Source organism: Bidens hawaiensis, unplaced genomic scaffold, assembly GCF_021521415.1.
Source record: "Bidens hawaiensis isolate Kalapana, Puna unplaced genomic scaffold, B.hawaiensis_p1.1 tig00022873_1, whole genome shotgun sequence".
Lineage (NCBI taxonomy): Eukaryota > Viridiplantae > Streptophyta > Magnoliopsida > Asterales > Asteraceae > Bidens > Bidens hawaiensis.
The window spans coordinates 144,696-205,339 of record NW_027493568.1 but is presented as its reverse complement, the minus strand read 5'-3'; the positions used below and the strand labels follow the sequence as shown (position 1 = coordinate 205,339).

The window sequence follows — 60,644 nt, the reverse complement described above, 5'->3', positions numbered from 1 at the left end:
AGACAGTGGTATGGTAGAGTGTAGTGAAATGAGACGGTTCAAACCCGGAGAGTCCAGTAATTGTTTAAAAATTATATAAGTTTGATAAGACTGTAAAATTATTTATCACGTAAATAAAAAAGTAATGTTATGGGTCTTTTATTACTCGTCTCAAGCCCCAAAATTTTAAGGGATTGTTACAAATGACCCAGGGAGTGTCCAAGTGGAAAAGAAACAAAGAAGAGGCGGGATGGAAACGTGATGTGGCATGACTGGATTGTATACAAATACAAGTTTATATATGTATTTTAACTTTATATTTTATTTGTATGGAAAATTTACATGTTTATATATAGATCTAACTAAGTTAAAGATTTTAAAATCAAAGAGACATAATAATAATAATAATAATAATAATAATAATAATAATAAAAATCTAATTATACTAATAAAAGAAAATAATGAAGATAATGCGACAATCCCACACTCATTCTTGGCTTAATATCTCTTCTCATTCATTTGACTTATTCATGGGTTATGGAGCAAAACCATTAACCATATTTACAAATGGGTTATAATTTCCTTTCTAATTATCTAATATATTATTTAATTCTACCTAACAATCCATGGGTCAAGATAATTTTGGCAAATGGGTTATAATTTAATTTCTAATTATTTGATTTCTCATCTTACTTATTCTAACAATCCATAGGTCATAAGACATAACAATTTTGAGAAATGGGTTATAATTTTCATTCTAATTTTATAATTTTTCATCTCATTCATCATAGTTATCCACGGGTAATTGGTCAAAACAATTTACACAAATATTATATATAAAAATTCGATTTTGTAAATTTGAGATTCTAGACCTCTTATTGTTTGTATTATATATTCTATTTTTACCTTTTTTCTTTCAAATAATAGATCTTTTTATTTTTTATTATTTGATAAATCCCGTGTAATGCACGGGTTCAAAAGCTAGTAATAATAATAACTAATAGCGAGCACTCTTTCCTCACAAATCTTTAACTCAAAAGTCATCACAGAAGCAAAACTTAAAAGAAAGAGAAATCTGCATTTTGTCTCCCTGGTTTATATCGTCGTGTGATGGGTTTACCCCTGAAAAAGATTTTGCGAACTTTGACTCCCTGTGTTACTCCGGCGGGTTCTTCTGACTCCTGCCGTCAGTTGACCCGTCGTTGACTGACTAAAAAAGGTTGAAATTTACCCCTGAGCCTTTAATTAATTCTAAAACTAATAATCCAAATCGTGTAGAGAGTGGGGTTCGAACCGGCGACGTCTCGGTTAACAACAAACAAAACAAACCATTTGAACTAAACTAATGTTTGTTATAACTATGTAATATAAATATATATTACCACTTTATAACTTCATCAAAGGTTTATCATCATCATCATCTCTAGATTTTATTAATCCAAAAATCCAAGTTCATCATCATCATCATCTCCAGATTTTATCATCATCATCATCATCATCATCACCATATCTTCAACATCTCAAGTTCATTATTATCTTCATGTTTACAAAACAATTAAGATCTAAATATCAATATTCATCCAAAAATTCAATAACAACAAATATGACACAAGAATTAATAATTATTAATAAATTTTTTGAAATAGAAAAACAAGATGGCCGGAAAGTGGGTGTCGTGGCGGTGGTTGTCGTGACCGGAAAAACGATATGGCTGGAATCCATGGCGACGATGGCTGTTGTGGCGGTGGCGTGGTGCCGGAGGTTAGGGGTTTTGATTGGAATGATTTATGGGTGCGGTGGTTGAATTATTGAAGCGATTGGTGGTGGGATTTGAGAGATTTGAGGGTTTGAGTGATGAAATCTAGGGTTTGAGGATTTGAGAGATTTGATTACTTGTTATGAAATTGATGATGAAGATGATGATATTAGGAGGGATTACTTGGTGGTGGGTTTGAGGATTTGAGGTTGTTGATGATGAAGATGAAATGATGTTAATGACACAAGTTGATGAAGATAGGGTTCTTAAGGTTGTTGATGAAATGATGATGATGAAGATAGCCTTCTTATGTTCTACGATTATTATCAGAGAATTATTATTATTATTTATTTATTTATTATTATATTATTATTATTAATACTATTATTTTTATATTTATTATTTATTAGAAGAAGATTACTAAAATACCCTTAATATGTTGGTATTATTACAAAAAAAACCTACGGTCAACTAACGGTCAACTGACGGTAGGAGTCAGAAGAACCCGCCGGAGTAACACAAGGAGTCAAAGTTCGCAAATTCTTTTTCAGTGGTTATTCCATCTCGCGACGTTATTTTCCAGGGAGTCAAAATGCAGATTTCTCTAAAAGAAAATTAGGAATAAATGTCAGCAACTAGAATCAGAACACAAGAAATAGTTTACAACCTAGAACAATTAAGCACTATCCAACAACAACATGGATTGATTACAATCACTACTCAGTTGCGTTTATAACATTAGCAAATGTGCTTTTTAGCTGTGCTGCTAAGCCAGTGTGGTCATCTCCGAATGCTTGGATGAACGCATTGACAATTCTACGTTCGCCCTCGGTTGACTTTACACTAAGCCACGTTACCAGCTTTAGTCTAACCTCTGACGTCAAATGCTTCTCACACTCCAGCCTTCGGATCATCATCACACCGTCGTATTCGAAAAAGCACTCCATGTTACCATCGTGTACCGCTGCAGTATCACAATTAGTACCCTCTGCCACTTCCTTATCAGAATCAGTTCCAGTAATATCTATATTTAAGTCGGGACAGATGAAATTTAAGCCCGTCTCGTTTGAATTGTTGGGGTTGGCCGTTTGACCAAGCTCGCTCATAACTGGACCTGATAAATCATTTTGTTTGAAAAAACAAGTTATTTTTTATTTAGTGTGATTTTTGTAATCTTATTTGACATGCTAACGATATATAAAAAAGTACCTTCCCCTTCCAGGCGTGCAGTAGAAATTTCATCAGCCATTTCAACTGCAGCGGTACACAATTTTTTGACTTCTGCTCCAACAGCAAGTTTGCTTACGAGACCGTGACCCCGTGGCTCGTTGGCAGAGATCCCATCCAGTGGGCCCACTTCAGTATCCAACATGTTCTTGGCTTCCTTTACGATTTCACGGAGGTCTTGAAACCCCGATGCGCTATCCAAAAGTTTAAAGGTTAAATTTATCTTGTAGCATAGGGCGTCAACACGTCGACAGCCCTTCGCCATAATAAGCTGCTTCTTCCAACAACTAGAATAATAAAATGCCAAGCAAAGAACGTAACAAAACCTACTTTAAACTTAAAACATACACATTCAGCGTAAATGATGATGAGGACTCACCCAGGAATTCCCGAGATTTGATCACATGAGGCACAACAATAATAACTCCCACGAACCATTCCTTTCCGGATCGCGCATGCAATGTGGCAAGACAAGCCGCAGGAAGCTGCAGGGGAATCAGGTGCGCATTCCAACCAAAGGCTGGGATCTTTGTTTACATCATATGAATTGCAAATGCAGCATGAACACCTGGTGCAGATGGCGTCAGCAATGGAACGCACCGCTTTACATGCTTTGTTTGTGCAAGTCCATGTCAGCGATGGCCCTGCGTTTGGTGGGACACGTACAGGGTTCTTTTCCCTTCTCTTTTGTGCTTTTGAAGGCTAGCCTTCAGAAGGACGTTTTCTTTTTAAAGCCATCAGTCCCGAATTTTCGATCTTATCAAGTTAACTGCTAAATCAAGAAAACAAAGTTTATAAAGTAAAATGCAATGACTAGTTAGATACCAATGAAATGACAAACCCTATAACAGTAATCACAAGGTTTCTGTTCTAATGATATGTTCAAGCCCATAACAATAACTTGGAACTTACAACAGAACAGAAGTGTTCTGAGATAGATTATTAACTAAATAAACCCTACCGATGAATCATATGATGGAACTAACTCTGTTTAAAAACTAATTAAACCAAGTAGATCCCAATTCAATTAAACAACGGGAATGAGAATAAAAATCCCGACCCGAATGCAATTGAAGACAAGATTCCATCCCTCTATGGATCAGATATCAGGATCTAAAGCCTACAGACTATAACAAACAAATCGATCTAAATGCAGCAACAAATTTTATTAATTAAGCAATATATGAGCTTTAAGAACTTTGTTAAGATCAGATCGCGAAAAGCTAAGAGATCGGATACAACGATGCAAGAAAGGGGATCTCAAATCGTGTTTAAAAGGATTTGAGAAGTGAATTTTCTTACAAAGTATAAAAAACAAGATGACAGCACGCAATCGAAATCCAGCAACAACTCTTTCCGATGAAATCGACGGCAAACACTGAAGAAGAGCAGAGGGATGGAAGCGTTGTTTCGATCGACGACATTCGTATAACTCCCTTTAAGGCATGTATATAGGTGGATATCGGGCGGAGGATCCGATTCTTTTTACCAAACCCGGTTTTGATTTTTCCTCATAAATATAGAAAAAAAAAGAGAAAAGTAAATGCTCAAAACAGCAATAATCTTATACCACACGACACCTATAAATTTATGCAACAATATGAACCTTACTGGTTTCCGATCGGATAAAGACTTAAGAAACAACATACCATTCACTAAACCAAATCCAAAGTGCAGAAGAAAGAGAGAAAAATGCACCTTTGTTCTCGGCATGCATATTTACTACTTTCTGATTTTGGTTGTAAATCATTATGATAACATCAGTTCTTCACGAAAAATCATCATGGCCCATGGACACCCAAGCATCAGAAGCACAGTTTTACAAATGATCTTACACGTATGTGCCAGTCGAACTGCAACCCTATAAAATTTCCTTTCACTTAAGTTGGGAACACCATGTCTAATCCGATTGTACACACGATTAACATATAATATGTAAATAATATAGCTCAACCTAATTGGAATAGGAATAATAACTAAATACACACCACAAAAGATACATAAATTCTAGAAAGTAACAAATATTTGAAAACACGAAAAATCAAATTAGCAAATTTTACTATTTCTCAATTTCATTTCAGAACTATAACTTTGTATAGTTGTGCCCAATATAATCTCAGGTATAGATGAGATGATGTGATTAAACATCTGTTTTGTCATTTAACAATAGTTATCATTATTTAATAGAATAAAAATTGTTTGTATCGGTTCCATGAGTTTTGAAAGTGCATGCGCAATGATAGGGCATTGTGTAATTTATCAGCATAGTGTGATGTACTAAATGTTTGATAAAGATTGTTGCTTGTTTTGAGCTTTAACGCGTGGGTTTAAAGGCTCATCCAGCTCTCACTGGGGACGGGCTCATCGATTTGTAAAGTGAGCGTGCGTAGATGCGTTTACACATCGAAGGCTCGCTGGTTGGTTTTGGTGAGCGATGCTTGAGGAAGGAGGTGTCTGAGGGCTCGCTGAGAGCGTAACATATCTTCATTCCTGAGAGGTGTCAAGTAACATGATATGCATAAAGTTTGTTGCTCCTCTCATCCAGTTGCTAGAAAACAGGTATGATGGAATGGGGGATCGTGTTCAAACATTTAGCTAGTCAGTGCCGCAAGACTGACGACAATTTTTTGTGACGTGAGAGGCTGAAACTTGGTCCTTCAGAACCGTAATTCTGAAACTGGCAATAAACACTGTAAGTCTTAACACAATCTTGAATCGGCCATGGAAGAATTTTGGTCGTGTTGTTCTAGAACTAGCAGATCGTCAAAAAGAACATTGAACCCCTTGGTCGTGCTCAAGTTTGGGGTGCTTGGCCGCCACTTTGATGTGGGATTCTAAAGACGTGAGTCAAGACAAAGAACCGATCTGAGTGATGGATGGACCCTACAAGTCGAAATTTGTATTACAAGCATCCCCTAAAACAAAGTGAAGCCAGTGTTCGGGGTGTTGCCCGTGGAAGCGCAATAGATGCATGAGGATGTGCATGCTTATGGTAGTGGAAGATTGTTACGCACCATTTTTTTATGATCATCGTTGCTTGTTTTGTGCCTGGAATCTTGGACACTTGGGTTTACAGGTTCGTCCGAACGCACCACTGGTCGAGAGCTGTTGCCGGTCTCGTAATGAGTCCATGGCAGGACGAAACCAACGACCCTTATCATAAGCGAGACATTGCCCGAGGACACTACACAGACCCTTGAGGTGAAAATAGGCTGTAGGAAACAATGAAGTGGTATGTGGTCTCATGCTAGAATCAAGTACATTGAAATCAAAAGCTCTGAACTAACAGAAAACCTGTTGATGAAGACAAGGAGTTTGATGTCAACAATCTAAAGAAGGGTACGTAAACTATGAAGGTCTAGTAATATCCTAACATGAGGTGCCCAGGAAGGATGCCTTTTGGACAACCAAAATAGTAACACTAAAAGAGATTGTCCACCTGGCATATATTGAATAGAAAAGTTTTCTTGATGTAGTTGAGCAAGTTTATAATTCTTTTTCAAATTATTTCACATGGTTAACATAAGTGATGTGGCATGTGAAGGTTCTAACACTTGAAAGTTGAAATAAAGGGATATATTCTCATAGACTAAATTCTATGGTATAGAATTTTAGGCATTAAAGGATATTTAAAATGCAAAGAGAAAAGGCAAACAGACCTCACTATTTATTAAACCAAAGCTAAAGTGCAGGCGAGAGAGAGAGAGAGAGAGAGAGAGAATGTACCTTCATGCTCAGCATGCATAATTACTACTTTCTGATCTTGGTTGTAACTCATTAGGATAACATCATTTGTTGAGAAAAAATCGTACGTGCATATGCTTTCCCTTCCTGCGATAACATATTCTGTAATTTAGTACAAGCTTTCATCAGAATTCATATAAATAAAAATCAATTATGCATCCCATTCAAGTATGTGAAAAGATAAGACCAAAAGTAGTCAACTGGAGGCTCCATTGTGTTCATATCAGAACTTTTGAGGTCATATCAATTTCATTCTGTTCAGCACTCTAATGCAAACTCCTTGGAAGTGGCCGGTGTTGAACCAATCCGCCAGTCTAGAGTGGTTCATCATGTTAATAATATTCATGTCAGCAATTTGTTTGGGTAGCTGATCATAATGAACATACGCTGCAAGCTGATAAAAATGGTGAAGAGTAGGTATCTGAACAGAGCATAGCTTTGTTAATTATTCCAGGTGTTAAATTTCATCCTTGAATACAAGTTGGATTTATTGATTGATTGAGTATCTATTCTATCTACACAGACAGACAGAGGACGAGTGAGAAGAGTTAAGAGAGGAAGATATTAATCTGAGTTCCACTAAATGACGTATTATAAATATAGTTAATTTTAAGTGAGCATTATTAGTATATTATCCAAGAGTTGTATCTTGCCTTAAGTATTAGTAAAGTAACGAGGTTATCATCGATTGTTGTTGTTGTTATTATTATAATTCAGTGTGTTGTGTGTGATGAAGTAGCATAATAACATATCCATACTAATGATATAGTGTTGGATGAGAAGAGTAAATATAACAAAGGAAGGAAAATGATGGAACAATACAAGTAATAATAATGTAGCAAGTGATAATCTTTGAGGCACAGAATATATCAAAGAAATGTTTGTTTGTTTGTTTGTTTGTTTGTTACCATTATATGAAATACAGAAGAAGGGCAACAATTGCAGTAAATTAAAATCCAACTACCTGTGTAGTGATTTGGTAAACGGGGAATTGGTAATTGAACGACTCATCACCACTGCCACCACCACCACCACCATTACGCGTGATGGAGTCCACCTCACAATCATCACAGCCACCGCCTAGCCTGCCACTATCGTCATTGCAATTTTTTTTATTTTTTTCAGATCTTTATTGCTTCTATTTCATTCATTGGTCTTTAACAAACAACATAAAATAAAATAGTAATTCAGTTCTCATTCATATTCATAATAGTTATTTTTTCATTTTCCCACATACATAACAAAACCAAACTCAACCTTTCACTCTCATTCATACTTCAACCAAACTAATTTTTAATGAATAAATATATATTATGTTTATTTTAAAATCTTTAAAAATATCTTTTCACGCATTTCAAAAATTAATTATTATTCAATTTAAATAGAAAACAATAACTTAAATATATATTTCAACGTTATACTCTATAAATAAAGAAAATTAATCATGAATTTTAATATTTTTATTATATTTTCTTTTTGATTCCTATAAGATTAAAAATTTTAGATAATAAGTTTATAAAAATAATAATTGTATAATCATCCAACTAGAATTTAAGTGGCAAGTTCATACATATATGAAGTGAATTATTTGTTTGTGGGGTGAATTAATTGTTTTGTGATATCGTATCAACCCAACCAACTAAGGGTTGCTCCACCGAACAAGTCGGACCATACAATTGACTTTTGAATTTCCTTTCGATCAAAAATAGCCGTCCGACCAGGAACGATTCCCCCCAATGGGAATGATCTAATGATCCATTCATTCCATCATCCATTTCATTCTCCTTTCATCTAAGGGTGTTCATCGAATCGAATAACGAATTTTCAAGTTAGTCGAATCGAATAATTCGAATAATTTATCTTTTTGCTGGTATTTGTATTCGTTTAAAAGTTGGATTATTCGATTCGTATTCGTATTATATCCCATATTCGAAATTTGATTCTATTCGTATTTGAAACTCGAATTCGAATTGATTCAAGTTCACCTATGTCAAAAACTTCAAAAACCATAATCGTCGATGTAAAACACATAAATATAAGTTTAAAGTAGCTACAATAGCACATGATAATAAGTTCAAGATTAAGTATTGGCAAAATTAAGAAATATCAGTATGGTTATTGGGATTAATTATGATGTTTTGGACATTTATTATTTATGGACTTGACCAAAATTAATAAATTAAATATATATTAATATATTATATAATTTGAATTCGAATTTCGAATCAAATTGAATAAAAAATCATGAATTCGTATTCGATTATTATACTCGAATACGAATCGAATTCGAATCGAGACAAATTTCGAATGTTTCGAATTCGAATCAAATTTTGAACACCCCTACTTTCATCTCATTATCTCCAACCAAACATACCCTAAATATTCAAACAGGTATCCAGATTTTTCTTTTTTGGAACTTCCAAATTCCATTTTTATCTTTCTTCAATTCTTTTATCGTTCCTTTTAATCCTCTGGTATCATTATTAATAGTTGATTCCCGAGTGCTTCTTAATTGCTCTATTAAATCAATTTGCAGATTTAATCTAAGAGTATGCACTCGTTTCGGTTTCTCATGATGCTTACGGGTTAAAGCACTTGCTACTACATAGCCTTGCCTTTACGATACTTAATTTCACAATCATAGTCGCTAATAATTTCCATCCATCGTCTTTGCCTCGTGTTATGCTCTTTTTGTCCAAAAATATATTTTAAACTTTTATGATATGTGAATACAGTAAACTTACTGTCATACAGATAATGTCTCCATATCTTTAAGGAAAAATTTATCGCTCTCAATTCTAAGTCATATGTTGTGTAATTCTCTTCATCTTTTTTCAATTGCGTGGATGCATAAGCAATTGCCTTTTCTCGTTGCATTAATACACATCATAATCCTGACTTAGAAGCATCACAACAAATTGTAAAATATTCAGTTCCTTCTGTTAATGCAAGTATCAGGACATTTGTTAACTTTTGCTTCAAAGTTACAAAAGCTTCTTTTTGCTTAGGTCCCCGTTCGAACTTGACAGACTTACACGTTAACTTTGTTAACGAAACTGCTATTCGAGAAAATATTGAATGAAGTGTCTATAGTATCTTGCTAATCATAAGAAACTTTGAATTTTTGTAGGAGTTTTCGGAATTTTCCATTTGGTGATAGCTTCTATTTTGGTAGGATCCACGTGAATACCTTCATGGTTAATCAATTGGCCTAGGAATTGTATTTCTTGTAACCAAAACTCACACTTTAAGAATTTAGCATAAAACTTCTCTTTTCTCAATAGTGTTAAAAACATATGAAGATGTTTGACATGATCATCACTACTTTTGGAATAAATATGTATATTATCTATAAAAACGAATACAAATTTATGCAAATACAATTTACATATCCATAAATGCAGCTGGTGCAATGGTTATGCCAAATGACATAACTGTAGACTCATAGTGACCATAACTCGTTCGGAAAACAGTCTTAGGAATATCTTATTCCTAAACATTCAGTTGATGGTATCCTGAGCGTAAATCGATTTTAGAAAAATATCAAGCTCCTTGAAATTGATCAAATAGCTCATCAATTATCGGTGGTGAATACGTCTCCCCCCCCCCCCTCATGATCACGACCGACATGTAACCACTGCCTTCCCCAGCAACAGCATCAACCACTTTTGTTTTCCCCAACAATCGATTTTGAGTTTTAGAGCTTCAAAATCCAAAACCCCCAATTTTTAGCTATAATATAGGGTTTCTTCAAAATCCAAAACCCTTTGATTTCGTCTATTAGGATGGAAGTTAAGTCGCACTTTCGTCGATTAGGATGATGTTTTTAAAATCCAAAACCCACGTTGACTTTTTGATTGTTTCCGATCTGAGTGGGTGTCAGAGATGATGATGCATGCGAGGAGATAAGGTGATTGAGATTGTGGTGCTTCCATGGCAAGGCAGTTTCACCAAATATCAAGGTGGTTTTCTCTCGATGGTAACAATGGTGTGAGAATGGTAAAGCAATGCTTGTGCCTTATTTTAACCAGAAAATCAAACATAGAGAGAAAGATAGTGGTAAATGGAGAGAGGTATGACAATGTAGTTGGGTACTTTCTTCCAATGGAGATTCTGGTGCTGGTGATTGTGGTGGGGTATGACGGTGTTGGGCGGTGGACATGGCGACAAGGCAGTGTTGGTGGAGTGATGGAGTTAATGAATGATTGAACCATTGATATATATATATATATATATATATATATATATATATATAGGGATGAGATCTAGAGAGAACTCCTCTTAAAGAGAGAACTAGAGAACTAGTAAAGAATTATTTTTAACTATTTTTAAAAAATTATTTTGTGATTTTTTGTTTCTTTCCTCCTTCTAATAACATGATATTGATAATAAAAAAAACAAAAAACAAACCTTGTCGGTGTAGTACTGTAGTGCATATATGCATTAATGCCTATTGTATATATACAATAGTGTTTTATTGCACATATTACAACACAATTGCATTATCCAATACACACCATTGAATATATGCAAATACGACACTAATAATTATATGCAAAACACATTATCGCATATATGTAATACAACATTAATGCACATATGCACTATATCGATTTTTTTTAATTTTTGTATATAATATAACACTATTGCAAATATACAATACAAACAACTATATATATGCTATTCAACACTATTTCAAATATCAAAATGCACACTATTGCACATATGCATTATAAAAAAAAGTCGGTGTATTGCATATATGCATTACTCGTTAATTTTTTTTATTTTTTTATTTTTTTATTTTTTTGTAGTAGAGAATAACAACATATAAGAAGGATGAAAAAAAAATTTAAAAATATTTTTTAATTAAATTAAAAATACTTCATTATTAGTTATCTAGTTTTCTCCATAAAATGGAGTTCTCTCATGATCCTCTCCCTATATATATATATACACACACACACAAGTGAAGGATAATTTGAGAACTTGTTGAGCTTTAATAACTTCATTCTTAACCACACATTTAATTAAATATGTTAGATTATCTGGTTGAGATTAAATCTGATTGAAAAATTAAGTAGGAGAAGAGAATAAAGATGTATAATGATTCCAATGGCTATGATTTATTCCTAGTATTCCAATGGATCATATTAATCACTGGTTGAGATTTAAAATTACCAATAACCGACATAGTTTCCTAGAATTACTTTTTTATCATTATAACCGACATAGTTTCATATAATTGTTCTTTCACCATCATTTGTAATGCCAAATGTCAAAAATTTGTTGGTTTTCACCATTCTTAAGAAACTCTTTATTCTTAATTGAACCCCTTATATATATATATAATATAGGATGGGATCCTAAAAGAACCCTTTGAATATTGAGAAATTTGAGAACCATTTTAAGACACAAAAAAACCCTTTAAAAATAATTATAAAACAAAAAAGAACGAAATCTTTTAAAAAGTATAAAAACCAAAAAAATTTATTTATCGTCCCTTAATTATACACATATGTATATTTTTATTTAATCTTGATTTACATAATGTACACATATGTACATTATCATTTATCTTAATTATACATACGTGTATAAAAAATAACTTGCATAAAATCAAGAATTACGTATTATACATATATGTATAGTTTTGCTAAATCGGTTTCATAAACAAATATTTTTTTATGAAACCGAGATGAAAAATAAATTTTTTTGTTTTTTTTTTACTTTTTTTTGTTTTATAAACTTTTTTATTTTTTTTAAAGAACTTTTTTTGCGGTCCAAAATGGTTCTCAAAGTTCTCAATTTCAAAATAGTTCTCACATGATTCTGATCCTATATATAAATATAGGGTAAAGTTAAAATACAAAGTACAACAAAAATGATAAGGGTGGGAAGAAATTTAATCCATTGACCTTAGATTTGGATGGTGGAGATTAATTTAAGAATAAAAATTGATGAGAAGGACATGAAGGTAATAACCCATTTACGATGGTTTTATCTCTCCTCATGCAAGACACATGCCAATTTTCTTCATCATTTTAAAATGTCTATAACTTTTTCATACGACATTTTTTAGAAACTTTTTTTTCCATAATAACAAACGGTTTTTATATTTAATATGAATATCATATAGTTATAAAAAAATAAAAAAAAAAGTTAGTGAATTTATTTATAATGTGTTATTTGATTATTCATTGTGTTTTTTAATTGAGTTTTTCTATGCATTGTGTTACAGATTTTGGTCATTATGTTTTTCAATTGGTACTTATATTAAAGATAAAAATTTAAAATAAAGTTTACGTAATTGTGTCTTTTTGTTCATTTTTTGTATAGCATTGTGTCTTTGTGCTAAACATTTGTCTTTCTACTAATCATTGTGTTTTAGTCATTGTGCTCAACATTAACTTAATTTGAGAAAAATAGTATTATGTTCATTTATGTTCAAGTCATTGTGTAATATGTGGATTTCATTGTGTTTTACGTTTCAGGTCATTGTGTCTTACGTTTCAGACCATTGTGTTATATGTATTCATTATTGTGTTTTACGTTTAAGGTTATTGTGTAATATGTTGATTTCATTGTATTTTATGTTTCAGGTCATTGTGTTATATGTATTTACCATTGTGTCTTACGTTTCTAACCATTGTGTTATATGTTTTCATTATTGTGTTTTACGGTTCAGGTTATTGTGTAATATGTATTCATCATTGTGTTTTATGTATTAGATAATTTTTGGCATTTTTCATTATATTTACGTATTATTACATAACGGTGCTATTAATATTTTAAAAAAAACAAAATGATCAGTTGAAAGACACAATGACGAAAAAAAACACATTGACAAACATAAAGACACAATGACGAAAATAGACACAATGGTAAGCAAAAAGACACAATGACTTAATTTTTTTTATTTTTAAATAACAAATTCATACTCATATTAAAGAAAAAACGCTTGTTATTATGGTGAATATTATTTAAAAAAATGATATAAAAAGTTATAGACGTTTAAAAATGATGGGAGAATTAACATGTGACTTGCATGTGGAGAAAGAAAATGTGTACTATTACTTTTTAGAGAAATCTGCATTTTGTCTCCCTGGTTTATATCGTCGTTCGACGGGTTAACCACTGAAAAAGATTTTGCGAAATATGGACCACTGTGAAATTTTGGCGGGTCAATCTGATTCCTTGCCGTCAGTTGACCGTGAGTTGACTGACCAAAAAACGTTGAAATTACCCTTTTACCCCTAAGTCTATAATTAATCCTAAAACTAAATATCCAAATTTCGTGTAGAGGATGGGGTTCGAACCCTCGACCCCTAGTTTAACAACAAACAACACCAACCAGTTGAACTGAACTAACATTTAATAAAAAGGTGTTGCTAAACGTACCCCTCCTAACTCCATTTTTACTAAATATACTTCCCCCTAAACTTATTACATAAATTATAATTAGCTCTTAACATTATTAATATACATAATAGTCCATACAACATTACTTTCATTTGATAACCTCAACTACATATATCAAATTAAAAGCTATCAAGTATTACTATCAACTTATTTTTTAATATTAATATTTTTAATATTAATATTATAAATATTTATAATATCCTTATTTTACCACTTTATATTTTACAAAATAAACCAAAAACCCAAAACCCGAAACCCTAAAACCTAAACCCTAAACCAAACCCTAAACCCGAAACCCGAAACCGAACCCTAAACCCTAAACCCAAAACCGAACCCTAAACCCGAAACCGAATCCTAAACCCTAAAACCGAAACCCTAAACCCGAAACCGAACCCTAAAACCGAAACCCGAAACCCGAAACCAAACCCTAAACCCTAAACCCGAACCCTAAACCGTAAAACCGAAACCCAAAACCCTAAACTCGAAATCATAAAAAGAAAACGCAACTTGTAAAAAAAATATTAAATCCTTACTTTTGTGCTAATTTGGTAATTATATGATTTCAAGGGTTAATATAAAAGTTGGTATTTCCAAGGGGGGGGGGGGGGGTATGACAAGCAACCAGGGGGGTACATTTAGCCTAACCCTTAATAAAACTACACAATATGAAATATATATTAAGCATTTGAAATAGTTTCCTGTATATATATATATATATATATTCTGTATATATGTTGTATATATATGCTGTATATATATATTCTGTATATATACTTTGTATATATATGTTGTATATATATGCTGCATATATATGCATGATTACAAGGATTTGGTTTTTTTAAACGTATTTTTAAACGGCCATTTTTTTCTAAAAAATCAAACGAGTCGGCCCGTTTTTAAACGTTTTTTTAAACAACGAAACGGGCCGTTTTTCGGTGAAATTTTCGTCCGAATACGATGAAGCGGACCGTTTTTTAGTAAACTTTTCGTCCGAATACGACGAAACGGGCCGCTTTCTACTAAACTTTTCGTCCGAATACGACGAAACGGGCTGTTTTTTAGTAAACTTTTATTCCGAATACGACAGAACGGGCCGTTTCTTAGTGAATTTTTCGTCCGAATACGACTCAACGGGCCGTTTTTTAGTGTAATTTTAGCTCAAAAACGACGAAACGGCTCGTTTTTTAGTGTAATTTTAGCCCAAAAACGACGAAACGGCCCGTTTTTTAGTGTAATTTTAGCTCAAAAATGACGAAACGGCCCGTTTTTAGTGTAATTTTAGCTCAAAAACGACGAAACCGTTCGTTTTTTAGTAAATTTTTCGTTCAAGAATGACGAAACGGGTCGTTTTTTAGTAAAATTTTCACTAAAAAACGACGAAACGACTCGTTTTTTAGTAAACTTTTCGTCCGTAAACGACGAAACGGACCGTTTTTTAGTAAACTTTTGGTTCAAAAACGCCGAAACGGGCCGTTTTTTAGTAAACTTTTCACTAAAAAACGCCAAAACGGCTCGTTATTTAGTAAACTTTTCACTAAAAAACGAAGAAACGGGTCGTTTTTTAGTAAACTTTTGGTTCAAAAACGCCAAAACGGGCCGTTTTTTAGTAAACTTTTCACTAAAAAACGACGAAACTGCTCGTTTTTTAGTAAACTTTTCATTAAAAAAACGACGAAACGGCTCGTTTTTTAGTAAACTTTTGGTTCAAAAACGCCGAAACGGGCCGTTTTTTAGTAAACTTTTCACTAAAAAACGACGAAACCGCTCGTTTTTTAGTAAACTTTTCGTTCAAAAACGACGAAACAGGTCGTTTTTTATTGTAATTTTAGCTCAAAAACGAAGAAACGGCCCGTTTTTTAGTGTAATTTTAGCTCAAAAACGACTAAACGGCCCGTTTTTTAGTGTAATTTTAGCTCAAAAACGACGAAACCGCTCATTTTCTAGTAAACTATACGCCCGAAAACACCGAACCGACTCGTTTTTTAGTTATCCCCAAACCCGATCCCGAACACACAATGAACACAACCATTCTTTTATGTATATTACACAATACATAAACACATACTCAAAACATAAACACAATACATAAACACATATATCAAAACACCCGAATTATAATCTTCGGGATTTTACGCTCCGACCCCGACCCCGAACACTACCGTAGGAGAAGCGGGTCGAGATTCCACGTTCTACGGAACGCCAACCTGACTTGACCGGCGACATTAACAACAACACGGACGGAAATTCTCCGAATCTGAAACCGGATTCGAAGACTCAATGCAAGTGGGACTCCGATTAAACATGTGAACCGAATAATGAACACGAAAACCATTGTACGGCGGTGGATGGCGGCGTCGGATGTGGATGGGGATGGCGGCTCGGCGTCGGTGGCAGCGGCGTGGGTCGGTGTTGGTGATGGAGATGGAGATTGCGATGGAGATGGCGTCGGTGATGGTGATGGAGATGGCGTCGGTGATGGTGTTGTTTATGGCGGCGATGGTGTTGGTGATGGGTGATGGTGATGGTGTGGTGTATATATATAGATAGTGGGGAAATTGTGGGGAAACTGTAGGTGATTGAGTTGGGTAAGAAACGAAGGAAGGAAAGAGGGAGGAAGGAGAGGTGGAGAAGGGGGAAGAGTATAGAGGAAGGAGGAAGAAGATAATACCTGGTGGTCGGACTGTCATTTTTCCCGGCAAGCTGGTTTTTTCAAGATTTTAAAAAATATAACTAACAGAGGGGCACAGATGTGACCGGCCAAATTTATATTTGTAAAAAGTCAAAAATACCCTTCAACTCAACGGCCTTTAACGAAAATATTTAACGGATGGGCACAGACAGACTGACCCGCCCAAATATCACAGTGGTCCATATTTCGCAAAATTTTTTTCAGTGGTTAACCCGTCGAACGTTGATATAAACCAGGGAGACAAAAAGTAGATTTCTCTTACTTTTATACCATTTTTTTTCTTTGGTCCATACTTGACACATGTGACATGTCAATTAATTATAACTTCTCACACTTTTCATTTTTGTTGGCCTTTATAGAATAACTCAACCCTATGTATATATATATGGGTAAAGATCGTAAGAGAATCATTTGAAAATTGAGAACTTTGAGAACCATTTTGGATAACTAAAAAAACCTCTAAAAAATATTTTAAAAAATTATAAAACAAAAAAGAACAAAAATTTTTAAAAAGTAAAAATATCAAAATTCTTATATTTCATTCCAGTTTCATAAAAAAAACACTTCGTATTATACCCATGTGTATAATTTCATTTAATCTTTAATTACGTAATGTACACATATGTACATTATCATTTACCTTAAACTGCATGTATAAAATTAAAAAAATAAGTATTATACATATGTGTATAATTTTGTTGAACCGATATTTTTTCCAATTTTTTATTATCTTTTTTATTAAACCGGGATGAAAAATAATTTTTTTTGGTTTTTTTACTTTTTTATTTTCGAGTTTTTTTTGTTTTATAATTTTTTTTATCTTTTGTTAAAAATAGTGTTTTAGGTAGTTTAAAATGGTTCTCAAAGTTCTCAATTTCAAAATAGTTTTCACATTTCATAAATATATATAAATAAAAATACATAATTTTGTAGGAAAAGTTTAAAAGGACATAAAATTTAGAGTTAAGAAACTATGTGAGCTATCTAGGAAACTTTGTAGCATAAATTCTAGATCTTAGAAAACTATTTGGTATTTTGGAAACTATTAATCTCAACCACTAGATTTTTTTATTCAAAATCCTAGATTTATTCTTACTCGTCGTAGAAAACTATGTTTTTTTTACTTAAGGGTAAGGTTATTCTACAAAGAATGACATAAATGAGAAGAATTTGTAGCAAAAAACAAAAAAAACTCATAAAAATAATGAAAAATTAATAAAAAAAAATTCATAACTCAAAATTTAATACAAAAACGAAAAATATAAAAACACAAAATATTTCCACCGTCTTCATTGTTCTAAAAGAAACTTAAAAAAAATCACAATGTTGAAGAAAAAAGATCATTGTGTTTTTTGTTTATTCCCGTCATTGATTGTATCTTTTTCCCCTAACATTGTGTATTTTTTTTCTTGATATTGTATTATATTACTCAACATTGTGTTATATTTTGTTTAGATTGTGTTATATTTTGCGACATATTGTGTCCTTTTTTTATTTATCATTGTGTTGTTTGCTCATTTTCATCACCGTATCTTTTTCTCGGCATTGTGTCTTTTAGTCGGTTTTTTTCTTTTTTTTGAAACGGAAATGTCAGGCAAAACATTTTGTTTTTTTAAATTTTTTCGTTTTTATTTATATTTTGAGTTGTGATTTTTTATTAATTTTTTTGAGTGATTTTTTGTGTGGCCACAAATTTTTCTCAAACTTCTCATTTTTGTATCCCTTTCCATTTTAATTTTTCCCTTTTACTTTAACCCCACCCCTGTCACACCCCAACCTATGGCGAAAATGCCGGAGCGCGAACTGATTGTCACAGCTCTCAAGGTTACTATCATGCAACATTAAAAGTTTTATTATCTATTTAATAATTTCAAACAAATATTCATGTACATCAAATTTATAAATAAACAATTACATTAAACATCCAAAATTTATTTCTTGTATCTTTTCTCTAACATGCATCCTAAGTTGCTTCAAACAATCTTGAATATCACGTCACACGATAACCTGCATATGCGTTGAAAATAATATACTTTGTCAACACAAGGTTGAGTGAGCAGCACACCAGTTTAAATATACATATAGTATATAACAAAAATATGTAGTTGCAACAAGTCATATGAGAATAACAAATTAACCAAATGAGCAAGTATAACTGAGATGTCGAGAAGCACAAAGGCTAACGACTGGCGTATGATCATACTAGACTGAGATTATGTTGGACCTCTCCGAATGCGAAAGCATACAAAGCAAATAAGCACATAAACAAGTAAGGTATAAGTTGTTAACACATAAGACAAAGTTGCAGTTTTGAGTATAAGTATATGTGAGAAATATATTTACGCATATGTCCCCAAAACGTGGGGAAAACAAGTAAAATAGGGGAATGTGGTACTCACCTTAGCAGTAAGCAAGAGATAAACGAATGTGGTAAGAACGATAGTAAACAAGTGTCACGCTCTTCGTAAGTTATCGACGAGAAATCCTAAGTAACAATAGTTAAGGAAAATAAATATAGATAGAATACGAAGCTAAAAGTAGATAGAGGTTCGGGATTGAAGATCAAGTGTGTTCTTGCGAAAGTTATATATTGCATTAATTTATTATTAATTTTATTAGCAAAGCTTTATTGTTCATAATATGATTTAATTATATAATACTCAAATAAACGTTTATAAAGATTTTGGATAAATCATATAAAGAGATTTGTTTTAAATAATTAATTTAAGCTAAAAATACATTTAATTTATATATATATTCTCACCATTAAAAAAGATTCTTTTTATAAAAACCTTGTAAATAACAAAGGATTAATAAATAATAATATTTATAAAAAAGTATGTTCTTTCAAAAAAATACTTTAAACTTATACTTTTAATACGCCAATTAACATGATTATAATAAATATATACTTTTTGATTAAAACTCTTTTAAATATTAAAAACATTTACAAATCTTAACAATCTATTACATATACATATATATAAGTATGAACATATATATGGTGTTGAACCAAAGTTCGGAATACGATTAGTTAAAGCCTCGGTTTTGATAAAATAACGTTTATTTAATACACAGTAATTATTAAAATTATTTAATTAATTAGTTTAACCTTAAAACCCATTAAAAAAAATATAAAACAAAAACACTGGGTTCAGTGGGATTCGAACCCGCGTGGCTGGCACAACAGTACAGTGTATAAACGCATAACCAGTTGGGCTAGCTTGACAGATGGTTAGGAACTGAAAAGAATTGGTTATAACTAGAACTGGTTAAAACAAAACTTGATCATAAACCCTAGAAAATCAAATTGATAAATCCTTTTATAATTATTCAAAACAAGTTTAGGGTTATTGATCTACATGTAATCGAGATTAAAACCATGTATCTAATTACCAGAAACGTTGATGAATTGGATGTGAACGGCTAACCAATTGTCGCGGCCTGTTCTTGAACAAAAACTCCTATTAGCAGATCGATATTCTTCGATTAATCTTAGGGTTTAGGATCGCATTGTGTACAGGAGCATTTATGCGTGTTTAATTGAGATTTCTACAACTCTAAATGGTATAACAATAATACGATATAAGGCGGTTCGCTAATATGGTTAATATGTATCAATTTGATTGTATTTCTTTAATTAACTCGTCGGTGTGATATATTTAGGAAATAATAACGATTTGGTGATCAATTTCAATTAAAATTACGAGAATTAAGGTGCAAGTAATCACCCGGGTATGGTTCAATAAAACATGTATGGATTGGGTTTGGGTTTTTGAAATAATAATATTATATAATGTTTGGACATATTTTCAAAATAGCCCCTGATTATTGAAGGTGGAAACATAAATGGGTTAAAGTTTGGTTTTGGGTGGTTTTTGCCAAGGTAAGAAAGTTATATTTATATATTATATAATCAATTAAATAATAATAGTTAATCTTTTTGATAAACGCGATATTTTTATTTACAAAAATAACCCAAACACGAAAGCAGGTCGGGTATTGGATAAATGAAAATCCCGAGTTCGAGTTCGTGCCGGAGACACAACCCGTCCTGGAGACCGTAGGCGGTTCGAGCCAACGCGGATGTCCGAGAAAACATGCAAAGAAGCCCGTCGGCGAACCTCGGGTTAAAAAGACGGTAATACCGTGGAGTATCGACGAGTGCATACTACGTGCTCGTGCTTGGTGCGCGATATCGGAAGATGCCAAATGCGGTAGGTTTTTAAAATAAATATATATATTTTAAATTTCTTAGAACAATCATTGAACGTGTAATGTTTTTATTTGTTTTAGTGAACTATCAAAAAACGGGGGTATTTTGGCACAAAATTAAAGAGTTGTTCCACGAGGCGGGGACTCACGTCGAGAAAAAGATTCGTTACTGTCGAAATGGGGCGACATAAACACCAAATGCATGGGTTTCCATACGGTTTTCTCCCGAATGAATCGAACGAGGAGTAGCGGTGTCTCGGACGCAGAAGTCATGAAAAACGCGTTGACAGAGTATCAACATAAGGTCTCGTGGGCCTTCAATTACTTTGGCATTTGGAAAGAACTGTTGAGTTTTCACCCCAAATGGGGCCAGGTTTTGGATGCCGAAGCCGAAGATGGTCCGCGTAAAAAAAGTCTAAAACATCGTCTTCGACTGATCCAGACACGCCCCGTTCCGACGCTCGAAACTTCAATTTAAGCGATAATGATGCCGTGAATACTACCGATATGCCTCGGCCGGGGGGTAGAAGAACCAAGGGCAAAGGAAAGGGGAAAGAGGTCGCTTCGTCGTCGAATCCCGAAATGGATAGTCAATTCAAAGAAATGAACTCTTGACTCCGAGATTTACACGAACTTGGAACCGGGCGACTTAAAGTAAATTTGGACGCCGTCGAACTTCTTAGAAGAAATGAAATGGACAAAGACATCGATATTTTATCAAGTGAGCTAACCGAAGCTGACCCGAGAGTCTAATCTCTAAAAGCCGCTCGACAAGCGAAAATTTTAGAAAAATATAACATGTAGTTTTATTAATATTATTTTTGTATTTTTTTTATTTTATTTTAGTTTTTATTTAGAAGTTTAATGTAATCTTTAATTTTAAGTTTATTTATTTAAATGACTGGGTGCCAAGTGGTGCATAACGCCTGAGGGTGGAGAGTTATGACTACATCCTGTTTTGGTAAAAAACCATAACTTTGACTGGGCGCCACGCGACGCATAACGCCTGCGGATGGAGAGTTATTACTACTCATGGTATGAAAATGGAAATGACAAAAATAACTTTTTGAAAAAAGGCATAAAATACTAAAGCATAAAAAGATGCTTATTGATTTATTAGCTGTTCCAAAAATAGGATTTATGTGACACACACTTGTTATGTTATTGGGTTTTTGAAAAACAAGAAACCAATTATCCATTTTCAATCCAACATACTCTGAGACTGAGACTGAGACTGAGACAGAGACATCAGGCGGATGGGTTTACTGGTCTCCCCACGGATGCCCTGGGTTATAAGTAAGTAGAAAAACCCTAAATTGAAGAAGCAAATAATAATAATAAATGAATTCTATATAGTAACCATAAAAGTTAAATTATGTAATCATGGATACCAGCTTAGCTTCTTCATGTTTGTTTGTTTTTTGTCGGTCATTAAAATTTGCAGCTGAAGAAACACGGATCCACTCCCCGGGTATGGGTACTGGATCCAATGAGTCCACAGGGTACAATATGATAACTACTACCATGATATGAGTAAGACTTCCCAAAGTCCAATGACTGGAACCTGCAAAACAGACACCGTGAGTCTCGTTACAGAAAGGACAAGAGGGGGGGTCTTCCTGTAACCACCCTCCGGCGTGAGAATCAGTAACGTTCGTAATAGAGAAAGTACTGAAATATAAAGACTAAGTGTAGTCAGAATGTAGGTGAGTGAATGAATACCTCATACCGTTTGACAAAGTATTTATAGCCGAAGGATGATGGAAGATGATTGGGGCAGCTTTCCTCTACTAGAAGACCTTTGATAACCGGCTGGACACGTGTCCTCTTGTGATAGGTTGGGCTATACGTCTCATGTGCATGAGTATAACAACTTGGACACGTGTCGCCAAATGATAGGACGGATCGCACCCTGGCCATGTGCACGGTTATAACAACATGGCCAAGTGTCCTTTGTTCATTGGTTAGTATGTCACGTATTCCCCAAGTAAGAATCATGAACCTTCTTCTATAGAGTACTTGAGTGATGACAGCTGTCCCGTTGGCACTGTCTTCCGGTTGTTTAGGCGGACAGATGTCCTGTCTTGCGGATGACTTTTGAGGATGCCAGGATGCTTTCGCGCGTGTTATGAGGATGTTCCTCCTCAATCGTGATATGCGGGTGATCCATGTGTCCCGCGGGTGGCTTACAAGAGGATTCTCTATGACCCGCGGGTGGTGCTTAAGGGCATTTGGGTCTTTTTGGTACCCTACCTCTACAAGTCCCCCAGTCCAGTGTTTCTTTCGTGTAAAGTCTTTGTGCGGGTGAAATTCTGGACTTAATGTATGTTGGGGATTTTTGTTGTTCGGAAGTTAGGTAGAAAATATCTTCTGTTGATATGGATAATCATGAAAAAGGACAAGTTTACCACTCGCAGGCGAGTGAACAGATGATGGAACGTTTTTTATGGCTGTCACTGTACCCGACTGTAAAACTTTTTCTCTTTTTCGAATTTCCCGCGTGATGTGGCAGTCACTGGTTGGGTGATGTTTTCTCTCTCTACTGTTCATATCCCATCGCATTAATTGCGATGGGTATAAATAAGGAAAGACTCATTCTTTTCGAAGTTTTATCGCTCTTTTCTTCTGATTTTCTTCTTGTTTTTTTGAACTTTTACACGTCTTTCTTCTTACTGTGATCTATTACAATGTCGAATGTTCAGACTGAAGTCGACGAAATAGAAGTTTCATGGGATTACTCGGAGTATGAAAAATTATTGGAAACCTATGGTATTCTATCTGAATGGGGACCGGAGTTCCCTTCCCCCGGTTCCATTGCCAGTTTCCCACCGCCTGGGAAAATGGCTGTGTATGCTGACTATTTTATTTATGGGAATTTCCGTTTCCCCATAACAAATTTTTTTGAGAGAGTTTTAACCGCTTATGGGATCCATTTATCCCAATTGCATCCACGTGCTATGATGCGAATTCGTCACTACGAATTTGTATGTATAGCACGTGACATAGTGCCCCATATTGATCGATTTCCGGTTTTTTATCGCCTTGCTAACCGCAACAGTTGGTATACATGTCAAGGGTTTTCTGACCGGAGTATCGGATATGAAGTTGAGAAGTTGTCCACAGATTGGCGCAACAAGTTTTTTTGGATATCTGAGGATGTGGTGCCTCTGACCATGGTTTGCCGTCCGGTGAACTCTGCTCTTCCGGATGTTGTCACAGCCGCTCATGAGGGTCGTGAGTGGTATCGTGTGCTTACCATGGAGCCCTCACCTATGCGTGCCTTACCGGAAGAAGCATTAGTGTGGGCAGTCATGAGTCGTTTGTGGCCAACGGAATTCATGGAACCCATTTTTGCAGATCTGCATGAGCGTAAGTTCCCTTGTATTGTCTTTTCTCTTTCTTGAATATTTTGATGATTATGTTTTTGTCTTTTCAGGTCGGAGTTCTATGTTCAATGCTCTTTTTGAGGACATGGGTTGTGTCCGCAAGAGCATCCGCGAGGCAGGAGACCAACCTATACTTGACAAAACTAAGTCTCAGTTTCTGTTTTCGAAGAAGGTTCGGGCTGAACCTGTAACTTCGAATGCCACCTTTGAAACAGGTGCGTATGTTCTAAACCCTTCTCCCCTTACTGCCATTACTTCCGAGGGAACATTTGCCATCCTATCATCAAGTGATGATGATGGGGATGCTTCTCAGTTTTCTGCTTCGGAAGAAAAAGGAGATTCTGATGAGGGTGCTTCTGAATTTTCCTCTGTGTCGTCTTTATTAGCAGAATTGGAGAAAAAGAGAGCTTTCTTAGCTTCTCAGACAGGTCGAACAGGTATGAAGGCTGCGGATGCTGAGGTGGGACCATCAAAGAAAAACGAAAAATTCACCGTCCTAAGAAGCCACAGTACAGCCTTGTTGACCGCATTGACATTGTTGAAGGTACATGTCGACATTTAAATAATGTGTTCTTTTATGAGTGTTTGGCTAAATGTAACTTTGTTATGCAGACCCGCCGATCTTTAGCGAGGATATTTCTAAGAAGTTATCTACACCAACTCCTCATACTGAAAAACCATCATCTCCTTTTTCAAGGGGAGGGGTGGAGGATAAACCAACTACTCCTCCTGATGTTGCTGATATGGAGGACAGGCCAACCTCCCCACTAGTTGAGGTTACTGTAGATGAGAGGATGCCGACTCCTCCGATTGGTACTTCAACGGAAGGTCCTAACGACCAGTCTGACCGTGATACCCGCTTCGATTATCTTTTTCAGACTGGGAGTGTTACAGGGGATCAGCAGGACAATCCTGCTAATGATGAAGAGAATATCCAGACTGAAGAGCTTCCTCTTCGACCTCCCCCACAACAGTCTTCTTCCACCCCGGCTCGCCTTAAACCTTCTGGTTCTCGCTATTACGGGGATACGGGGCTGGGTGACAAACATGAGCTGTTTGTCCCTCCATGGGGCATAACTAACGGTTCTCGGTTTTCCCAACCGAGAACTTGTATGGAGTTCGTTGAACATTGTACACCACCTGCCGCCATGACCTTCATACGAATGTTGCTTATCATCTGGCTAATGCCTTGGCCGGTAGCCAGGAGGTCCTAAGTGAGTGGCGTACTCTAGGCGGGAAAGTGGGGGAAGCTCGTCGGGCGGTCGAGGTTGCTAAGAAAGAGGCATAGGAGCATCGTATTGCTGCCCAAACCGCTAAATGGAAACAAGCCGACGCGGAAATTGCCCTTAAGAGTGAGCAAGATCGCAATGCTGATGCTGCTCGCCGATGGAAGGAAGCTTGTGAAAAACAAAATTCCGTTCTTGAGGCTGCTCTAGCTAAGGCTCAGAGGGAAAGAGACGAGTTGGCTCGTGCTCAAGAAGCTAACTCTTCATTAGAAAACCAAGTGGCCCTTCAAGGTGCTCGGATCCATGATCTTGAGGCGGAGCTAAAGTTACAGAAGGAGCGGGTCGAACTTAAGGACCAGAGTGCTGCTGAAATCCAAACTGCCTATGACTCTCTCCTTCAAGCTCATGAGGAAGCTACTGCGGAATCCAAAGAGTTCTGAGCGCGGGCAGAACGTGCGGAACAGGACCGTCAATGGTTCCTTACTCGGGGAGTTGATGCTGTAAGTTATACTTTATTACTTGTTGTTTTACTCTCACCTTTGGTACTTGGGAACTTATGTTTTTGTCTCAACAGGTCGTCCGCCATATCAAAGGAAGTAAGGAGCTGAATGACAGTTTTGCCAATGTGATGGCTGCTTCTTCATCACTTGGGCGCGTTATGGCTTTTCATGAAGGAGTGAACTACGCTCGAAGTAACCGCACATTTAAAGACCATCCATTACACGGTGTAGATGTCAAACAGAATCGTGTTGACCGGGTTAGAGAGCATAATACTTTAGTCTTCCCTCTACAGGATATGCTTCCGGAGTTTGCCTCCGTATACGACGGCGTACAACTTTTGAAGAGTTATCTTGGGGAGGAATCTGAGGATGACTTCTCGAAAGATACATCATTGAAGGCTCTGGAAGACCCATCAGCCTTGAACCCTTAGGATAGGCTTTAATGTTTTTGTATCTTGTAACTTTTCTTTTCCTTCTTGTAATTACTTTTTTTGGATAATTAATGAGGAATATTTCTTTGACTTTTGTGATTCTTTTACTATTTTTAATATCTTTAAGAAGATTTTTCTGCGATCTTCGGCTTTTCGAAGTGTTTGAAAGTTTGGATAACTATGGTGACGTGGCGGAGAGAGAAACTTTTTGAGGACAACTGACAAGACGTGTGTGACGCCTTTGACAGCCTGTTTGCATTATCTTGAATTTCCCGCCTGACGTGTCAGCCATCTGGCGGTCCGCGGTTTCTCTCTCCTCTGGCCCTTTATGGGTCGCATTAATTGCGATGAGTATAAATATAACCCTTGTGGTTTCCATTTAACCTTTATCACTTTCAGATTTCCTTCAAACACTTGAGATCTTTCAACATTCTCTGAGATTTCTTCACCCTTCTGAGATTTCTTAATCTTTCTGAAATTGAAATGGCTAAAGAAAAGAAAGGTGCCCCTGCTACTAATGAAGTTATCGTAGCCCTTAAGGAAGAAGATTTTAATGATATTGTTCACGTATATGGGCTGCCGCCGGAGTGGGAACCTGAACGTCCGGCTAGTGGCTCTATTGCCACTAATCCCCCCCCAAAGAAAATGGCTGTATATGTGGACCATTTTACAACTGGGAATTTTTGGATTCCGGTAACAAAGTTCTTCCAGTCGGTCATGACGGCTTATGGGATTCATCTTTCCCAGATCCACCCCTTCGGGATGTTGAGGATTCGACATTTCGAATTCTGTTTCCAGGCCCACAACCTTGAGCCCTCTGTTGGCATGTTTGCCGTTTTTTAAAAAATGACCTTCCGCGATGGATGGTACAGTTTTGCATCTGTCGAGAAAAGGATCATAGGCACGGAATGGATCCGCAGCCTTCATGGTTGGAAACCAAAGTTCTTCTGGATTCGAGAGGATGTTATTCCTTTCTCGATGACAATACGCAAGGTGGAAACTCCCCCGCCTGTGGTTCCTGCCTCCGCTTATGAAGGTGTATCATGGTTTAAGACACTGACTTCGATCCCAACTCCCATGCATCCCATTCACGAGGGAGCGATGGTGAGTGCGAAGATGAGCCGTTTATGGCCGTTCCCTAAATTGGAGCCATATTACGAGAAGACCGATAAGAGTGAGTTTATTTATGGCCTCTGTTTTTTTCTTAATATGAATAGTTTCTGACTTTTATCTATTTGTGTAGGTGAAGGTTCCGCCTTCAGCACTTTGTTGGACAAAGAAGGGGGGATGATGGTACGTCGTCCGATTGATCTTAAAGATGGCCCCTTTTTGGATCGTACCCGCACCAATTTTTTGTTCCCTACTGCCCTTCGTCCGGAACCATTGGTCTCCGAACCAATGTATGCCAAAGGTGAGAAGTATGTTGAAGAAGCCATACTCAAAGGTGAGCGCATTCTACAACCCCGGCCTGTAACTACCATTACTTCTAGTGGGGTGATTGTACTCTTTTCATCTAGCGAGGAGTCATCACTTTGTGAAGAAGTTTATTCAACTGATGCTAATAAAGCTGTGGGCTCAACTGCAGGTCTTACCCGTCAACGAGCCACGACTAATCAGGCAACGGGCCAAGATGACGTTGACGCCACTACGGAAGTTGAGGGTCCGGGACCCGATGATGTTACTGCTGAGGGCAAACGTCCGGTCGTTGACGCGGGTGCCTCCAGGGTGGCGGGCAAGCGCAAGGTTAATCCGGTAAAGATTGCCTCGAAGAAGAAAAAATCTAAGAAGACAAATCCTTTCGCCTTGGAAGCCCGGTTGGAACAACTTGATGAGGAAGACCCGTCATTAGGTATGTAAAGTTTATCTTACTTTTTTATCTGCTTTGGATTGGAATATTCCTAACCCCTCATTAATGTCTTTCAGTGAGCCTGGCTAACCTTTCTGAAGGTGTTTCTGGTTTGAAAGACTCACCTCCTCGTCCGCCATCGCCACCTCCTAATACTGTTGAGAATCCGGTCATTTTGACGGATGATTCTCCTCTGAAGAACAAGGGGGTCGACACAACTGATCATGACAAGATGTCGCCTTCTCATAATGTTTACCACTTCAGGGATCAAGGGGGTGTGAGCACGTTTCCTTACGCTTCCCAAACTTCTCCCATTCCTGAGGAGGAAGACCCCACCCCCGCATCAACCTTGTTGGTCTTTACGTCGGGATTCGACATTTCGTCATGTGGACGTATGTTTTGAATTTCTGCGGGAGAGTCTTCCGCCCGGTGAAAGGGAAAGACGTCGCCTTAGCATCCGCCAAGAACTGCTGAACTCCCATTCTTACTACTTGGCGAATACCCTTTCCACTAGCCAGGAAATAACCAGAGACTGGTTGACGATGAATGAGCAATGGGACGAACTGGCGGCCTCTACTTCCGATGCTAAAGAAGAAGCTCTTAAAGCTATAAATGAGGCCCGAGAAGCCAGCTAGGCTCTAGAAGCAGAGAAGGTTGCTCGATCCGCTGCTGTGGAGGTGAGGGTTATTCTCCAGGAACAATTGGATGAACAAGCCAAAGTGATGGAGGCCCTTCGAGCTGAATCGGCGGCCAAGGACAAGCGTCTACTTGACCTTAATGCTAAGAACCGCGCGCAGGCCTTGGAATGCGCCGGTCATAAGATGGAACTTGTCCAGGCCAAAGCGGATCAAAGGTGGCTACTAGCTGAAGCTGTCCCCAAGGTATATACCTTATTTTTGTTATAAACAATCTAAGTATTTAAAATATTTATACATAATTGCTTAACAGGTCGTTGCCAACGTTCGGGCAAGTGATGAGCTTGGGAACTGTGTGGCTATCCTTCTTAAAGCTTCAAAGCAAGCTGGTCACCAGCTAGGTTTCAAGGAAGGTTATAAGTTTGGCTCAACCTCTAAGCTTCCTGCTGAATATGTTCTGGCTGGCCAAGATACTGCTGCTATCCTTAAACAGAAGACCAAGGACTTTGATACCTTGAAATTTTCTTTGGCCGAACAGATATCCGAGCTTGCGGATAAAGAAGATAGCATCCAGCAACTGAAGTCTCTTCTTGACTCTGACGAAGAAGATGCAGAGGATGAAGAAGATGATGTCGGGGACGATGGTGCGGAACATAATGATGCCGCACCATAGATAGATTTTTTCTTTTTCTTTGTATGTAAAACTCCTTTGTCTTTTGTAATCCCTTTTTGTTATGAATAAAGAAGTCTTGTTTTTATATCCGGCACACTTTGTTTATTTTTTATAATATAAGTGTTTTTAGAGGATCTTCTTTGTGTACGAATAAAGGATTACATAATAATACAAGTCTCAAATGACTGAAATGAAAATTTTCATAACTGAGGCATAAGCCGAATTACAAGAAATGAAATTACAAAGGTTCTTAACATCTAGTTGGGCGCACAGGCCAAAAGACAAACCCACTAAATGTAGCATTTCCTCAGTTGGGCCCCATTCCAAGTTCTAGGGATCTCCGTCCTGTCCAACCTTTCTAGTTTGTAGGCACCTTTAGATAGAACTTTCTGGATTCTATAAGGTCCTTCCCAGGTAGGGGCTAACTTGCCCGGGGGTTCTTGCCCTGAGGCTTCGTTACTGCAAAAGACAAAGTCTCCCGCGTCGAATTCACATCTTTGGATCCGCGAGTTGTAATATTTTTGCAACTGGCGTTTATAATTATGCTCACGGATCGATGCCAATTCCCTTCTTTCCTCAAGGAGGTTAAGGTTCATCCGGAGTTCATGATCGTTATCCTCGATCATGAGGACTCTGGCGGATGGGATCCTGATTTCGGCCGGAATCATGGCCTCTGTTCCATAAGTTAAACTAAAGGTGGTTTCGGAATTACTGGAATTCTTTTGAGTGCGGAAAGCCCATAACACATGGGGCAATTCATCGACCCAACCCATCCTTTTAGTTCCTAGTCTAGCCTTAATTCCTTGTTTGATGGTCCGATTGATTCGTTCAACCTGACCATTTGCTTGCGGGTGGGCTACTAAAGTGAAGATTTGAGAGATGTGTAATTCTTTTAACCATTCTTGTAGCCCACAGTCCGCGAACTGAGTTCTGTTATCACTAACGAGTTCTAGAGGAAGGCCAAACCGGCATATTATGAATTCCCACAGGAATTTCTTAACGCTTGCTGCTGTTATGGAGGCGACTGGTTTAGCTTCTACCCACTTCGTGAAGTAGTCTATTGCTACTACCAAGAATTTGACTCGTCCGGGGGCTTCGGGGAAAGGTCCCATTATGTCAACCGCCCATTTCTGGAACGGCCAAGCCGAAGTGACTGGAACTAACTCGTTCTTTGGTCGTAACGTATTAGGTGCATGACGCTGACATGAATCACACTTTCTGATTTCTTGCACAGCATCCAAATGCATTCCTGGCCAATAGTATCCAGCGTTCATTATCTTTGCTATGACCATGCGTGGACCAGCGTGAAGGCCACATATGCCTTCATGAATCTCTCTGATCAAATAGTTCGCGTCCTCGGCATACACACAACGAAGTAGTGGTCCGAGGAAGGAACGTCGATATAAAACACCATCGTGTATCTGATAATTCAAGGCTTTGTGCTTTATCTTCCGGATCGCTGCTTTACCTTCTGGAAGTGCTCCTAATGATAAGTATGCCATAATGGGTGTCATTCAGGATTCCACTCCCGTTTGGATCACTAAAACTTGATGTTGCGGAACAGACGGGCGATCTACTATTTCGATGCGGATGTCCTTGGCAAAGTGTTCGAAGTTTGTTGAAGCCAACTTACTGAGAGCATCCGCTGATTTGTTCTCGCTTCTCTTTATATGAATGACTTTGCAAGAAGAGAACTGGAGCATCAGATCTTTTTCATGTGACACATATGAAGCCATGATATCATTTTTTACTTCATATGTACCATTGATCTGTCCCGCAATCAACATGGAATCCACTCGGGCTTCCAAATGCTTAACCCCAAGCTTTTTGGCTATCCGTAAGCCCGCCAAGAAAGCTTCATACTCTGCCTCGTTGTTGGTACATTTGAAATCCAACTTTATGGCGTACATAAACTCATGACCTTCGGGATTGACTAGCCTGAGGCCTGCGCCAGATCCCTCACTGCTCGAGGCGCCGTCCGTGAATAGGGACCAAATCTGTCCCGATTCCGGAGGTACTTGGGGTTGCTGTTCCATCAAACATTCTTTTTCTTTATGATGCGGGACTTCTGTTACGAAGTCCGCCAACACTTGCCCCTTGATTGCTGGTCTAGGTTTATATTCTATTGTATGTTCACCTAGCTCAATGGCCCACTTGGCCAATCGCCCAGACAATTCTGGCTTACTGAGAACGTTCTTGAGTTTGTATCCAGTTAAGATATTGATGGGATGTCATTGGAAATACCTGTGGAGACGTCGGGCAGCATATACCAGTGCCAGAACCAGTTTTTCGAGCATAGAGTATCTTGTTTCTGGATCTGATAGCATTCTGCTGACATAGTAAATCGGCGTTTGAACATTCTTTCTATCTATCAGAAGGACGGCTCCAATGGCCATGTCTAAAGCTGATAGGTATAACGTTAAAGGTTCTCCCGCATGGGGTGCTGTTAACGTGGGAAGTTCCATTAAACATTTTTTGACCTCCAGGAAAGCCTGTTCCGCCTCCGCGGTCCTGTTGAATTGTGCTTTCTTAAGGCAGTTTCTTAGTGTTGAGATAAACGGATGTGATTTTGCTGCATGGTTTGCCAAGAATCGATTCAAAGCAACCAACCGACCATTGAGTGTCTGAACTTCCTTGAGAGAAGAAGGAGAAGGCATGCGGGCTATAGCTTGAACTTTATCTGGATTAGCTTTGAAGCCCGCATCTGTAACAATCACTCCAAGAAACTTTCCTTCTTCCATTCCGAATGAGCATTTGGCTGGATTCAGCTTCATGTTAATACTTTTTAAGGTTTCGAATGTCTCTTCAATGTCTCTCAACATCTGGTCTTCCTCAACACTTTTGATCACGAGGTCATCCATATATACCTCTAGATTTCGCCCAATTTGATCTTTAAGTGCTATGTCCATTAGTCGTTGATATGTAGCTCCCGCATTCTTTAGTCCGAAAGGCATCATTTTATAACAAAAGGTGCCTTGATCGGTTCGAAATGCTGTTTTGTCTTCATCACCCGCAGCCATGCGGATCTGATGATAGCCTTTGTAGGCGTCCAGTAAGCACTTGAATTTAAATGGTGCCACAGCATCAACTTTGAGGTCAATTTCTGGCAGAGGATAACAATCCTTAGGACATGCTTTGTTTAGATCTTTGAAATCAATGCACATCCGCCACGTTCCGTTGCTCTTGGGAACTATGACTGGGTTAGCAACCCATGTCTGATAGCGGATTTGACGGATGATCCCGGCTTGTAAGAGGTACTGGACTTGCTCGTTCATTGCCTTTGTTTGTTCTGACCCATCTTTCGTTGTTTCTGAACAACTGGTGTAAACAATGAGTTTACCCTTAATTTGTGTTCCGTGATAGTCCGCGGGACACCAGTCATGTCCGCGGGCTGCCATGCGAACACATCAACATTTTTTGATAATAACTATTTCAGGAAAGTCCGCACAATCTCGGAGATAGCAGGTCCAATTGTTACAGTTTGATCAGGGAAATTTTTGTTCAAGACCCACTTTTCTGGTTCAGTTCTCGAATTTTGCTTTGGGATCTTGCTGGGTTTTGAGCTTTCGGTTGCGAAGCAATGTCGATTGACATGAATTATTGCTATACCAGTGCAAGTCGGAACTCCTACTGCACCATGTGCTGTGGACGGATGGGCATTGAAGTCACCAATCGCTTCTCGTCCGAGAATAATATCATGTTTTGATGTTGCTGGTAAAACCAGAAATTCGACCTCCTCGGTTCTTGAATGAACTCCGTCACTTAGGGTGACTGGAAACGAGATTACCCGTCGTGGATGCATTATTTCCCCCCCAAACCCCGATACTGGAGCGTGGATGGGTTGCAATCTTTCTTTATCTTCTTCGTCAAGTTGCTTAAAACACTGTTCGTACATGATGTCTGATGTACTACCGGTGTCGAAGAAGACGTATTGGGAGCGATAATGTCCCGAGAGGGCAGTAATTATCAGGGGATTCTTGTTGTTCGGGCCCCCTTTAATTCGAGGGAAGATCACTGGCTCGTTTTTCCACTCTTCGTCATCAGATTCCTTCCTCTTAATCCCTGTATTGAACTCGCCTTGTATCATATGGACATTCAAGTCTTTAACTTGCTTTTTACTCGGGCCCTGGATGTCCCGAGCGGGTGTTTTACCATTGTCAGGTTTCCCATATTTTACCAAGTGTTCGAGTTTTCCAGATTTAACAGCCGCCTCAATTTCATTTTTCAATGTTCTACACTCATTCGTATTATGACCAATGTCGTCATGATACGAACAATGCTTCTTAGAATCCAAGAATGATCTTCTTGTCAGTGGCTGTGGCTTTCTACATTTTATATTCTCTGTAGTGAGAATTTCAGCGGGAGTCTTTGAAAGAGGAGTCCAATTGTTGGGACCCCGGTTTGAGGGTCCCGCTTTATTCTTGTTGCCTATGAGGGATCGTGCATCAAATGGTTTTGGTGCTTCCGTACTTGGCTGAAGTCTCGACCAGATAGGGCCTTTAGCCTGTCTATTAGGTCTCGGGGTTTGAAACTCGACTTTAAATTTTTGCTTCGGATTACCGTTCCTCAAAGTTTTTTCAGTGTTTGCGTATACCTTTGTCGCTGTCATAAGATCGTCCCACTCTTTTGGCATTCCATCTCTGCCGGTGAGGGTGCGAACTAAATCATCGCACTTGACATTTTTGCGGAAGGCACCACGAAGCATATCTTTACTTATCCCACCAATGTTCAAGCTTTCATCGTTGAATCTGGTGATAAAATCTTCTATGGACTCGTTATCGCAGCGGAAAACATCCAAAATTTCTGACTGATCTCGTGTATGTTTCTTCTGCTGGCTGAACTGTTGAGAAAACTTTTTCACCAGATCGTCCCAACTAGAAACCTCCCCGTCAGGTAATTTTTCAAACCATTCTCTTGCTGCCCCTGTTAGTGTCAATGCGAACATGTGACACCAATAGGGGAGCGTCCAACCACTAACACCACCTACTGCTATAAAATTCTGGAGATGATCACTTGGATCAGTCATACCATTATATTTACCCACTGATGTAGGTATTTTAGCATTGACAGGGAAGGGTGCTGTAGCAATACTTGCTATGAATTTTAATTTTCGGCAAAGGCTGCCGGACGATAAGGTTTAGTGAAGTCTCGTTCAGCGTTACTGTGATACTCAGTGTGGCGGACTATGTCCTGCGGACGACTACTTCTTGCCCGTGAGCTCATCCTACTATCGCCGGTATACATACTGTATTCTCCCGGCTGATAAGTTGAGTCGTAACTATCAAATTCTTCTAAGTAAGATGACATCCGCATATTTATGCGAGGACGAGGGCGTAACCTCGGTAATTCGCCAAACTCTGATTCCGTCTGTTGGCTGTAACAGATTTGACTTCCTCTTACTATTGGTGGAGGAGAGGGAGATCTCCTGGGACATTCCTCATAATTCAAAGTGCGGGCATGAAATCGTTCATCACGTTTTCTGCGCTCATATTCAGCCACCAAACTTTGTTGTTGCACATGAAGCCACTCCTTGGGAGTTAGCTTTCCTCTAGATTTTGAACTACGTTGATGAGACCTCGCCAAGTCAGAATTGCCCGAATCATCTTCCAGATCCAATACTGACTGGTTACGGCGAGTCTCTTCCGTAATCCGTCTAAGGTTACCCAAATTTGAACCTTCCGGTGCCGAGCCACGTCCCATGTCTATGGGAGTAGGACCGGTTGGTGTTGTAACATTTTCTAGGGTAAAACCCCCAGGTGTTACATTAGTGATTCGTGATCCCGGTGTTGTGACACGCTCAAGAGTACGACCACTTGGGGTCGTAATACGTGCAAAAACACTAAGACCCGGAGGTGCTACCGTGTTAGTTGCACGTGAATCAGGTGTAGGGGTTCCCGTCGTCCCTTCAGGAAGTTTATTCATATCAAACGAACCAAAAAACCAACGAAAACTATTGTTGTTGTAACACAAAACACGGATGACGCCAATGAAGAAACACGGATCCACTCCCCGGGTATGGGTCCTGGATCCAATGAGTCCACAGGGTACAATATGATAACTACTACCACGATATGAGTAAGACTTCCCAAAGTCCAATGATTGGAACCTGCAAAACAGACACCGTGAGTCTCGTTACAGGAAGGACAAGAGGGGGGGGGGGTCTTCCTGTAACCACCCTCCGGCGTGAGAATAAGTAATGTTCGTAATAGAGAAAGTACTGAAATATAAAGACTAAGTGTAGTCAAAATGTAGGCGAGTGAATGAATACCTCATACCGTTTGACAAAGTATTTATAGCCGAAGGATGATGGAAGATGATTGGGGCAGCTGTCCTCTTCTAGAAGACCTTTGATAACCGCTTGGACACGTGTCCTCTTGTGATAGGTTGGGCTATACGTCTCATGTGCATGAGTATAACAACTTGGACACGTGTCGCCAAATGATAGGACGGATCGCACCCTGGCCATGTGCACGGTTATAATAACCTGGCCAAGTGTCCTTTGTTCATTGGTTAGTATGTCACGTATTCCCCAAGTAAGAATCATGAACCTTCTTCTAGAGAGTACTTGAGTGATGACAGCTGTCCCGCTGGCACTGTCTTCCGGTTGTTTAGGCGGACAGATGTCCTGTCTTGCAGATGACTTTTGAGGATGCCAGGATGCTTCCGCGCGTGTTATGAGGATGTTCCTCCTCAATCGTGATATGCGGGTGATCCATGTGTCCCGCGGGTGGCTTACAAGAGGATTCTCTATGACCCGCGGGTGGTGCTTAAGGGCATTTGGGTCTTTTTGGTACCATACCTCTACAACAGCAATTAATGAATGTATGTATTCACATCATCAAATTAGTTCTTGTTCTTCTTCTATGGATAGATTCCATCTAATAATAATAATAATAATAATAATAATAATAATAATAATCTACCTATACTAATAAAAGAAAATAATTCTGACACATGTCATTCTGAGGTTGATTCTCATTATCTAATACCCTCCAAAATCACTTTCTATTGATGGAATAGAAAAAAAAAATATTGGTTCTAAATATAGTATTAATCTCCATTGATTAAATTATTAATGCAATAAATTATATTCTAAACATACTTAATATAAAAATATATTAATATAATAATTATGTGTCATAAATTTATTTTCTTTAAGATTAAAATGCATATATAAAAGAGTTTATGTTTAAAAAGTACATTAACATTTAATTTTTTGAGACATCTTCATATTGAAGAAAACTATAATACACTTTTTTTAAACAAATATTTAGTCTTAATAATCATAGACAAATCTTCCATTTTTTATATTCATTATAAGACTATTGTGATAGTTGAACAACAGTGTGTTTATAAGGACAACATGAAAACTGTTTAAAAAAGAAAATCTGGTGTCTTTTTTGCCTATAGCCGGATATGAAACGTATAAGATTTTTGTGAAAGACTTTTGCTACATCTCTCACATCGAAAAACCTCATTGTTTTAAATGTTGCTTCCAGTGGCATTGCTTCATTATTGTATACCGATAGTAGAATAACTCATTCTTGATTTAAAATTTAAATTTTTTGATGATATAAAACGACTATATTTGTAATACATTTTTTACATAATATAAAGAGACTTACTTATATTTTTTTATTTGTATTAAATTATTTATTGTAATTTATATATTAATTTATTTCGTGTAATACACGGGTTTTTAAAGCTAGTAATAATAATAATAACAGATATTCTGTTGTGTTTATTATTATATTTCTAGTACCATCCATCCAGTTTGGTAATTTTGATCATATCTTTGCTTGCATGAACCATGATTGGAGCTTCTTCTATACAAAATAATATTCATTTCGATCAGGCCTATTTCCTTTTTCTCTTATTATACAAAATAATATTCTATTCATTTCGTATTGGTACTCTCAAGTCAAGTTCCTCCAAAACCCTAACCCGGCCGTTTAGTTAGAAGTAGCATTCATTTGAAATTATCAATGAGTTGTCTTTGTTCAGTTATTTTCCCTTGCTTTTCACATTAAACACTACTGTATATGATTAGGATTCAGGAGAAGATACAGCTGTTGGATAATAAACTAATGTTCACTTGATTGCACAGCAAAATTGGATAGCAACGACCATAAATTAAGGATTTATTATTACGTATTCAATACATTTAGTGGAACTCAGATTAATATCTTCCTCTGTTAACTCTTCTGACTCATCGTCTGTCTGTCTGTCTGTCTGTCTGTCTGTGTAGATACTCAATAATAAATCCAACTTGTCTTGTGCGTGAATCTGATTCAAGTATGGAATTCAACACTTAGGAAGTTTTGCTCTCAGTCTTCACTCTTTTTATCACCCTGTTAATTATGATCAGCTGCCCAAACAAAATGATGGCATGAATATTATTAAGATGATGAGTGGTGGAGTCATTCAACACCTGGGAGGGATGGCACTCCCAAGGAGTCTGCGCTGAACAGAATGCAGCCTCCAGTTGAGTACTTTTGGTCTTATCTTTGCACAAACTTGAATGCTAGCTGCTATACACATATTTCATTTTTATTTATTTTCATCTGAATTCTGATGAAAGCTCGTACTAATCACAGATTTTTCCTGAAGGGAAAGCATATGCATGTACCTCCGAAGATTTTTCCTGAAGAGGTGATGCTATCACAATGAGTTACAACCAAGATCAGAAAGGAGTAATTATGCATGCTGAGCTTGAAGGTACATTGTTCCTCTCTCTCTCTCTCTCTCTCTTGCACTTTAGATTTGTTTCAAAAAATGTTGACGTCTGTTTCCTTTTTTTATTTGCATTTTAAATATCTTTTAATGCCAAAAGTTCTATACAATACAATTTGGTCTATGAGAATATGCTCCTTTATCTCAACTTTCTAGTGTTATCTTCCATCCTGTGAAGCTTCACATGGCACTTTGTTGCTACTTGTTTTGACCATGAGAAATACTTGTATCATTCGTCATTTGGTCCTATTTGAAAGACAACTATATACCTGTTCAACAACATCCACAAAACTTGTGTATACAATATATGGCAAGTGGTCTATTCTTTTACTATTTTGGCTGATCAAAAAGCATGCTTCTCTGGCACCTCACGTTAGGACATATTACCAGGTCTTCATAGTTCATACCCTTCTTTGCGCAGCTGAAATCAAACTCCATGTACTTGATGCTAGTACGAAAGCACTTCATGCTAGCCTAGGCAGATAAGTTACATCATGCCATGTCGTCTTGTATACACTTTTAAAGCTCACTGAACCACTAGAAACAGATTTTTTTTGTCAAGTAAATAATGATAAACGGTCATGATGGCTGAATAAGTGCATCAGACGAATCACTAGTCTAATCAAATCAATCCTGTGCACAATTGTACTTTTGATCAACTCATTCTTTCTAGAAACATGCTTTTTTTAAGCCGCCACATAACTCACTATGTTACCTACTGTTCTATGCCTATATGAGGAATTCTTCTAACTAGTTCCCCACATATTTGAGGCACTATTAATTGTAAATTACATTATTAGGTAGTTTAAGGTTGTAACTTGTCAACTATTTGTTTAACCACATCATTAGGAGTTTAACGAGCCGAGCCCAAGCTCGACTGGACTCGAGCTCGGCTCTTTTCGACTTATGGGAGCTCGGCTTGTTTCGAGTTTTTTTCAAAAGCTCGATCTCGGTTTGGGAGTTGTTTTTCAAGATCAAGCTCAGGCTCGGCTCATTTATAATTTATTATTTAATTTGTATATGCTTTTAATATATATATATATATATATATATATATTTAAATATTTTGTGACCAGCTATGTTTTTAACTAGTTTTACATATTTGAGAAAAATTTTAAACGAGCATAAGCTCAGCCTGAGCTTGTGTAGTACCTTAAACGAGCCAAAGGTCGGCTCGATCTCGATATGTAGTGTAAAATTAATACACAAAAGCCCAAAAAAGGTAAAAGTAAAACTTAAAAATACACAAGCCCTGTTAAGGCTCGACGAGCCTAAACGAGCTTCACGTACAAGGCTCGAGCTCGGGCTCGATAACTAAACTAGCTTTATTTGAGGCTCGGGCTCGGCTAGAGCTCGAAAAAGCTCGGCTCGTTTTGAGCTTTTTGTCGATCAGAGCCCGAGTAACTCACTAGCGGCTGGACTCGTTTGCACCTCTACACATCAACTTATTTCATAACAACTGTACTCAGTAAATCCTACAAATAGCATAGCTATTGCCTATTGGTAGGGTCTGGGGAAGGTTCGATATAGGTACTCAGTCTTAGAGCGACTAATCCTTAATTTTTTATCCTCTAAAGCCGGTCCTCGTTCTTCGAAGCTCGCGTCATCTCATTTCATACCTGAGTTTATATTCGGCACGACTATACAAAATTACATGTTCTGAAATGAAGCCGAGAAATAGTAAAATTTACTTATCTGGTTTTTCTTATTATCAGTTTGTTGTTTATTATTATGTTGTATATTTTCGTGCTGTCCATTTAGTTTTTGTTACTCCAGTCAGGCTGAGCCATCTTCTTTTCCTTTTGGGATTTTAGGGGTATCTTTATAGCCTACTTTTCCTAAATTAAAAATGAAGGTTGTGTTTGCTGAGTTGAACTTTGATTTTGAACATATACAGGTCTAGTTTTAAAAGGTAGTTAGGGATCTAACTTGTCTCTTAATCCTTTTCACCTTCACATCATAGTTAATAGTGCTCACTACAGTGCGCTTCATAGCGAAGTGGTACTTTCCCGCCATCTGATGTATAGTGCCTCTATAGCGCGATATAGCGATTATTAGGGTTTAATTGCTATTAGAGTCGAGTTCCTTCAAGCCTAGGGGTGTGCAAAAACCGAACCATACCCGAACACAGAACCGATAACTGAAAACCGATCAAACCATCCATAATCGAAGCTCGATTAATGGTTATGGTTAAGGATCCTGCCATAATCAAAGCTCAGTTATCGGTTTCGGTAGAGCGCATAAGTTGAACCGACTTTGAACAACCTTATTTAAATCCTAAACGGTCCTCACATTCAAGGCAAAAGCCATAGCAAAAACGAGTCTATAACATGCTTCCATTAGGGTTTAGTAGCGAAAGCAACTTGTTTTTTGAAATTTTTGCAGCGTGCTCTCCAAAACCACCATAGGCTCTCACCAAACCCTTGCAGAAGCGACATGCTCTCTAAAACCATAGCAGCCGCTACAGTCCACTTCTCACCACATCCATAGTACCATATGCTTCATATTCATCATAGTATCATATGGTTTGCATTCAACATGCGATTAAATTCCAAACCCCGCCCACGTTCTACCACTTGCTGACGTTGGATCTCATGTATATAAAACATAGGAAAGGTAATTATATATTGATTGTGTGTATAATAGGGTTACATAGAGACTATACTTATATAAAGAATAATTTTACATCTCATACATTTTAGATATGGTAATTATATAACAAATAGTTGTAAAAGGCGTAAATGGTGAGCCTTGGGCTTGGGCGCAAGGCGCTTAAAAAAAGGGGCCGAGATAAGCATAGGATAAACATACTATTTTGGGGGATTTGTACATGTTTTAGGCTTGTTTAGTGATAATTTAGTATGGTTCGATGTCATTTTTGGATGTTTTAGACCACTTTGTCTGGAATTTGTAGAAGTTTGCCAGAATTATCAGAATCAGAGCATTTGACAAGAATCTCACAGGAATCTGGCCGAATCTTGCCCTGAGGCGCTAAATCGCATGGATGACAGCAAGGCACTTTCCCTACGCCTCGCCTCGTCTATGGGCTTAGCCACGCTAGGCACACGCGTGAAGGGCTTTTGACAGCATACGTCTAGTAGTCTCCAACAAGCTAAGGACGAGAAATGACCTGCAGTTTGGAATCTAACGAATGTGTTGGATTTATTTCTAGTGAGATTTTTGGAATTTTAATTACACTTGATCATATCAGCAGGTCCAAGGATGAATTGAATCAGAGATCAGCAGAACAGGCATAACACTGATAATGAGTCGATTAAACATCAGTAGGTCGGTAATGAACACAGATGTTTATTTTGTTTGTTCAATTATCTTCAGCAGTTTCTGATCGAACATGTTGTCTGATTCGCATCTGAGATCAGCAGTTGCAGTAGTTGCAGTTAGATTTCTTGTATAGCAATCCCTAATCAAACAGTAGACGTCGCTACTATTGAATCAGTGGGAATCAGCCGCGCAATAGGGATCATCAAACAACAGCTGCAGCTGGTTGACAGTCAGGCTCTCATGAAGAACAAATTATAGGATCCGATTTCTTGCACAGGAACCAACATCTAGTCTTTGGACAGCTGTGATATCTCACAAACAATAGGGGGTCCAGATAATATCACTGGCCTAGTAGTTAGTAACTAAACTTTCCCATTTGCATGTTGATGATATGCATTGAACTTGCAAAATTATTATGCAATCTGGAAACAACTATTATTAATTAAATATGCTAGTATAGTTAATGTTCATTTATAGGTGAGTTTGGTTTAAGATTATTGTAGTTATGAACAATTAGTTAGCTTTTTTGTTTTCTTCATTTATGAGGTAAAAGTAGGTAAAAGTCAAGCCGGGTTTGGTAAAAGAACCGGATCTGATGCCCGATATCCGCCTTTTTACTTTCTATATAATGGTTAGGAATTAGAGGGATTGCATTCAGAACCCTAGACTCATAAGATAGCGGCCGACACAACCTCTCTATCCGTATCCTCTTCTTCTGCGGCTATCCTCAATTGATCATTCATTTTCATTGAAGAGCTGTTGGATCTGATCGGCGTGCAGCGTGCTCATATATCATGCGTTTTGTTGAAACTTGGTACGGATATTCACTTCTCTAATCTTTTTAAACAAGATCTGAGATCCAGATCCCCTTTCTTGCATCTTTGTATTCGATTTTTGTTCTTTTCACAATGTGAATTTAAAGTTCTTATGCTCATATCAAGAAAATTTGTTGCTGTATTTGGATGGTTTTGACTGTTATACTTTCTACGCTCTCTAGGTCATGTCTTCAATTGTGTTGAGTTGGGATTTTTTTTCTCGTTCTCTTTGTTTAATTAAATTTAGATCTGCTTGGTTTAATTAGTTTTTTTTGTACAGAGTTAAATTTTTTTTTTGAACAGCTATACAGAGTTAGTTCAATCTAATGATTTGTCGGTGGTTATTTAATTAATTTAATTATCTTTTCTTTTCAAAAGGTCATAATGTTATAAAAAAACCTTGTGTGCTCATTAGAGGATCCATAGGACATTACTGTTATACGAGTTGTCTTTTCAATCCATGTTTTATATCTTGTTATAGGGTTATCCAATTGCCATTTTTTTATGCTACTACAAGGTTTACTAGTCAATGCGTTTTTTTGACTTTATGAACTTCATAAGTTGATCAAAAAATCGCGATTACAAGTTTGTATTGTTCAACTCAATTCTAAAAACACTCTGTTTTTTTCATTCTATTTGTAACATCTATTTTTTTTTCTCTCTTTAAAAAGCCTAAAGCAGTCAACTTTTGTGTTTATTCTTTGATATAGCAGTGTTCTTGATAGACCTGAAAATCGAAGACAGATGGAACCCGAAAATCAAAGACAGATGGAACCCAAGACCTTAAAAAAAACGAGAAAAGTGGGCCAACCTAGAAGATACCAACAAATAGATGTGCCACCAGTTGAGGTCTCTGCCACACCGGCACAAGGCGAAGGTACTTTTTTATATAAAATGTTAAATAAGGTTACAAAAATCACACTGTTTCAATAATATATTGTTTTTATAAACAAAATGATTTATCAGGTCCAATGTTGAGTGGGCTTGGACGTATGGTCAACCCCGACAGTTCAAAAGTTGATGGGCAGTCTACGTCACGTAGGCTTGACCTCAACAGTGCGACAGCTCCTGAAGTGATTGTGGACACTGATCCTGTTAATGTCTCCTCTAGGGACCAAGCAGATCTTAGCTTCGGTGGATCTAAGAACCGGGCCCCACATGGGCACAATGAGGCAGCTCCGCCTAGGGTGACAGGAAAGAGTCCAGCAAGTAGAGCGGCCCATATTGCATTAGAATACAGAGGAGGACCTGGTAACTATGGTCTAAACTTTGAGCATAATATGAAGGTGATCCACCGACTCGAATGTGAAAGCCTCATCACTGCACATTTTAGAGAGAAGCTGTTGACATGGTTCTGCTTGAGGGCAACCGAGCATCATCGTAAAGTGGTGAACGCGTTCGTCAAAATACTCAAGGATGACCAGAGCTTGGCAAGACAGTTGGAGCACACATTTGGTGGTATCATTGACGCTGACCGGTAGAGCAGCCTGACCTTAGAAGTGCATCTCATATTTTCTTAAACCAATTTATGAACTTTTTCATTTTTGCCGTTTTACATTTGAAGTATTTGTTTAATACAATTATGTTGCAGACAGATATAGTTGATTATTTATGATTTTCTTCATATACTTGATTTACTGCTGAACTAAATGCGTACAGATTTGTTTAGTTAGGTTATATTTGGTTGTAATTTGTTACAAGGAAAGATGATTATGACCTAGTATGAATACGAAATGGGTTCAACACATAAAACAACATGGTGCATACATGAAAATGCAAATAAATAAGATATTCTACTGTTGTTCATCCGAGCAATCGGTCAAATGCGAACCCAAACATTTGACATGAGCCCAGTTTAATTCCATAGTTCAAGATGTACTCATGCTGCACCAAACAGGGGTTGATGATGATCTATAAGTGCCTTAGACTTGGTCCCCTAAATTTTTTTACAATTAACCGAAACCATAACCGATTAACCATAACTGTTAAATCCGTTTCCACCTTTTTTCCAAGGTTTTTAAAAATCAAAAGTCAATTCTGGTATAATGGATGTATTTTAGCTGCAATATTTTTTTTTATTAATTATGCAATTTCTTTGAATATAAGAGAGGCCTGTATGTTCAAAAAATTTACAACTTATTGTTTGTTGTTAACTTGTGTTGTTAAGGGATATATGTTGGTTTGACACTTCATCCACACGTCTATTTATCTATACAATGAAGATGATCATTTAGCTAATTTAGTGATATAAATGTGCAGCAGTAAACATTGTAAACTCCTTTGTCTATCATCTTTCATTTGGTTTATGTCTTGGTAATTACACCATGATTTTAAATTTATTTGGAGTATTTGGCCATGTTTTTAACTTTCGGTTTATATCCGAGCTGACCCGATACCCGAAATTATTAAGAATCTATACTCAAAGACCTTCCTGAGAGAAACATGTTCAGTCCGGTCTTGGGTTATCGCAGGCCGGGCTACAATTTTAGTCTTGTTATTTCTAGTATGGACTTCGCTATATTCTTGTTGATAAAAAAGAGTTTTTTTTGACACAAGAGGTTCAACTTGGCCCATCTTGTTTATAAACCGAATGAATATATTTTTATAATTTAATAATACCCGATTAACCCGACCCACTTAGACATACTCGAAAATAACATATTGACAGTCAAACTATAATATAAACTCACTATAAAACAATTTTAGAAGAAAAATATAATAAGACAAAATAGTTAGTAGTTAATATTGTAAACGGAAGAAACAGAAAAGAAAGATTATAAAAATAAGAATATAGAGATAGTGATTGGGAATGAGTTGTGGGAGGTTTAAAGAAAATGATAGAAAATTTTAGAGAACGATGATATTAAGTTAAATTGCATGAAAAGAATGGAAATGATGATATAGCCTACGTGACATGTGAGGTCCCAAACTCCCAATCACTTTTTAAAGTTAAATCTTAACTAATAATTAGTTAAAGATTCTATTAGCAAAGTTAAGGGGTGCTAAATGTACTTATATTATATTATACTCCTATTATGTTATGTTATGTTATACTATACTATACTATACTATCTTTATCTTTAGACCCCGTGTGGTACACATGATGTTCATAAAGAAATACAATTAAGCTAGCTATATAAATTAAATCATTAAATTATAAAAAAAACCTATATTTCATGAAACTAAATGGTTTTATAAGTTCAAATTATATTTTCTAATGGAATATTCTAATCAACAAAAAAATACACCTAGTGATTTTAGAAGTCGTAATTATATTGTTTTTAATGAAATAGTGAATCTAAAAAAAGATAATAAAATGCGTTATTCCGAGTGACATAAAAAAACTTTTTATATAAAGTTAACATTAATAAACAAACTTTTATATTTCAGTTTCAAAAGAGATAGATGGAAACTCCATGGATCCATGGAGGTTGAATGAATAAGTGAGAATAAAACTGATATTCATTCATAATTTCTTCTTATCTTTATCGTCTTAGATCTATAAATATCGTTCATTGAATTTTAGCACATTCATCTCATACACTCAAAAGTGTATATAAATTGATTTAATAAAAAAAAAGTAAATATGATTTTATTAAAGATATAAATATTTTGATTATATTGACATAAATACTTGCATGTTTTTAATCCATATAATTTAGGTAATTAAATTTGATTAGATGATTGATTGATATGTTTTGATTACACTAACGTATATGGGAAAATGTTGTATATATATACTATGTGTATATAAATTGGTTTTATTTAGGGGTATTGGTTTTTAATACTCCAAACTTTCACTCGTTGGTAGATATCACTCCCAACATTTGATTTGTTACCCACCACTCTCAACTTCCACCCTATTTGTTTTTTACACTCCCGAACTTAACGAAACCTAACTCCGTGAGTTTTTTGCTGACGTGGCATTGTTCTTGCTGATGTGTCATTGTTTTTGCTGACGTGGCACTTTTTAATAAAATAATAAAAAAACTAATAATAATAATAATCATCACCACAACCCTTATCCCCATTTTGTCCACATCTTCTTCCTCACCCCAACCACCATCTTCAAAACACATTGCCACATCTATCATGCCGCAAGCTATCACCACAAACCACCAAGAAGGGCATGCTCTTCGGCAGCCGCTAGAAGACTATCAATCTTTCACCGTGTCCACCTCACCTCACTACCAAACTCGCAGGCACTTTCTCCACCAAGTAAACCCTAGCTCCAGTGAAATCCATGGCGGCAGAGAAATTAACGAAACATGACCAGCTATTTTCAATTCCGGGAGCACGATTATTGCGTACATGACGAGTTATTGTGTACATGACGACCGGCTGATTTCGATTCCACAGGCTCCATCAAACAATGGTGGAGCAATTATGGGTTGTTACCAAAACCCTTTGTTTATAGATCCGCCGACGATGATAGTAACCTTATTACATGGTGCGATTTATACATATATGCATACGACTCATTTACCCTCGATTAATCTATCAAACGTTAACGAATTTTACTGAGAATCATATTGTTGGATTCGTTTTTACCATTTATACATAGATCTAGGAATTCTAAATGAGCTGAACAAGTTTTCGTTATTGAACGTACCTTAAACGAGTCGGTTTACGAACACGATCAAGTCTTGATGTCGGTTTAGGCTCGTTACGACGTCCTAGCACCAACAAGCTCGGGTTTTCACCTTCGGATCTTGGCTCGGGATATAGGATGTGTTTGTGTGTGTTTTTGAATGTGTAGGCTATGGTGTAGAGATGGATAAAAATGGAAAGGATTAAGGTTTAAGGGGTATTTATATACCCTTAAGCCATGGACCTAAGGCCCGTTCCATCTCTTATTCCATCTTTTGAAAGTCCAAGCCCACCATCTTATAGTTTATTTATCCAAACTGATACACGACACGCTATTGAACAAACGAAATTTCTTTTATTTATTTATTATTAGGAAAATTGGATTTTAATAATCCCAACTTAATGCAGTTGGTCGATAATAATCCCAACTTTGAAAATAGCTGTCACTGGTCCCAACTTTCACACTATTTGTTTTCACTGGACCTCTGTTAAAAAAAACTTAACGAAGTTAAGTTTTTTTCAAAATTCAAACTGATATTTTAGGGCTTTTGATCGGAATGAGGATACGAGTCGATTTATGTAAAACTTACCTTCAAACGGTTGTCCAAACGACTAAAGGATGCCTCAATTCCGGTGTTTAAACTTTTATTTAACAAAAATCAAGTTGTTTGAAACGGCTTTTCGAGTTAAGTTTTACATAAATCGACTCGTATCCCCATTCCGATCAAAAGCCCTAACATATTTTGGCAAGTCCGGTTAAAAGCGTTTTTAGCATCCTTGGCGGAGAAAAAAGAAGAAAAGAAAAATAAACATCATTATCACACAAACCCAATCACTTGTTATGTTTTCAATTTACAATTTAATACCGTAACGTTTAGGCCTGCGCTTGATGTCACGACACAATAAAAAGTTGTAGTTACACGGTAAAATATATATGTAATTTTATTTTCATCGCTGTTAACATAATTTTAAAAAACTCATCTTTATAGTGAAACTTTTCTAGTTTGCCACACATTAATTGTAGTTCTAAAAAATATGAAATAGGCTATATCTCTTACTCGAGTATTCAAACATTTCAAACGCAATCATATGTTTACCTAAAGAGTGGTAATGCACTTGAACGATTCTGGTAAGCTGTGTAGAGCTGGCCAAACATTGGTGGTCAAGTTCACACCGTTTTCTAAGTTTTCAAATTCTAAAATTAAATCTTTTTTATAATGATTCTTTCAACAAATTTAAACAATGACGAATAAGAGTTTAAATCTGGTTTTAAAAACGCACCACCTTTCTTGCATCGAGTACGTCTTGAACTGTTTGACATGTGGCATTACTTGAAATGTTTGGAGTTTCGGTTTGAAGATCGGCTAAGGATGAACCAACATTAACGAAAGTTTGGGATTGCGCAGTTGCCATTTGAAAGATGAGAAAGTATGTAAACGAGTGTGGTTCTTCGTTTTTAAGAGTCATTTTTTCATGTTTCCGAGTGTTGTGACTAATCAAAACAACCAATACATGTTTCTGCAAGGGTAAAATGCTAAAAAAGAAAAAAAACAAAAAACTGATCCTCACTGGATCGGTTTCCGAGGTTCCTTCCCAATCGGGTTGAAACCTGGGTTGAGTTTTATGTTTAACCATCCATCCATCCATCCATCGCAAAGAATAAAAAATGCCCAAATGTCCTCCTGATATTGATTTGATTGGTTATGTAATCAATCATGGATACCGATCGTTTCCATCTCTAATTTCTTCTCCTCCCATAAACATGTTTGCAGTACACTCACTCTGTACTTTTCTTTTCTTTTGTTTGATGATAAGATAATAATATGTATGTATTCATTTCTGGAATTGTAACTGTTATTTTGCAGAATTTATAGCAATTACTTCTTGTTGCTGTTGTTCTTCTATAGATAGATACCATTTCATCATCATCATCATAATGATAATAATAATAATAATAATATATATTCTGTCTGTCTGTTGTGTTTATTACTTATATGATTAGTAGGATTCAGCAAATTAAGTATCTATTATTATATATACTTTTGTTCAATACTTTTACTACTACTCACACATCTTCCTTCCTCTCTTAATTATGACGCATTGAATGTGTAGATACATAGATAGATACTCAATCAATAATAAATCCAACTTGTCTTGTGTGTTAATCCAATTGTATGATGAAATTCAACACTTGGAATAAACAACAAAATACATGCTTATGCTCTCTTCAGACACCTCTGCTTTTTAATCAGCTTCCAGTTGAGTAATGACTACTTTTGGTCTTAATATTTCATTCTCATTTCTTATCATTTGAATTCTGATTAACATTTTTACTTTTTCAATCAGGGAAATCGTTATGGTATGAAGGGCAAGCGTGCGCATATGCCATGATGAATTTTTCTCAACAACTTATTATGTTTATCTTAATCTCATTCAGGTCTCTTTCTCTTTAATTTCATGCATTTTAATGTCCAATATTTTATACCATAAATTTTGCTCTTTTGAGATTATTGGCTTTCAAGTCCTATTTCCATCGTTGCTACTTTTTTAACCATGGGAACTACTTTTAACCTCAACGTTAGGAATTCTTCTAATTACCTCTCAACATATTTTAGGCACTACGCATTCCTTGAAGTTTTGATCAATTGTAAATTACATAAATAGGTAATTTAAGGCTGTAACTTGCCAACTCATTGTTAAATGACAACAAATGTTCAACATCATCTTATCAAATACTGACATTATTTTCGTCATATATCTTTTGTGCTGTTCATTTAGTTTTTGTTTCTACTCAAGTTAGTTTGGGGCATATTTTTTTTATTGACATAAACAACGTATTAAATAATGGGCTTTCAAAGGAGGTTCCCTAACTAAGTTGAAAGGGAAATTTTATAGGGTTGCAGTTCGGTTGTTGTGGTTTCTGCATACGGGGGATTTTTGAGTTGGCCCTAAAGCATCAAATAACTGGGGATGGTTGAAATTTTGTCGTAGGTAGACTCGAAAAAAAACGGTGTTAAAAAAAGAGGTTTTTTTCAGAAAAGATTAGGGATGGCTAGTATATTGGATAAGATAAGGGAGGGGGGATTATCTGGTTGCGCATGTAAACAGGAGACAAATGACGCCGCCGGTTAGAACGGTGGACACCATCATGGGAAGGAGTAAAGGCAAGCCTAAACTGCATTTGGTTGAGCGAATATGGCAGGATTTTCTAGACTTTCACCTCTCTAAGGACATGGTCAAGGATAGGGCTTTGTGGTCACGTTGGGTTAAGGTTAAGGACTTTTAAGTGAGGGTACATTTATAGTTTTGGTGGATTTTGCATGCTACCTTCTTATCTTCGTGTCTCTGTTATGTTTATCTGTTGTTGTTGTTGTTATAAGCACTTCATGTTGCTAATCTACTTCTCATGTTCAGATATGGTTTGGGAGCCGAGGGTATCCTTGGAAGCATCCCTGTATATTCTATACTCTGGAATAGAGGTACGGTTTGCTTACATCGCACCTTCCTCGAACCTTATCAATTGCTTTGTTGGGGGGGGGGTGTATTTTAGTGGGTAAGGCAGTTGTTATATGGGCTTTGTATATAGAGAACATTATTACTAGGCTAATAACTAGCAACCAAACTTTTCAATTTGCTCCTTGATGATATGCATTTAGCGTTTTGTAGAATTATTATGCAAATTGAAAAAAGTATTATTAAACAAGATAATATAACTAAGGTTAATTTTGTCATTAGCTAAACTTTTATGTTGAATAAATTTATAGGTGTAATTTGGTATAAGATTAGTTTTGTTATGAACAATTAATTTACTTTTTTCTTTTCTTCAGTTATGAGAAAAATCAATCCGGGTTTGGTAAAAAGAGCCGGATCCTATGCCCGATATTTGCTTTCTCAATTTCTATATAAGAGGCCTTTTAGGGATAGGATACAAACCCTAGAGTTATAATAGCGCTGCTGCCGCAACGTCTCCGTCTGCATACTCTTCTTCAGCGACTACCCTCGATTGATCGTTTGTTTTCGTTTCATTGAAGAGCTGTTGCTCAATCTCGTTGGCATTCTCATAATCTGCTTTTTTGAAACTCGGTATGAAATTCACTTCCCGTTCTTGCATCTTTGTATACGATTTTTGTTCCGTTCACAATGTGATTTTGACAAAGTTCTTGTGCTCATATATTTACTTAATCAAGAACATTTATTGCTGTATTTGGACTGTTTTTGTCTGTTATACTCTCTAGGCTTTAGATTGATGCCTTCAATTGCGTTAAAGTTGGGATTTTTATTCTCGATCTCTTTGTTTGATTAATTTTGGATCTAGTTGTTTTAATTGGTTTTTATACAGAGTTACTTAAATCTTATGATTCATCAGTAGGGTTTATATAATAGTTATTATCTTTTTATTTCAAAAGGTCATATTATTATTAAAGAAACCTTGTGTGGTCATTTAGAAGATTTATATGACATTACTGCTACAGGCTTTGTCCATTCATTCCAAGTTCTATATCTTGTTATAGATTATTCAATTGTCATTTTTTTAATGCTACAAGGTGTTAACTAGCCAATGCATTTTGTTTATTTTATGAACTTCATAAGTTTCTAAAGAAATCCAGATTAAAAGTTCGCATTATTTAGTTATAAAAATGTATATTTTTTCCTTCTATTTGTAACATCTGTTTTTCTTTTCTTTTGTTCTTTCTTTCTTTTTTATTTTTATTTATTTTTGTTTATTCTTTCCTTTTTATTTATTTATATTTATCAAGAAGCCTAAAGCTATCAACTTTATAAGACAGATGGACCTAAATGCCATGACAATTTCTCACTCGAATGATGTTGTGAATGTTGATGCTGGAAATGCTTCCTCTAGGGGAAAAGCAACTCTTAGTTTCGGGGGATCTGAGAACCAGGCTCATAGCCCATTAGCAGCACACAGAAGAGGACCTGCTGACTTTGAAAACTATGAATATAATGTGACGATGATTTGTGAGCTCGAGCGTGGAGATCACATCACACCAGAACAGAGAACTAAACTGTTAACGTGGTACAGTGTGACAGCAGATGAGCGGGAACGTAGAATTGTCAGCGCTTACATCTCAACACTCGGGGATAAGCCCAGTAGCTTGGCTACACAGTTGCTTGACTCGTTTCCTCGTGTCTTTGACGTCAGAAAGAAGCCCAGAATTGGATTCTGAAGTAAGCTTTGGCAGTGACCATTAGAGCAGCCTGATCTCAGCAGTGCATCTCATATTTTCGTAACCAATTTATGAACTTTTTATTTTTCGTCAATTTACATTTGTAGTAGTTAATGCAGTTATGTTGCAGATAGTTGTAATGGATTATTTATGAATGCCCAGTTTACATTTATGATTTTGTGATGAAAATAATTTACCATTGAGTTAAGTGTACATATTCATTTAGTCCAGTGGTTAATTAAACACAACAAAATTCTTTTGAGTAGTGTTTGGCTCCTTTGAAAGAATAGGAATATATGAAAATGAATTCTGTTTTGGAATTTCTTAGGCTATATTTGTTTTGCAAATTTGTTAGAAGGAATGATGGTTAACAAACTGGTTTGAAATATATAAGCTGTATATAATAGCAAATTTGACTCAGAACCCAACTCTTTTAGCAGTTACGTAATTACCGCTACTGATTGCTCAAGTTGTTGATAGCTAAAGATACAGTTGTTGCTCTATGCAGTAACTGTAGACAACATATTTGCAGTCAAGTTTGGTGGTGTTAATTGACTGACCGACGGACTGACAGTTTCTACTAAACAATTCTTTACTTATAATGTATGTCTGTTAATGCTCAGTTACTACTAAGGAACCAAGCAACCAGATTCATGGTTCAGTTTTAACGGTTTTAGGTCAAACCATTAGTAATGGTTTTTGATAATCAAAAACTGTATCCGAACTGTTGAAAATAAAAACCAAACAGTTAGCAATGGTTTGGTTCCAGTTTGATGTCACATTTTGAGCTTATTAGACATTTATAAAAAATGCATAGAATATTAAATGAAAAGTTTATCCAAAGTGCATAGAACAAGTAGTTTAATAACAGGCTATCGCAAATGAAATAGTTGGAAACACAGAACTGATAATGTTTAGCCAGACATTAATTTTAATTATTCATCATCCACTATGATATAGGCCTAGCATTCTTGACCAACCATCCCAAATTTTGGTTGATATGGGTCGTTTTTAAAAACATTTGGGTTGATATGGGCGGCTGTCTCTTAAAGAACGGGTCAGAGTGGGTTGACTGACTGAGACCTCTCTTTCTAACGAAACAGGTCAGAATGGGTGTTGCTGTTATTTTTCAAACGGGCCAAAATGGGTTGATATGGAACGTGCACCCTGATGCTGAGAAGGGCGTAACACGATATCGGGAGCACGGAAGCACAATCCGGAGTCGATACACACTCAACTCGGCGACGCTACCCACGTAACTCAATATTACAAATGTCGATGCGCGCAACGCTGCATCAGACGCGTAACCGTTGTCAGTATGCGTGTAACCCGGTTCCGGCACGCGCATAACACAACATCGAACACGTAACTGTTGTCAGTATGCGTGTAAACCTGGCTTCGGTTGCGTAACTGACGCTGCTATGCGCATAACACGATATTGGATGCGTAACCATTGTCGATTGGGAAACGTCAGGTTCGATTTGTATGTGTCTATATTCTCTTGTTGAACTGCTGTTGGTATGTGAGTTAGGTTATTTTGTTTATGGTTAGCTCATGTTCTTGCGACTACTGCTTTATTGGTTTTTTTTACAATTACAATGCTATTATTTGGTATGTGTCTAAATCTGACTCATGGACCATAAACTAATAAATACACTAACAAGTAACCAAGTTGTAAACGTGTTAATCAACCTGTACACAACCCATTTTTTTAGCATGCTAGATATGCCAACCCAAAAGCATAAGTATGCATTTTCGCATTGATATAAAATTTGAATCTTTTACATGTTTTATAGATTTGCCATTATCAAGAAAAGGTCGAATTTTCAGGACCTTTATAATCTCAACTGAATCAGAGAGACACGAACGCCAAATTTGCCAGGCGGTACATAGATCATGGTTCCAAAGAGGTAAAACATTATTTACCTACTTTGACTTTTGTAGTCAACCGTTGACTTATGTCAGCTGAATCTTAAAGTGCTAAGTTTCTAGGTAGCTACTCCAGACAACGAGACAAGGGAAGGTAGAATCATAAACCGAACATGTTGCGTACCAGTTGCGTACCATATATTTGCAAATTAAGCCTAAAATAGAGAAAATCGATACGTGCATATAGACTGGTAAAATTTTTAGATTTTAATCACCTACACAGGATTTTTGCTTGCGTTTAACTAACTTAAATTTCTTTGATAAGAGTAACCAACTTATTCGCCTGTATAGATGAACAATCCAAACCATTTACTTCTTGATGTTGGGGTTTTGTTATATTCATGTGAATTCTGGTTCACTGTTGATGTTTGGTTTTGTTATGAAGCGTTCACTTTCGACTCTGAGTACGGTAGTTTTTTTGGTTTTGGTCATACGATGTCGATTTTCCCCCCCTGTTATTTACCAGGCTCTTAAACGCGCTGTTGCTTTTATTTGTTTGTCTAGGTTTTATCTCAGCTTTGCTTTATCGAGTCTCACAGAGTTCCACGTTTAAAGGTAAATGACTAACGTTAATTAATAAGATTATTAACTAATATCTAAACAACTTGCTAACTAGGGTTGAGTCGGTTACCCCCTAGCTAGCAAGTTCACATTACTAATAGTTTTAGGTTGACTGTTTTGAGTCTGATAATGGATATAGGATTACATTATATAGAGGGTACGTTTTAGTTGTTTTAAAAAATATATTTAAAGTAGGTTCTGTTAATTATTTAGTCTATTGAATCAACTAAAATTTTAAAAATAAATTGTATGATACAAAGATGTCTAAACTGAAAGAAAATTTTAATTTTTTCACAGGTACAACAATTAAACTGGGAGTTGCTTCTCTTTTTAAGTTTTTATCAATTGTACTGTAACACCAAAATTAAACTTACCATTGTTCATGTTACTCTTAGGTAATGGTGTGCATATAAGTATATAACATTCAAGGGTAGAACAGTCAATATACAGTTACATTTGGCCCAGGTTACTGATTTGTATAATGACATCAATCTGTAGATGAATCTTTCAGTGGTTTATGTATATATCTTTGAACTGTGCCATTTCATTCATGAAACAGTCTGCAGTAAGGATGGTGTGATTGAATTTTGATTTTAGTTCAGCTCTTCTTGTGTGTTCATTTTAATTTTCTTGAACTTTGGTCAAAGTCAGTGTCCGCGCAATGCACAAGGTATGTCAACTAGTTAAAAGCGGAACACACTTAATTGCGGGATGCCTACTACACTCCAAGCAAGGCCATCCATTAGAGAACGGGGACATATAAATTATAGTGTGAGAATGGGGCAAACGTCCTCCGTTAAAAAAAGTTAGTGTTATATACTCGATAAAATCCCAATCGCCTACATAAAAATTTACGATAGCCCCCATGACGGCGTGAACTTTCGAAACCAACTCAATAAAATTCCGAAACCGACCCTAAAAATGACAAATTTGAAAGTTAATATAAAATGAGAATCTCATTTACACACTAACATAATTCTGGGATTTTTCAATATATTACACATGTATGCATTTCATTAAAATTCATTTAATGCACGACTATTTTACTTTTATTTTACCAAATGTTTCGTGTCAGGTACCGGTTAGTGGTTACGCTTACGAAGCCGGCAATGTCTACGACATTGGTTAAAGTGTCATGCGTTGGCTCGCGGGTTAACGCATCAGACAACCGCCGTTAACTGCATTTTCAACGCTGATAACACGTATTGTCACACCCCGACCAAAGGCGGCGGAACATGCCGGGGTGCAACGTGATTGGACAAATACACAAGACACTATTTAAAGTGACAATATTTAATCAACTCATTTATTTCATAAATCAATAATCAACACATCTCTTTCACACAAACAATTTGAATACAAGTAACATTTATATTGTTCGTTTTACTAATATCCTAAAGGTTTTGGTAACGTTTTCATCAAGTCCTCGAGTCAAGTCAAACCTGTAACATTTCATAAAATAAAGTTTGTCAACACAAAGGTTGGTGAGCAATTCATAAGTTTGAGCATATAAGTTATATAGTAATCAAAAGCCACAAAACTTGTATACAAAACAATAAATAAAAGCAACAACTTGGATAAATTGACAATCGCTAATAGATTTACGTTAGCGCCACCTAGCTACAAGGGGTTGCCAAGTAGTCTAGGTTTTAATAGAATATCGTTAATTGCATTACCTTAACGACTCCTTGCTACAAGGGGATGCCAAGTAGTCTAGGATTTATAGATTCAACCAACCGAAAGCGATAAACACGTAGACATATAGCATAGAACACCAAATCAAGCAAGTATTTAAGTAATGTAAGTATTACCAGCCATTCTAGAGGAGCAGTTGTTTCAGCAATTTCTAGTCCTCATCTATCTGGTATTTCATCCATTTTAGGTTCTATCAATTTTATAACAACTATCTCTAACATGTGTGGACCTGGAATGACTATGCATAGATCACCCCTATTTGTGTGGTCCGTTCTAGTGACAGCATTCCCACTTTTATTATCACTTCCGGTACTGGCAGGGGCAATTACCATGTTATTAACCAATCGAAACTTTAATACAACCTTTTCTGATCCCGCTGGAGGGGGAGACCCCATATTATACCAGCATCTCTTTCGGTTCTTCGGTCATCCAGAGGTGTATATTCCCAACAATCACGTTTGTGGGTTTAAGATTCAAGTAAATAAAGCATTTAGTTTGATAAGTATGAAATGTCACCCCAACAATCACAAGGGGTTGCCAAGTAGTCTAGGATTTAATAGAATATCGTTAATTGCATTACGTTAACGACACCTTGCTACAAGGGGATGCCAAGTAGTCTAGGATTTATAGATTCAACCAACCGAAAGCGATAAACACGTAGACATATAGCATAGAACACCAAATCAAGCAAGTATTTAAGTAATGTAAGTATTACCAGCCATTCTAGAGGAGCAGTTGTTTCAGCAATTTCTAGTCCTCATCTATCTGGTATTTCATCCATTTTAGGTTCTATCAATTTTATAACAACTATCTCTAACATGTGTGGACCTGGAATGACTATGCATAGATCACCCCTATTTGTGTGGTCCGTTCTAGTGACAGCATTCCCACTTTTATTATCACTTCCGGTACTGGCAGGGGCAATTACCATGTTATTAACCAATCGAAACTTTAATACAACCTTTTCTGATCCCGCTGGAGGGGGAGACCCCATATTATACCAGCATCTCTTTCGGTTCTTCGGTCATCCAGAGGTGTATATTCCCAACAATTACGTTTGTGGGTTTAAGATTCAAGTAAATAAAGCATTTAGTTTGATAAGTATGAAATGTCACCCCAACAATCACAAGGGGTTGCCAAGTAGTCTAGGATTTAATAGAATATCGTTAATTGCATTACGTTAACGACACCTTGCTACAAGGGGATGCCAAGTAGTCTAGGATTTATAGATTCAACCAACCGAAAGCGATAAACACCTAGACATATAGCATAGAACACCAAATCAAGCAAGTATTTAAGTAATGTATACAATCACATTTGTGGGTTTAAGATTCAAGTAAATAAAGCATTTAGTTTGATAAGTATGAAATGTCACCCCAAAACGGAAGATGGAAAAAGGGGTATGAAAGTACTCACCTTGATTGATGAACTGAGAACTAATTAATGATGGACATATAGAAAGCTTGTGAACAAAAAGAACGAATCCGACTTGAAACGATAAACTCCTTAGCTAAAAATAAATAATGTAATATATTTATGAACTTAAAACCATAATGAAACTATAATGGAAACATTGAGTGAGAAGGTTCGGTTGTTAATCGGATTATCGGTTAGTTTGTTAATGATTATGGACTCGTACTTAATTGGTAATTTAAGATAAAATATTATTATTTTATTGGGCTTTTAAATAGCTAAACTAATATTAAAAGAGACAAGACGGGTTTTAAATCAAGGGTTCGATTTTATAAAAATGAATTGATAATAAAGTTTATAATAATATTATTAATGATAAGATAGTAATGATAATAATAATGCTAAAAGATATGTTGGATTATCCATATATATATAGGATAATGATGTTAATAATAATAACAATAATCATTTTTAATAATAATAATTATAACAATAATTATTGTTAATAATACTAATATTAATAGTTATAGAATAGAAATCTTGGTATTAATATAATGTTGTTGATAAAAAAATGGTAATAATAGTAAATAATATTGATAGTAATAATGATATCATACTCGATACGGGTTCGATTTTTAAACGAGTTCACTAAATAAATATAATAATATCATTTATATATATATATATATAGGATAATGATGTTAATAATAATAACAATAATCATTTTTAATAATACTAATATAGTATAATAATTATAACAATAATTATTGTTAACAATACTAATATTAATAGTTATAGAATAGAAATCTTGGTATTAATATAATGTTGTTGATAAAAAAAATGGTAATAATAGTAAATAATATTGATAGTAATAATGATATCATATTCGATACGGGTTCGATTTTTAAACGAGTTCACTAAATAAATATAATAATATCATTGCTAATAATAAATGATAAAAATATAATTTTTTTATAAGTAATAATAACATGATCTTTAAATAAGAATATTAACAACTTTAATATTTATAATAATAATAATAATAATAATAATAATGATAATACTAATAATTATCTTGTTAATAATAATAATGATAATAATAGTAATAATAATCTAGTTAATAATAATAATAATAATTTGTTATGAGGTTTATAATAATAATAATCCCAACAAAATACTCTCCAAAGTCGGTTTAGGGGGAAAACGAACTCGCGACTCGATTACTAGTTAAGAGTTAAACACAAAAACGATTAAAACTATAAATCTCCTTACCATGATGTTTGGCCGAGAACAAATGTCGGAGCCGAGCAACGGTCGTCGGAGAATGTTCCCACTAGAGCGAGAGAGACCGAGAGAGATAGAGACTGTGTGAGAGAGAGAGAGAGAGAGAGGCCGAGGGAGGTAGAGAGACCAGAGAGAATGAGAGGGAGACGGAGAGCAGAGAGAGCTGCGGATGTAGCGACCACGGCGGCCGGAATTTCGGTTGCCGGAAAAACGAAAAAGAAGAGGGAGCTCGCCGGAAGTCGCCTCGGAGGTAGGGGAGGGTGTTGGCGGAGTTATGGACCAAAGGGGAGGTGGAAAGTGGTGGCTGGGGGTGCGTTGGAGTTACGGGACTCGCCGGAAATGGAGGTTCGCCGGAAAACGGCAGGCGGCTGGGTGAAGGTATTCGTTGGTGGTGTTGGCCGGCAGGGGTGTCGTCGGCTGTGGCGGCGGCAGCCGGAAAATAATGAGAGGAAGAAGATGATGAAGGTTGTATGTTAATGTGGGTAGGGTTAGGGTTTTGGGTTGGGATATATGTTACATAATTACATAAATGGCCCTCCAAGTTTCAATAATGGTTTAATAAAAGTTTAAAGGTTCTAAAAGCTTATAACAACTTCACGAAAATTAGTTTGAACCCTTAATGTTTTTCTTAACGATACTATAATGTGACAAAACATCGTTTTATTTATAATCGAGGTCTAAAATATTATTATATAATAATTTAAATAAAGTTCTAAAAATGTTGTGTCGGTTTTACATAATAAAAGTTTACAACACAAATACTACTCGAGGCTCAAATTTGATGGATGTCACACGTATGGTGTCGGTTAAGTGTCTGACACTCGTAATGCGCTCGGTGCCAGCTAACGCTTCTGGCATCGGTTGAGCATCCAACACTAATCACGTGTCCCAACTCCGATAGCGCGTCTGACGCCGGTTATGCATCTGCGCACTTTACGCGTTTGCCGTATGTCGTTGATTATGCATGGGACCTCAGTAGAATGTTCGAAGCCGGCTAACGTGTCTGGCACTATTAATGCACATGCAGTCAGTACAAATCCTTGAGTAAAAATAGGGTCAAATTGTCATTTAGGAAGTTTAATGAAATTGATAAATACGTAATATATATGTTTTAGGAAGAGGAATTCTCAAGGGAATGCTCAAGTCAAATTTTAAAGCCAACGTGAGCCTGGTTAAGACAACATAGTATGGTTAGAGTGGGGCAAAGTGAGTCTCCAAATTTTGGAAGTGCAATAGGCTAAGCACAATAAAGTCGTAATTCTAAAAAAAAGAATCTTAAATATACAGTTGATTTTTTTGGCTAGAACTATATACTATATGTAGTTTATAATCTTAAAATGAGAGAGAACGTAAACACCTCTATAATATATACTAGAGGTGCACAAAAAACCTGAACCCGGAAAAAATATCCGGAACCGGTATTTTTATAC

At 36.5% G+C, this 60,644-nt stretch overlaps 2 protein-coding genes across 2 annotated transcripts; one reads left to right on the top strand and one right to left on the bottom strand.

Annotated features, from left to right (window-relative positions):
* Positions 1 to 2,451: 2,451 nt before the first annotated feature.
* LOC143566359 (uncharacterized) lies at positions 2,452 to 3,227 on the bottom strand. The gene is made up of 2 exons (XM_077053087.1): positions 2,945 to 3,227; positions 2,452 to 2,849 (listed from the first exon to the last, which is right to left on the bottom strand). Exons 1-2 carry the CDS (start codon positions 3,225 to 3,227, stop codon positions 2,452 to 2,454), a joined length of 681 nt encoding a protein of 226 aa, XP_076909202.1.
* A 40,073-nt stretch (positions 3,228 to 43,300) lies between these two features.
* LOC143566358 (VIN3-like protein 2) lies at positions 43,301 to 44,336 on the top strand. The gene is made up of 2 exons (XM_077053086.1): positions 43,301 to 43,433; positions 43,523 to 44,336. Exons 1-2 carry the CDS (start codon positions 43,301 to 43,303, stop codon positions 44,035 to 44,037), a joined length of 648 nt encoding a protein of 215 aa, XP_076909201.1. The 3' UTR covers positions 44,038 to 44,336.
* The last annotated feature ends 16,308 nt before the right edge of the window (positions 44,337 to 60,644 follow it).

What these genes read in the sequence shown, in the direction of transcription:
- LOC143566359 (XM_077053087.1), bottom strand. Translation starts at nt 3,227, where the DNA reads ATGGCGAAGGGCTGTCGACGTGTTGACGCCCTATGCTACAAGATAAAT. An exon ending in TGCACGCCTGGAAGGGGAAG is followed by an intron (nt 2,850 to 2,944) that starts GTACTTTTTTAT and finishes ATGATTTATCAG; the next exon opens with GTCCAGTTATGAGCGAGCTT.
- LOC143566358 (XM_077053086.1), top strand. Translation starts at nt 43,301, where the DNA reads ATGGAACCCGAAAATCAAAGACAGATGGAACCCAAGACCTTAAAAAAA. An exon ending in CACACCGGCACAAGGCGAAG is followed by an intron (nt 43,434 to 43,522) that starts GTACTTTTTTAT and finishes ATGATTTATCAG; the next exon opens with GTCCAATGTTGAGTGGGCTT.